Below are 72,089 nucleotides of genomic sequence, written 5' to 3'. Positions count from 1 at the left end.
TTACAAGTTATTTAGGAGGTGTAGCCAAAATAGAGAATATTAAGCCTGTGTTCAACCATGTTCATTCCTGTTACACTGTACTGTGAAATGACAGTGCTATCCATTCTGTTCTGAGTGAATAGTGTAATCTAAAGTGGTAAGATCTCCAGTCTATTACTGCATCACCTGTAGTTTGTTAAAGAGTGATGATGATAGAGGCGGTTGTACTGTAGGCACTTTCTTTTTTACTATAGAATGTGACCAGCACTTTGGTTAATGCTCAGACTTTATTTTTATCTTTCCTTGTAGAATTTCTCAAATCTCTTTGGCCAACCGCTGGTGTGCCTTCTGTCTCCTTCAGTGTATCCTAAGAGCATACCAGGTTATTATGTCTTCTACTTACTGCTTTTAATGTAATATTTATTTGATTACCAGAGTAGTTTATTTATAGTCTCAATTATATGGTCACTATTTATGTCTGTAGGTACTTTGTGAAATATCTACTACTGTATGTTCTTAGGCTGTACTTGTAGTCTTCTGTAGGCTCTGAACTTGTGCAATGTGTCTTCTAGTGTCTTTGTGTATTGATGCTCATTTACTGACATAGCAGACTTCTTATTTCCATTGAATCCAGTAATGAATACTTTTTTAGAATTTTAGGGCCGACAAGAGACTTTGATTTGATAGTGTTCAAAGAAAGAAAGCTATGTTGCGTTGTCCTGCTATTCAGTATAGTATCTGTACGGAGTATGTCTCCATGAAGAGACGCCGTATGAGCTTAGTACTGCTGTCTTGCCTTCTCATATATATATATAAGGTTGTTTTACTTCCTTGTTTGTAAAGCATGTCATGTGCTTTTCTTGAGAACGGTCACATTTTCACAGCCCCCACAGCTGGATACCAACACAAGTGGTGGGGCCAGCCGTTTGGTTGAAACATGAATCAATGATTTGCACCTCTCATTTTCTTCAGATCAATCACAGCATGGTAGTCTCTTCACACTCTTCCTCTACTGCCCCCTGCTGGCCTTCCTGTCAGTGTGTGGTTTGAGCAGCGTGAGGGAAGGATTGTGGGAGAAGGCCCAAGAGTTTCTACATAAGGTGTACCGGGATATCGGTCAGATGATCACACGCTCCAGAGCCATAGGTATCACACAGCTTTGTTGGGCATTATTAACCTTTCCATCTGATCAGTACCGTGTAGAAACAGTAGACAGTGATGCTCGTTGTGTTACATGGACTGTCTTGAGTTATTTAATTTTTATTAGACTTATAGATGGAAGTAGAGAAAAGGTCTAAGTACTATTGGAAATGTCTTCCCAGACCAAGCCTTTCTCCAGTTCTACGGCGATGAGTTCCTTCGATTGCTGCTGATCCGCTTTGTGTTCTGCTCAGCTGTACTGAGACTGCACAAGCTCTTCCGGGTAAACCACTGTCCTTTTATGCATTCTTGGTTCTTAGTTGCTGAACACCTGCTAATAGTCTGAGCGCCCTCTTGCCTTTGTTCCATGTCTTCATTTTGAGATCTGCTAATACACTCATCATCATTACAGTGGGGGAAATAAGTATTGAACACTCAATATTTTGTCCAGTAAATGTATTTCCAATGACCCTATTCAAATTAAATTTGCACTAGACTTTGGCATTAACTCAAACAATCCAGACATATATTTAACAATCCAGACTATATGTAACTAAAGTTATGTGTAAAAAAGTGGAATGAAACAGGAAAAAAGTATTGAACACACTAAGAAAAAGCAGTACACCACCAGAGCAAGGAAAGGCAAGGAACCAGCTGAAAACCATAACTAATTAGGAGGCAACTCTACTGACAATCTGTGCTAATTAATGTCAGCTGGGTTAGAATATATTGATGGGCTATAAACGTTTTTTTTGTTACCAAGGTGCCACAAAACAAACATCTAATGATGGGTAAAAGCAAAGAGCTGTCTCTCGACCTTCGCAACCAGATTGTTGCAAAACATGAACATGGAATTGGCTACAGACTTCTGAATCTTCCAGCATTATCTGTAAGTGGAAGCAACTTCACTCCATCAACCGGCCACGCACAGGAGCTCCTCGCAAGATTTCTGATCAGGGAGTCAGAAGGATACTTAGGAGAGTAGCCAAAGAGCCACGGACCACTAGGAAAGAGCTCCAGAAAGACTTGGTACAACTGTGACAGAAAGGACAGTAGGCAATGCACTCCACCGCCATGGCCTCTGTGCACGCTCAGCCCGCAAGACTCCACTACTGAAAAAAAGACATGTTGAAGTTTGTTTAAGGTTTGCCAAACAACATTTGGGCAAGCCAGTGAACTACTGGGAGCATGTACTCTGGTCAGATGAGACCAAAATTGAACTTTTTGGCTGTCACACAACACACCATGTTTGGAGGAGAAATGGCACTGCACATCACCTGAATAACACTATGCCAACAGTGAAGTTTGGAGGTGGATGTATCATGGTGTGGGGCTGTTTCTCCTCTTGTGGTACTGGCAGACTTCATATCATTGAAGGAACAATGAATGGAGCCATGTACAGAGAGATTCTTGAGATGAATCTGCTGCCATCCACCAGGATGCTGAGGATGAGATGTGGGTGGACCTTCCCGCAGGACAACGATCCAAAGCATACAGCAAAGGAAACTCGCAATTGGTTTCAGAGAAAATCTACTTGTTGAAATGGTCCAGTCAATCACCTGACTTAAACCCAATTTAACATTTGTGGAAACATCTGAACATCCAGATTCACAAGAGGGCCGCCCACAGTCTTCAAGATTTAAAGACAATCTGTGTAGAGGAATAGCCCAAAATCACACCTGAGTACTGCGGCCGATTAGTTACTTCATACAGAAAGCGCATTGAAGCTGTCATTACAAACAAAGGCTTCTCCACTAAGTATTGAATTAATTTCAGTTAGTGTGTTCAATACTTTTTTTCCTGTTTCATTCCACTTTATTACACAACTTTATTTACATATGGACAGTCTTGTGCAAATTTCACTTGAATAGGCTCACAAAATGTTGATGCGTTCAATACTTATTTCCCCCACTGTACATTAAAGCTGTGTAAATAAAGCAGCACTAGAAATTCCTCCTTTCTGCAGTAATAGTTTAAAGACAACACTAGGATGAATTGTTTTAAGTCAAACCAAATGCTACAAAATCATGAATGGCTAAAGTAGAACTAAGCAAGCCCACAACTGTTAAGGAATTGCTGACAAAATTCCCTACGGAATGTGTCTCGCCAGTGGATAATGTACCGGTACTCCTTTTATTATGGTAATTAGGCGGCAACATGTAATAGTCTGCTCTCTGTCTGTCCTGCCAGGAGTCCAGGAGCTTCCCGGAGTCATACCCTCAGCTACCCAAACAGGAGATTTTGGAGAGCAGCCTTCTACAGAAGCACGTTCTGGAGCTGGCAGGCATGTTGGATGTGCAGAGCCTTTTCTGGGACGGCACACTGGACACCTACTGACCGTTTACAAACACAGACACATACACATACACACTTGCACACGGGAGAGCCGTAAACCATCTTTCAGAGGTAATATAATTACCTCTTATACACACCCTCAGTTTCAGTTTCTTTTTACATTTGTATCTTGAATAACATTCATACTGCCACATGTAGAGGCAAACCGTGCCACATGCAAAATATACACAGATAGACGAAGTCACCAACTTCTACCCATGCGCTCACAGAGAGTGAGATGAGCATGTCATTGCGTGTTGTTTCTCATAAAAACGGTACTCGAAACTAACACATGGGTATCATGGTTGGTTAAAGGGTACAGGACACAATCTAGGGCTTAATAAATTAACATAGTATTTTATGACAACACTGCCTGCAATGACTCCAGATGGATGCTTGTTAAAATGCATGTAGCTGATCTGTACAAAAAAAAAGAGAGCCGGGTGTACGATTTGTATCTTTAAAAACCTCTAACCGCTAAAACAGACCGCAAGCGTCAACCTCAGCAGCGCGTGTGCGTGGCGGAACTGCTGCGGCTCTCACTGTTGCGGCTTCCACTGCAACTGCCAGTCCTATCTTTGTACATTGAGTTTTGCCTGCAACACGCATGGCACACAGAAAAAATAGGCGAGGGTCCTAATCTCTAGATGGCGTGCCACGGCACGCTATTTGGCTGCTCTAACCCATTAACACGGGCGCCGAAATGGGGCGGCGAAATAAAACGCACGCGCGCTGCTGAGGTTGACTGTTGCGGTGTGTGTTAAGGGTAAATGCCTACGAAAATTGCTCGTAAAAAGATAAGGAGATTCAATTGGAGAAATGGGACACAAACAATGTAGGTATTGTATCAAATTGTCGAGGTTGAGCACTGGCCATTACATTTTTACGTTTTGGTTGGATATGTACATATTTGCTGCTATTAAAAAAAACGTTCCATATTCACGCTTTTAATTTTCAGTGTCGCCACAGAGGGCAGAGAAACACAAGACTGACATTCTATTCCTTTTTAGGGATTTCTTTCCATTGTCAGTGTCAGCGTTTTGGTTTTTCGCTAAGGTAGAAATCTCAAGTCTCCAAGTTAACGCTAAATTACAATGCCAGCACCCAAACAATAGTTTCTCAAAAGAGAACTAAGCCTATTATCTTCACAACTCTTGTATTCGCTATTCCACGTTAAAACGTCCAAATCAAACATTACAAATTCCACATATTGTGCCGTGGCATTTACAGTACATGTTAAACGGATGGTTCAGCTTAATTTTAATTGGATTAAATATCTTACAGTGAGTTGTCCTCATAGGACAGTACCGAAGATTCTCAGGTTCTCTGTTATCTACTGTGCGACTGCAGCACGGGCTAACAGTTAACAGCCCTGTCCCCAATATTCAGAAATTACACAAGTTTCTCTGAAATGTTGACATGTAATTTAAACGTTACTAATCTATTGGAGACGGGGCTGCTAATTGTTAGCCTGTGCTGCGGTGGCAATGTAGATAACGAGAGAGAAGTAGAGAATCTTTCACTACTGGCCTATGAGGACAGATCAGGGCAAGATGACATTTCACCTAAACATGAAAGGCTGCTGAAACATACCTTTTAAAGTCATTGGATTTGCAACAATTCATTAGCTTACTGCATGTTCTCTTTTAACCAATGCTGCTATGCTTGAATTTAGGTTGAAGCTTTAACCTCTTATTGACCTTGCTGAAATTATTAATGTCATTACATCAACCTACTTTCAACATAGCTATGTAATGTGTTGTAATCTTTTCTTCTTTTTTTTAAGGTTAGGGTTAATTGCATTATTGAGTGGCAATCAATGTCAGGTTTTAAATGTGTCTATCCATTATTCCCCCCCAAAAAATTGCATCTCCTATTGTTCAGAAATCTACCTACAGTTTTGTCACCTCAGGTCTCCCATCCAGGAACTGGCCATGAAGGGCTCTGCTTAGCATTCAAATTACTATTGAGCTATCTACTGATTTGTACCCTGTGGGGTACCGGTTGAAAGTACTATTTAGTATGAGAAGAGTTTGTTGCAAAGTTATATCCACCATTTCCAAAAATGTAGCCTACTTTCTCTTCTATGAAATGTATGCCGTCATGAAACAAATCCCCTTTATGATGGATTTAAAAACACAGTAGCGATGTTAAGTTATTTACTAAAGTAATAATTATATTCTTGAGGTTGTAGCCTAATTAATATTTAATGATAAATGTAATATGTCCCAAAATGTTGCAAATGGACATAGCATTTTGTAATTAAACTCTTCATTTGCAGGATCAGTCTTTCTAGGAGAGCTATGTATAACAAGGGAACGGAGGTCATGGTTGACCTTGGGGCTTAAACTCAATATGTAACATAGTTGAATTCAGTTAGTCTTTTTATGATTAAGCATTATACAATATGGCATGGCTTTATTCAAACTAAGTTCATGTCTGATTCACATTGATCTCCAACTCAGAGATCAACTCATTATAATAATAATATTAATAATAATAATCTAGTCATCAGGTTAGATGAAAGATCTTTTAGAACCTTTTTTTTTTTTTTTTTTTTAACGTCACACTAAAAGATAATCTAAATTGGTTGTTCCTGTCAACTTGGGAATTTTGTTAAGAAATTAGGTTAAATACTGTATATTTAACAAACCAAACATTAAACCTCAACAACATATACAGTACATGTTCTTCAAATGAAACCTGACACTTCTGATAACCATTTATACAATAGTGGAAACTAAAGTTCAGTGGGTTGAAGCTGAGCTGGATTCACTTGACATAACTTCAAGTCAGTCCATACAAAAACATGAGCTTTAGGCAATGGGGTCAACCCTAATGTATAGGGTCAGGGGTCAACAGAGCTGTTTTGTGGAGGTTGTTCTGGCTGTCATTGGATGACTGTCTTATTCTCTCATACAAACTAAGAGAGCTAATCAATGCTGTTATTGCTATTTTAATCCGTTGTGTTGACTATTGACATTGTTGACTGTTAACAGCTTGAAATCAGGAGATTTGAATTCAACTAGTTTTAGATGGCACTGTTAAATCGTCCTCAAATTTAACCGTGGTATACGGTATTACTGTGGGATTTAAAAATCACATTGTAGGGCTTTGAGCGAGCCGGCAATTTCAAATGATGAATTTGGGACAGTGGCTGGTGAAAGGTGGACCAAAGTACTAGCTCCGGCCTTTCCGTGAACCTGCCCGAACACTTTCCGCGAGCAGCTCTGAAAAATGCACTTAAATAAGAAAATACTTGCTAAAACTGTTAAGTTCGTAATGAGACTATGGTGGGACAAATTAGACTATGTATGGGAAACACTGCCAACACTCACCCCAGTACAAAGTGCAGAGCGTGTTACGGCAGACAAGTGCTGTGAATCGCATATCCTTCCTGAGGAGAAGCAGTCACAGGACGCGATTATGACTGCTTCTAAATTGTTTTTTTGTTTTTTTACAAAAAGTTCTGTCATCACTTTCATAGCATCTTCAACCACACAGACAGTGGTGCTGGGCAAACACTCTTAAGGCGTTTATTATATATATATATATATATGTGTATATTGCGCATTTTTTATGACGTTATTGAAATGGACACAGTTGCTATTTTCAAATACCGTGTTATACGGTATCACCGCCCAACCCTAATGGCATACAGTGTTCATCCATTCACAGGCGTGAAGCACAAAACTTTCAAAGTACTAGCGTTGACAGCAAGGAATATTCATGTGGCATTTTATGTTTGAAGTGGATATATATCATAGCAGATATTTAGAGATCTAGCCAAAACCATAAGCAATTCATCAAATTGGCGCTTTACTGTACCTACGCTGATTTCACAAGGAAACTATTTCTGCTGTTGCCTGTGAAATGCATGTGCCCCATCTACATTAGGGCTAGCTAGCAACATTACTACATTTTGTTGTTGATTTATAGTAACTGTAAAAAAAAGATTTACTATTTGATGGGTGCCATTACATTGACCAGAGAACAAATGCGTCAAAAGGCTACTAACGACAGCAGTCATATATTTATCTGCAGAGGACTGTGTAGTATGCGAAGACCAGTTAAAAAGCAACTTGGTAGAGGAAATGAGCTGATGAGATGCTCAGCTTTTTCCAATAACTAGTGGGAGAACGTTGACCACTTTCTTATGAATTGTAAATAAAACGTTCAAAAGAAGGAGCATGTTTTTTCTATTCATGCCTTATGTAGCAGATGTCTAAAGATGGCATCATGCACTAACGTTGACTTCCTGAGACTTGAACTATTGATGCCCTGGAGCCAGCAAATGCCTACGCTTTGCTAGCTTAATAGTGATGTCCGTTCTTCGTGGAGTATGTCACGTCAGGGGACTTTGAAACCTCAACCCGCTGTGATAGGGACAAATTCTTTCACTTAAAAATGTGTTGATAAGTACATAGCTAGATGTGGATACACAGACAGTTACGGACTAGCTAAGTTAATTAGTGAGCTAGCTAGGAATTTACAGCCCGCAACAGTATTAGCAGTTAGCTAGCTCGGGAAGATAATTTGTTTTTTTGATAATCTGTTTTTTGTTGTTTTGTTTTTTTTACAAATTTGGAGGTGGTGGTTGCACGGTTATGTGTTGATAAGGGTATGCCAATGTGATAATTGAGGTCAAGTTAGTGGTGGTAATTAGTATGCTTCTGTTCTCCACACAGAATTGTGGTTTTACTAGTTGGATATGATCCTATGCTAGCCCTAATCTAAGCATACACACCATTGCATTTTAATGTGTTGTCTTTCTGTCTGTTTCTGGTTGTCGTCGTATCATTTGTTATGAATGATGACACGGATCTTGATCAAATGCAAATGTCAATACATACATTGTCATGCAGTGTAAGGTGCGTCTTAGTGAGTGCACCAACAAGATGCACATTGTTAGAGGCAGTGTTCATTTTCGCAGGCTATTTTACATTTAGTCTTTAGACAAAGATTTACATTAGTTTTAGTCACATTTAGTGTAGTTTTAGTGTACAAAAACTAGTCGATAACTCAACTAAAATGGTTTGGAGTTTTAATCAACTAAAACTAAAAAGGATCAAAATGACTAAATGCGACTAAAACTATGTGCATCTTCGTCTAAAGACAAGACTAAATCTAAAATAGCCTGCCAAAATGAACACTAGATTTTGCAAATATGACACAATTTTGGAAGTTGTGTAGTGTACGCCAGGCATTAGTCTAATTAGTCCATCTATTGTAGCTATGGAACTGACTTGTGTTGAAATTGACCTGAAACCCATATTTAAGGAGTAGTCCCTTAAAAGTACAATATGATGTGATTTTCTGCTCACTGTCTCAATAGGTATTTAAAGTAATGTCTGTAAATTGATTTAGACATATGTTCAGACTGAATTGGGCAATACTCTTTAAACAAAATATGGCTGCTAAATATTTTAGGGTACCCTAAGATTGTCTTGGTGCCCTAAGATTGTCTGGATGAATCAATTACAGCCCAAGGCAAATGGAAAATCACATCAAAAGTTATTTTGAAGGGAATTAATACCCCTTTATGTTGTGTGGTAAAAAAAGAGAAAAAAAATAGACAAACCAATTTTTGTATCAATGACTAATTTAAAGACAAGTTGAAGAAAATAGTTACGATTTTAAATGTGTGTATATTTATATATAATTGCTAGTATTTATATTGTTGTATGTACGTACACAGACAGTGTAAAAATAACTGTATGACACAATGATTTTGTCTTTAGTACTGTATGTGTGTCAGATAGTTAATTGTCGAACATATGTGAAACAATATAGTTGGCATAGCAACTGAATGATTGAACTAACGAACTGTGCATCCTCTTAACCTCCCCCCATCTTCCCAAGTTATTTTAACCAGATCACCCAATGTACATTCCAAGGACATGCAGAGTAGGGGGGAAACTGCCACTGTTCTCCCCATTGTAACACTAACAGCATGGGCTGTTTCAACATGGGAAAATGTTGCTTCCAAGTCAATTGCAGTAATATTTTTTATTATGTTTATTGGTTGATGATGATAATTATTATAATAATGATGATAACAACTAATAGTAGCCTTGCACTTACATTACTGTATTGAGTAATGACCGTAGTTAATTATTTATTGTGCTGTTGGTGAAAGGCATGTTGTTAAAAACGATCCATTCCAATGTCCCTCATGCCACTTCCTGTCCTGATCACGATTTTTCACAAGAGACTTGCGTGGGTAATTTTTCATTAACCATACCTGCCCACAATAATATCCACAACTCAAACAGCAACCCGCTTTCAGGACGGAATGCTACTGTCCTTAAACCTATGTGGAATTTTAACCAAGTGACACGTAAACGAACAAACAAACACATTTTAGACTTATCCTTTTTCTGTGGACATTAGTTGTTGTGACATTTCTGCTGCTATGTTCTTGGGTTAGAGCATGCATGTGTCCATGTTTAAGAGGGCAGCACGGGGCACGCACGCATGGCGACCAGACCACATGGGACAAGCAGCCTCGCTTACCGGGAAGCACAAACGGGTACCTTGGCTTGTCTCAGCTACATGGACCCACCTTCACAGAACTCTATACTGTTTCTGCAAAGCCTCTTAGAACTGTCTTTCATTCAAACTGCTTGTGCTTTTATCCAGTCAATGTTTGGACTGGACTGCTGTATCACTGCGAATTCTCTACACACAAAATGCTCATTTCTACCATTTTTATGAACTAAGCTCCAATAGGAGTCATCACTGCCAAACAAAGTTAACTGAACAAGCTCAATGCGAAACCATGCAGGAATGTTCCAGTGTCCAGATCACATCTTCTGTCTCACTGGACTATCTGTGAATCACTCATTTACCTACAATCACAAAATAAATGGTCTTCATTGGAAGAGTTGAACAAACCTCTACATATGGTACTTGACTGAACCTGATGTTGAAGGGTGAGAGTTAAAACATTGTGACTTTGCGCTTATTTATACCTGGTGTTGACATGTGACTCATTGTGGGATCAAGATGGTAAGATATGACTACTTGATGAAGGTATGGCGCATCTACACATGGCAATAAAATGTGTCTATCAAGCGTCCACTGTGTCCTTATTATGACATGTTATTTCCTAATTCCATTCATTCTCTGTGGATTATTTGAGTTCTCAACTTCCTCCCCCCTGTCATAACAAATGCACAAGTCGACATAAGACCAACAGTGTTATTTCACCATGATTGACATGAATTAGAAGCTAAAATCCCCCCCCCTAAAAAAAATATATATTTTGAAAGTTATCTCTTGCAAACACTTAACTCAATAACTGTGCTTTCAAATAGTTCCATCGATTGCAAGAGCTGATTACAAAATAACTGACTGTATAGATGTATTACATTACATTTAAATGTTTGGGCATTTAGCGGACGCCTTTATCCAAAGCGACTTACAAATACATTTGACTGAGTAAATGAACCATCTATCCACCAGTCATAGCAGGAAAAATTAATCTGTGCTCAGGCCAGGGACCTGTGGCAGTCATAGTGCTAGAAGATGTTTTTATGTATCTATTAGTCAGACCGATGAATCAACTAATGCTGTTATTAATGATAATGGGGGGACACAACGTGCTGCATGTAGATAATGTGGATGGCAGAATGTAAACTTTCATTATGTTTGCGATGCTCATGCAGCTATGCAGGGTGGTGTTGGGCTGCTGTTAGCCTACACAGTGTGTTTGTTGAATGTATGTGTACAGAGGGTCTCCTTACGCTTCGTGCACACCAGGGACCGTGACCCACCGTTCTGGCGCAACCTGGTGGGATGGGCTTGACGTACGTCAACGTGCGATGCAGATGCAACAACACAGCGGTAATATATATGTCCGGAGGAGATAGCAAAGATGGTGCCGTTAGCATCACAAACACTATGCCATACAAGTTAGCATCAGAGGTAGACTAATATCCTCAACTTATGTGCTAATCACACTACTGTCATACAAGTCGTACCTTCTCCTTGACATGGACATAAACACCTGCTACCTTCTTTGAAAGAAATCGCGATTTATTCAGTGAAAACTAGTACACCATTCAGATAGCATAACAATAGCATAGCATTCGCGGACACAGTCAGTATGTTAACATCAGATATATAAACGGGTTATTTTGATAAACTGGACACATTTTGTGAATATATATGGTTACTTTCTCGCCTGAAAACATATAAAAACTTCATAAAATGACATATTAACACTTGTGGAGCCAAATTAAAGATGTTCGCCAATGGCGGATTTTACATCTGAGGCGAAAGCTCTGGTCAAGAAACTACTTCCGGTTGTTTTGACGGATCCAACGCGACGCAAAAGCTGAAATATTTTGACTGATTGCCGCACCCTGACGGACAAGAAACGCAATGCAGAGCAACGCAACGGATCAACGCAACTGCCCCATTGAGATGAATGACTTCCGTGCAACGCAATGACCTGGTGTGCATGCAGCTTGAGAGCTACACTCCACAATTGACTGGCCCACCACTTTGTTTACAATGGGAGTTGCGGCTTGTGAAAGTAACCTCGATAGTTTTGCCCAGAGACTACCCTTATAGAGGTAGCATGTAGTTTTGCATTTTGCTGCCTTTCTTTGGCAACACAGAAAATATACTATACGCTACATTTTCTAATAGTGGCAGACAATGCATTCTTTGGTCGCTACAGATTTTCATCGGTACAGTCTGCATTACTAACATGCATGTTGGCCAATCACTTCATTCATGTCTCAAAAGAAGCTCGTTCAACCATACACTGGCAACAATGTTCACTCAGAAAGCACAGTCATTCATAACACTGAAAAAAATTGTAAAAAATTCTCATAGAAGTGTGTGCTGCTTAGCAACCGACTGTTTTCAATTCATTGCGACAGAGCTCGTGCGATTGTCGTGACAGTGACGAAGCCGCACGAGCGCCAGTTTGAATTGTTTCCCAACATTCCATGACGGTTTGTTTTGGTTAGGCTAGTGTTATTGTAGCTAGTGTTATTGTATGTTTTATTAAGATCACAAAGCTGTTTTAACAAGGCAGATACTGTGGCAGATGTTCTAGTAGAGGGCATGTTTGCCAGGTTTGGAGCAGCAGAGACCATCCACAGCGATCAAGGGAGGAACTTCGAGGCGCGGGTGTTCGCTGCTATGTGTGAGCGTCTGGGCATGCACAAGACCCGGACCACACCCTTACATCCCCAGAGCGATGGACTCGTGGAAAGGTTCAATAGGACCTTAGCACAGCAGCTCGCCATCCTCACCGCAGAACACCAGCGTGACTGGGACATGCATATTCCCCTCGTCCTCATGGCCTACAGATCTGCTTTGCAGGACTCCACCTCCTGCACACCTGCCCTGCTCATGTTGGGGAGAGAACTACGGACGCCGGCAGAGATGGCTTTTGGCAAATCCCCGGACACTCCGACTGTTCCCCCGGGGCGGGAGTACGCCAGAAGACTCCAAGACAGGATGGAGTCAGCTCACAGCTTTGCTCGCAATCAGCTGGAAAAAGCGGGTATGAGACAGAGGAGGAATTATGACGTGAGGGCCAAAGGAAAGCACTTCCAGGCTGGGGACCTGGTGTGGGTGTATAGTCCACGGAGAAAGAGGGGCCGATGCCCTAAGTTGGACTGTCACTGGGTGGGGCCCTGTAAGGTACTGGAGAGTGAGAATCTAGATGACATTGATAAAGAACCAGGAGTAGCATGGTCTCTGCGGTTCAGACCAGAGAAAGCAGAAGAAAAAAACAGATCAGAAGTTGAGGTAGAAACCAAATCAGAACAAGTTGAGGTAGAAACAGAACTTCAGAGGGAGACAGTAACACCTGTTCTTTCAGGATCACCTGTAGAAACAGAAACACCTGTTCTAGAAGAGAAAGACTTCCCAACTGACCCCCTGACCTCCATTAAGATGACTGTCCTTTCATCTGAGGAAGCCATGAAGCTGTTTGACCTGCTCCAAACTCACTCTGACCTCCAACCTCACTCTGACCTCCAACCATGCTCTGAAAACAAAGATGAAATGGCATCTGTACAGTCCCTTAGTTGCATGGTAGTGTACAGGGTCCAGCTACCACCCAGGGGAAGACGGGTGGTACTTCACAGAGACAGGTTAGCCCCATACAGAGGGGACTCTCTTCCCACTCAGCATCCTGAGCCACCGACACCCTCCCGGAGAGACAGGGACACTAATGACATGCACAGGCCAAGGAGAACGGGCCTTAGAACAGCAGTGGGCAGGAGCCCCAGTACCCCTGAACCCAATTCCCCAGATTCACTGCCTATGTCCCCCATTGATACCCCCCCCATTGATACCCCACATTTCCCCTATTCACCACCCCAAGTCCCTGCCATGCAGCACTCCCACTCAAAGGGCGGAGCCGCCTGTGTCACTACCAGGACAACGACCTCCGAGACTGAGACGGGCCCCGGGTCACCTCAGAGACTTTGTTTGGCCCTCGGGGCGAGGGCCTTTGTAAGCAGTGTAGCAATCCTGTTCGTTGGTGTTCATTGGTGCTTGGGTTCATGTTCATGTTCGCACTGTTGCTGTGTTGTGTGCCAATGCGCCCCTGTGATTGGTGGAGGTCACAGTATGCTTTTGTTCCTTTTGCAAATGCTTTCTCTGTTAATCTTATTTTTATATTGAAAATTGCATCATAAATAAATTGTTGCACAACTAAAAAATAAATAAATAAAAATTAATAAATAAATAAATAAAAGAGGTGCACCTTGTTCGTGAGGTTCAGTGGATCAAAAGATTCAAAGTTCACGCTTTGAAGCATGAGTGTTCACTGTCCAGTGTTCAGCCCTAACACTACCCGGGTAGATTCAAGTGTTAAGCTTATCTGGGTTCCTGAGATGGGCAGAATGGGTCAATGGTCCGGATGTTCTCTGTAGACAAATCGCACAGCTGGCCACACTGTGTTTCCGTTCCGTCCACAGTCAGTCTTCGTCTCGTGGGTAGGCTCGCCACTGAACCCGCAGGGGTTCAGATACTTTTCTAATCCTGGTCAAAAACCAATCTGTGCATACAGTACAGAGTGCACAGTTAATATCTTCTCTAGACCTCATTAACTCACTTCCATCATCAAAACATCTTCTCATGTATAACCAAATGCTATACTGTACTTCAATCATTGTGAAATGACTAAATATACACCACAAGGTACTTTAGTGCAGATAAAATAATAATAATATATCATGAACTCTCATATCACAATATCAATTTTAAAGTAAACAGATGAAATTCTCTCTTTAGCAATATGTATATATTTAAACACTGTATTTAAATGTAACATGTTTTTAACTTATCTCTTAATTTATTCCTTTTAAACAAAATTTTTTTTTTCAACAATATATTTATTGAGTTTTTGAAAAAGATAAAACAAATCTTGAAAATAAATAATTAGTAATAATGATATATGTATATACTGTACATACAAGCAGATAACTCACCAGAATTGCCATACACATGTAGGCCTATATATAGTACGTACATTGATGGAGAGGCAATCATATAACTGAGCTCATATATACACATACAAAATAAAAGAGAGAGAAAAAATAAAATAAAGGTAATAATAAAAACATGAAACTGTAAAAAAAATAAAAATAAAAATATAATTATATATATATTAAAGAAAAGGGTACATTGCAACAGATACATTAATTATATCCAACTCCTACTCTACTCCTGGTCAATTCACACACCTGTTCAAATGGTTTATTGCAGAGTTTACATTTGTTCACGCCCAGGTTCGTCCATCCAGTGTGATAAGTCCTTGTCCTCCAGATATTTTATGAATGGGCCCCAAATACTTTGGAATCTTTCCTGCCTGTCTTTGAGTGTGTATGAAATTTTCTCTAATGGTAGACACCGAGACATCTCCCTAAACCATTGCACAATACTTGGTTTACCTGTGCTTTTCCACGTTAGTGCTATTGATCTTTTGGCCTGTAAAATACACATATCCATAAAGATCTGTTCACTGCATTTCATCCTGTGTCCCTCTGGATAAATGCCAAGAATAAACAGCTTAGGCTCAACAGTAATTTTAATTGACAGAATGTCCTGTATTATTATTCCAAGTTCTTCCCAGAATTCTTGAATTCTTGGACATTCCCATATACAATGAAAGAATGTACCCTTGTCCTCTCTACACCTGTTACATAAGTCTGGAATGTTGGGGTTAAATTTATTGAGTTTTTCTGGTGTTATATATACTCTCATTATCCAATTGTACTGTAGAAGCTTTAAACGAGTGTTAGCGGTCTGGGTTTGAGCTCTTTTGCATGCCTTGTTCCATTTTTCCACTGATATATCCTCTTGAAGGTCACTCCTCCATGCTTTCAATTTGGGTTCTGAAGATTCTAGTGATCTAGCAATCAACAAATCATATACATCCGAAATAATTCCCTTTCCGAAAGGATTTTTAATTAAAACTTTCTCCAATGAGGATAGAGCGGGTATGGCCAGGGAGTGATTTTGATTAGAATAAATAAAGTTCCTGAGCTGTAAGTACTTAAAGAAATGCTTGCGAGGGATAGAATGTTTGTTTACTAGAATTTCAAATGATTCCATATGCTCATCCTTTGAGTCGAATATGTCATTAATTTGTGTTATTCCTTTGTCAGCCCATAATTTAAAGCCCCCGTCTGCCCTACCTGGCACAAAGTAATTATTGCCCCAAATGGGACTATAGCGAGAGAGAACAGGTGTTTCCGACAAGTATTTTTGTACCTCATACCATACAGAAATCATGTTTCTCAATATAGGGTTCGATGTTTTCCTTTTAAGGTTTTTCGGATTATCAGAGTATATATATGTCGGCAGTTGGAGCCCTATAGAGTTACACTCAATGTCTTTCCATGCTGGTGAAAGTAGTCCTTCTGTCGAGTAGTAAAACCTCATAGTTCTGATTTGAGTTGCCCAGTAATACCACAACATGTTTGGGCATTGTAGGCCACCTCTGTCATAAGGTAAATACAGAAGAGACAGGCGAAGTCTGGGGCGTCTATTTTTCCATATAAAGTTCGTGAATAATGTCCTTAGTCTAGGAAATAAGTTTGGGGGAGGCGGCAAGGGGATGTTTTGAAAGAGATATAATAGCTTTGGGAGAGTGTTCATTTTCAATATATTAATTCTGCCTATCTGGGAAATAGGAAGAGATGACCATCTATCAATTGATTCGCAAATAGAATTTACAACAGGGCTATAATTAGTCTGTACCACTTCTTCTAACCTGTGAGTAATTTGTATTCCTAAATATGTAAAGCTGTCAACTGACTTAAAGTGACCAATATAATTGGGTGGGTTCTCTCTCTCATTCGAATTAAGCAGTAATATGGCAGATTTATGGCTATTAACTTTGTACCCAGAAATATTGCCGAATCTTTTAATGAGGTCCATAAGAGCCGGGATCGATTCTCCCAGATTTTTAAGGAACAGGATTACGTCATCCGCATAGAGAGCTATGCGATGTTCAAGTTGACCTATAGGTATGCCTGATATTGATGTGTGATTTCGTATTGCAATTGCTAAGGGCTCAATTGCCATCGTAAATATGAGAGGGCTCAATGGACACCCCTGTCTGCATCCCCTGTTGATTTTAATTGGCATAGATATATTGTTGTTAGTAATTATTTCTGCATATGGTTCTTTATATAATAATTTCACCCATTTACAAAAGTTTTCTCCCAGCCCAAATCGTTCGAGAAGCTCAAACAGGTATGCCCATTCCACCCTGTCAAATGCTTTCTCAGCATCCAATGACAGGAAAGCTGTATCTGGTAACTCTCTTTGGGAATGTAAGATATTTAAAACCCTTCTTACGTTATGAAATCCCTGACGACCCACAATGAACCCATTTTGGTCTCCCTTTATGATATCTGGTAGAATAATCTCTAATCTTTTTGCTAGAATTTTGCAGAGTACTTTTAAATCTGAGTTGAGGAGGCTGATTGGCCTCATGTTTTCGCATTTATCATTTGATTTTCCAGGTTTAGGAAGGAGAGTAATCAAAGCCCCTCTCAAGGAGGGAGGGAGGATCCCTTCCCGAAATGATTCATTAAACATCTCAAGAAGAGGTTTCCTTAATTTAGATTCAAATTTCTTATACAAATCGATGGGTAGGCCGTCTGGTCCTGCCACCTTCCCAGATTTCATGCTCTTTATTGCCATAGTGATGTCTTCTAAGGATAAGTCGTCACCCAGTTCCATCCTTTCTTCCTCTGATATACTAGGGATATCAATATTATTTAGGAATAGCTTTTGGTCTGGTAATTCTGGAGCTCTTTCGGAGCTATATAGTTTTCCATAATATTCTCTAAATGCCTCATTAATTTTAATAGGATCTATAATAGAGTCATCATTATGAGTCTTGAGGTTGGTAATAGCTCTTTCGGTTTGAAGTTGTTTTAAGCGCCATGCCAAGATTTTTCCTGATTTTTCCCCTTGGTCAAATATAGTTTGTTTAAGTTTTAAGAGATTATCTGTAGCTTTTGCAGTTGACATTTCATTATACTGTGTTCTCAACAATAACAATTCCTGGTGAGTTTTTGGATCGGGATTTTGATAATAATTTCTCTCCAAAACTTTGATTTTTGACTCTAACAATGTAAATTTTTGTTTAGCTCTTTTAGATTTAGAACTTGTAAAACTAATAATCTGGCCCCTAATGTAAGCTTTAAAAGCTTCCCATCTGGTGCTTGCAGAAGTCTCATCTGTGTTGATTATGAAAAATACATCAATTTGTACCTCAAGGAAAGAGATTAGATCTGGGTCCCGTAGCCAACTTTGCTGCAATCTCCATTTTGGTGGATCCTTTTTCAAGCCTGGGTCTACATAACACAAATTATTTGGGGCATGATCTGATATCAGAATACTGTCATAATTACATTCCTTGATTCTAGACACCAGGCCTGCAGAAATTAAGAAATAATCAATTCGGGAGTATGTTTTATGTGTACTGGAAAAACACGAATAGAATAATACCTCAGGGTTTCTGTCTCTCCATATATCTCTAAGATTTAATGTCTTGATAAACTGATGTATAATTCCTCTGCTTTTATTATGGGACTTATCAATATGTGTTAACCTATCTTTAGAGGGATCTAGTGTACAGTTGAAATCTCCTGCTATTATATATTGACCTTTGAGGGTTGATAGAGTGAAAAACAAATTACTGAAAAATTCAGGGTCATCATTATTTGGCGCATAAATGTTGACCAGGTTGAGAAGTTCTGTCAGAAGCATGCCTTGAATTATTAGGTATCTACCTGCCGTATCAGCAATTATCTTTGTGACATTAAGAGGAATAGATTTATGTACAAGAGTCATGACCCCTCTTGCTTGAGTGTTAAAGGGCGCTGAGAATACCTTACCCTGCCACCTCCTCCTAATCCCAATGTCTTTGTCTTTTGAAAGATGTGTTTCTTGAAGAAAAATTATTTGGGAATTAATACTTTTTAATCTCCCCATCACCTGCTTTACCTTTTTTATTTTTTGTAGCCCTCTGCAGTTCCAGGATGTGAACTTGATGTCTAATTTACCAGTCATAGATAGCAATACATTTGTAAATTCCTTGTATCATTGTGCAATAATGTAAAGAAGAAAAAAAAAGAGGTCAAAAGAGAAAAACGAAGAAAAACAAACAAACAAACTGGGTCTCTCAACAAACTAACCGAGACCCCCCCAATGCTCCAGAACTGAGCATTCCCCCCACCCACCTGTTCACTCCCATAACGCTGAAAACTACTCCACACCGAGTGAGGAGTAGTGAGGCTGAACTGATTAATCTCCTTATAAAGAGTAACCTTCTCCCTCCACTAAATGTGAAATAAAAACCTAATTAACAAAGTTGGTATATTGGTCAACCACCACTAAATGTTAAGTATAGAAGCCCATTGTGAATTGTATATTATAATAACTAAAGAATGTGGATCAGCAGTTGACACCCTGAAAATAACTGAGCCCAAACTGAGTTTGAGCGGCATGTTATGGGGTGTTGCTGTTATAGTACACACACACACACACACACACACACACACACACACACACACACACACACACACACACACACACACACACACACACACACACACACACCCACACCCACACCCACATACACAGTGCTTAACATGCCCTATTATGAAAATTTCCTGGCCCCCTGGTTGAATTTAGTAACCAAAATGATATGTTGCCAATCTGATCTGAGGTTCGTTCGGGGCTGTTTTCTCTCCATTCTATCTCCGTTGTTCAGGAAACAGTGCTGCTCGAATAGTGCATTGTGGGATTATGAGTTTTAGTGTACTTTTTTTGTTACTTTCTGACCTATCGATCTACTCTAATATCCTCAAGGGAAACACATTGGCATATTAATCGCTTAAATAGACACAATTCAACTTGTTTCATGTAACTTGAAAAAACGAATAACTGTGAAATAACATTGTAAACCCGTATCATGGGTCTAGCGTAGCATTGAATCATTGTTGACGGTGAACTGTGTTCGAGTAGTGCATTTTGGGACATTGAGTCTTAACGTGCTAATTTCTGAGCTACTCTCAACTGAATGACCCCAATATTTTCTCCGAAAACATAATAGTATGTTAAATCACCTAGACACACACAGTTTAACTGGTTTGCAAATAAACATATAAGAAAAAAGAACAATATAAACCAGTGTTAGAGGTCTAACATGACGTTGCTCGTTATCAAAGCCAGCAGTAGTGTCTCATATACTCATCCACTACCGTTCTCTTCTTGGATTCGTTTGATGAAACTTTCCACTTCTGTCGGTGTGCCAAAAGTTTGTGTTTTGTCCTTGTGTGTCACCAGCAATCTAGCCGGGATCAACATGCCATGTTTTATCCCCATGCTACGTAATTTCTGTCTGGCCGAGTCGAATTCCTTCTGCTTCTTGTGTTCTCCTGTCGCTAGGTCGGGGTAGAAACGTACTGGTTTGTCCTTGTGTAGGATTTGTTTTCGGGCTCTGGCTGCTCTTAATACAGTCACCTTATCTCTGTCGTTCAGGAATTTCATGATCATCGTTCTCGGAGGCGCGTTGGGTTCCCGTCTCTGACCAATGCGATGAGCTCTCTCCAGTGTGAGTTTGGATCTTAGTGCTGTGAGCCCCAGTGTCTCCGGTATCCAACTCTCGAGAAAGGTGCAGGCGTCGTCTCCCTCCTCTCCCTCCCGCAGGCCAACGAGTCTCAGATTAGACCGCCTGGCTCTTGATTCTAGGTCTGTCACCTTGTCTTCCAGTTCTTGTTTCTTTCCCTCCAGAGAGTGGACCTTAGCCTGGAGGACATTCACCTCATCCTCCATGTTGGAAATACGGACCTCTGCATGTGTAATTCGTTCCGTACATTCTCCCATATCTTTCCTCAGTCCATCAATTGCGACCAACATTTCTTCATGTCGGTTTGCAGACTCGGACCCCAATTCTCTGATAGCTTCCAGAATCCTGTCATATTTTCCCCCTTCTTCCTCGGCAGTTTCTGTGATCCCCGCGCTGCTCGAGTTAGCTTTAGCATCGTCCTTGTTTTTAGGAGAGCTGAAGTCCATAATTTTAGATTGTACTTGTGGGTTCTTTCGGGTACTCGGTTTCCCTTGTGTAGACGACATCTTTTACGAGTGGTATGGCTGATTTTCGTTGACTTTAGCTAGGTTTGTAACAGAATTTGTTTGACGATTTTAGTGGAGGTGAGAAAACCAGTCTTCTCAGCACGCCGCCATTACCGGAAGTCCCTTTTAAACAATTTAAATGAACTCATCACTTATATCTTATTTAACTAAAATAACATCATAAAATGACTTAAATAAGTCAACCAAAATGAGTGCATTGCACCTTTAATAGTGCACCACGTTATCACTTGCTACATTTCAGCACGAAGGTGCTAGCTAGCCTGAGAGTTAGCTGCAGTGCTAATAGCATTCATAGCAAATTACAATGATACTATCTGTACCAAAGTAGTGTCAAACATTAGGCATAAATGCAATAACTCCGATTGGTTTTTGTAGAAAGAATATCTCAACAAGGCATCGTGTAGCCAGCTACACGTTAACGTTAGCTAAAATGGTGGCTATGCATTTTCATTGCTTACCGGAGCTCTCAATGAGCGACCGCAAAACAGACAGGAATCTTCACGTTCACTCTCACACAGGATTCAGCTCCTGACAAACCAAACGACTTATTAATAGTTGATATGAGTGGATTAATCATGAATTTGTGTCCTTTGTGTCGTCTTTTCATACCGGGATCAGTTCAGTTCTCATCTCGAATGTTCTTCTTTACGTCTGAGCGAAATTGGACGGAAAGCGGAAAGGGCACGTTGCGATTAATCAACACTGCAGTATAATGCGCATGTGCCATCTAGTGGTGGGGCGCCGCTAGGGGGGGGGGGGTAAGTTAGGACGATTCTAAGGGCCCAGCACTGACAGGGGCCCAAGAGAATCTTTTTAAAAATATATTATATTTATAATATTATTATTATTATTATTATCATAAGGAAGTTAATGTAGCCGACTTCAAATTATAATTCTATGTATTAAAAAAAGTTACAAAAGAAACAAACTGGAGTTTTGTTTCTCTATGTTTGACTAAATTAAGCCTTATTATTTACCCCTCTATTTATTCATTGCATGGTTCAGTCCATCGCGCGCGAGCTGCTAGACTAGAGGAACATTACCGCAAATATTCTGACAAGGAGAGAGACGATGTCTGAAAGGCGAAGCCAAAGTCAGGGTCTCAAAAGAGAAAAGTACAAGTAAAGAATGAGGAGAGTGACAAAGAAAAGAAGAAAGGTATTCATTCACAGACCTTCTTTTGGGGTCCATAACATGTAGGCTACCTAGACAACATTGTGTGGTTTAGCTCTAGCTAATCACTGTGTGGATGATCTAGTTAGCTCGCTATAGCTAATTAACATTAACTTCAAGTAAAGCTAACTTACAGTGCACTGTCAGTATCATTTCAGTTAAATGTATGAGATGAGGGCAATTTTGGTCCAAATATAGGTTATTAGAGCTCAGTGAATTCAGCAGCTATGCACTCTTGCTATAGCTAGCTAACTAGTATAATGTTACATGCTAATCACGTCATGCACAGATGCAGCTTCAGGATCAGGACTCCTTCCCTCAACCCACCTCCCAGTTGAAGGAGAAGGAGGTGAGCAGTAGGAGTTTGGGGTTAACAAACAGATTTTGAATATTTTTATGTATGCTGCATTACCATGCAAGCATTGAATACAACTTTAGCTAATATTCATATTTAGTTAATAGTTCTTCCAGTAATTGCAATAACATTGACCACTGGCATCTTAGTAATATTGTTAGCTAGCTAGATAACATTTAAGTTAGCTAATCTGGTGTAATGTATGTATTACTATGTTAATACTATTATAGGACATATTATGAATTATGTACCTATGGATACTCCATGCCAGGGCCCACTTCAAGCCAGGCAGCCAGAGAGGAGAGCAGAGGCCAAGAGGCAGAAGAAGAACAAGAAGTAACAAAGGACAATGACAGCAGCACAGCAAGTTGGCTTCATCACTAGATTTCAAGGATCTTATTAAAGATTTTGCTACTAAGAAGGCCCAGTGTTTAGCTTTGATTTAGTCTCTTTACCCCTATCTTGAATCGTTGTGCATTAGGCTAGATATAGTTTTTAGCTCTCCAGGTATACTATTCCACAGTACTGCCGCAGTGTGTAAAAATGACCTCTTTCCCATTTCACTATTCAATTTCGCTGGCACCATGTCTGTGTTGCTCCCTCTTGTATAATACACTTTTGTCTTTGTGTGTCAGTAAATATCTCTGCTGTAATTCTTCATTGATCTAATCCTGACAGTATTATGGCCAACTGATCTTTAAAAGATCTATATGTTTAGACACAATACCACCCCATTAAAATTATATTTGGACTTTTTGTGTGATTTATACTTTTATAATTGGGTTCAAATCTTCATTTAATTATACTTTTGTCCTTCTGTTGTTCAAGTCTTAATTTAATAAGTTAAAGAATGTTGAGATTTCTTTGCTGAATTGTTGATTCCTGTATTAACTAATTTTAAATTACATTTACAAAAGATGTCCATCATTGGATTTCGTTCATCAACTTCAACTGGGTTGTCTAGGTTGATGGGTGGTTTAGGTGGGGGGGGGCCCAAAATGATATTCTGTCATGGGGCCCAGAATCTCTAGCGGCGCCCCTGAGTGGTGGGACACGAAATTGCAATTCCAGACAGATTCAGGTTTATTGTAGTAGCCATATGTTTCATGTGGGCTACATTCTCCCCTCCTGAATTCATGCACGTCTCTGTGCATGTTCAAATGGCTATTACTCTAGGGGACAGGTCAGGGGGATGTGCACGCCTCTCACTCTCGTCTATCACTTCATCCCAAGCTGTGGTCAGCCCTTGAAAGAGTGATTTCAGTGCTGCGACGAAAGGATATCCAAGTTCAGCATATCCAAGCCGTGTTGGTGGCTGACGGTTCCTCTCGGATCTCCTAAATTTCGTTGTTTGGTACCTGTACTGTAGCAATGACAATAAAGTCCATTCATTCATTCATTCATCCTGACCTGGTCATCAGTATCCGCTTGTACCTCAATTCCAGAGCTACTCATTTCCGAGTCTTCGTCATTGGGTAACTCCCCCTTTTCTGCAGGATTTTCAGCATCTGGACATGTTGTCTCTTCTGTAGGTTCATCTGATACATGTTCAGGTACGTTTACACCAGCAGGTGGGTGATCTTCATATGCTGTTTCCCCATCAACTGCTGTGTGGTCGTCATCATGTTGGTTCAGTGTCACTTGGCTGGCTGGGGTAACATCAGGTAGGCTATTTGGTTCTGCACTAACTGGAACATCATCAGCCAACTCATTGAGGTTTGTAGGCAGATTCTCTTCAGAATGGTTTGGACTAGAGTTCATTGGAACATCTTGCTTGACAGTGCACCTGGTTACTTCAGATACTGTCTCTCGCAACCAGATGACAGGGAGGATGTCGTCTTCATCTGAGGATTGATCAACTTCTTCAGTGGCTTTGCGAGTGTTTTGTCGTGTCTTCCGCCTTGTGGCTGACTTCGGCTGTGCAAGCTCTTCCGCTGCTACAGAGAGAAACCCACACGGGAGCAGGAGGTCTCGATGTAAGGTGCGACAGGGGCCCTCTCCGTTCTCTGGTCTAACTGTATAGACGGGGAGGTCTCCAGCCTTTTTCACAACCACATGGACCGTGGAATCCCATTTATCCGCGAGTTTGTGTTTTCCACGAATGCGTACATTTCTCACAAGCACTCGGTCTCCGATGTCCAGAGCGGAAGGGGTCACACGCTTGTCAAACCGTGTTTTGTTCTTTTCAGCTACCTTGGCAGCACTCCGTGTCGCTATTTTATAGCTCTCCTCAAGGTGGGATTTGAGGTTCTGTACATATTGGGAGTGTGATCTGCGTTGTTCTTCTTTCACTGGTAAGCCGAATGCGATGTCCACTGGCAACCGTGGCTGACGTCCGAACATCAGCTCGTACGGTGTGAACCCAGTCACTTCATTTTTGGTACAGTTGTACGCGTGGACCAAAGGCTTCACAAAGTCCTTCCAGTGTGACTTGTCTTGGTTTTCCAGAGTGCCAAGCATGCCTAAGAGGGTCCGGTTAAAACGTTCCACAGGGTTACCCCTGGGGTGGTACGGTGTGGTTCGAATTTTCCGGATGCCCACAACTTCACAGAGCTCTTTGATTAGACGTGACTCTAAATCAGGACCTTGGTCACTGTGCAGTTTCTCTGGTATACCGTAATGGACGATGAAATTGTCCCACAAGCACTTTGCGACAGTTCGAGCCTTTTGGTTTGATGTTGGGATAGCCACTGCGTATTTCGTGAAGTGATCTGTGATCACTAGGACGTCACTTGTGTTGCTCCTATCCGGCTCGATGGACAGGAAGTCCATACAGACTAGTTCGAGCGGACGGGTCGTCATTATATTCACTAAAGGTGCAGCTCTCTCAGGTGCTGTCTTCCTGAGCACACACCTGTTACATCTCTTGATTTTCTTCTCAATGTCTGAGGCCCTCAACCCACTGGAGGAAGAGCTGCAGGAGATCATTGTGAAGATCTCTGTGTCGAGTGCTGAGAAGGATGCCGCTTGCGTCCAGATGGCCCAGCTGAAGGCCTCCAGCGAGGAGGCGGAGCAGAGGTACAGACAGCACAAAGACACCATCACCGCTGTGACCGAGGAGGCCGAACCCCTCACGACCGCCGTAGAAAGAGCTTCTGAGATCTGCCCTGAGCGGTTGGAGGTGCGACGCTCGGCCAGGAATCTGGACAGCGAGATCAGCCGCCTGAAGGTGAAGATCAGCACCCAGCAGGACCAGCAGGGAGACCGCGAGACGGTCATCAGGCAATTCCATGAGGCCCAGCTGAGCTACAAGACCTTGGCCCTGGAGGTAAAGAGCCTCAACCGCTTCACCCAGATGCTGGGCACTATCATAAACGAGAGGCTAACCAACTACACCACACTGAGGAGGTACCTGTCATGTCGCTCTAAGTACTACTTTGACAACATGCTATCACAGAGAGGCTACACAGGAAGCATGGTGTTCGACCACAAGAATGAAACCATGATCATCTCGGTCCAGCCAGGTCAAGGTGACAAGGCGGCCTTGAGTGACATGCGGTCCCTGTGCGGAGGAGAACGCTCCTTCTCCACTGTCTGTTTCGTCCTCTCCCTTTGGGCCATCGCCGAAGCCCCCTTCCGCTGCCTTGATGAATTTGACGTCTACATGGTGATGTTGGCTCCCCACTGGCCTGGGACGTCCATGGTTGCCCACTGTCCAATCACATTCCTCCCTCTGCGACGTGTTTTTGCTAGGTTGAAGCCAGCTTCGTCCACATAGATGAATGCATGCGCTGTTGGCCTGGCTTCCATCTCCATTATACTCTGAAATACAGAAGATTTTACATTACATTATGCATAGCTAGCGGTGTATGTATACCTTGTTTGGTTATTGAACAGCCATCTTACTGTACCTGAATATATCGACACCACACACTGTTTCACACTTACACTGTTCCTCTCAAAGGGTACAGTGTACACTGCTTCATTCTTATATTGTGTTTGTCCAACACCCTGGCAATCATTGTTGTGCTGATTGTATGCACGTTGGGAAAGGTGTTGTTGTCTGCCAGCACTCTGTCTCGAATGTCCCTCAGTTTTATGGCATTATTTTCAATTACCATGTCAACAACAGCAATTTCCTGGGCATCAGACAATATTCTGCCTCTTCCTCCTGAGCGAGGCAACCTTTGGATCCTAGTGTAAAACACAAAACAATCAATATATTTCAAAATGTCATGTAACATGACGATATATTGTATAGCCCTAGTACTGTAACATGTCATTCAATTAGCATTGAAGGATGCACATCTCACCTGTTGCTTTGCCGAAAGATCCGTACTATTGATGCAACTGTTGAACGCTGCAGATTTGGTTGCACCCTTAAACCTGCCTCTCTCAAAGAGAGACCATGGTTGATGACATGGTCAATGATTGTGGCCCTAATCTCATCAGAGACCTGTGCTCTTGGTCTTCCTCTCCCTGGTTGTCCTCCATCCTCTCTCCGTGGTTGTCCTCCACCCATTCTCACTCTCCCTGCCATTCTTCCTCCTCCACGACCACGTCTTCCTTGATCCATTTCTCCAAACTACTCATCCTGCAGCCGTTCCCTTTAGTATGTTTGGTAGCCTAACAAGACACCACAATAGTTGAACTGATATTGCAATCAGCTGTGTTTGAACTAATTAGTCTATTTAATTTCATTGTATAAATTCTGCTAATATTTTCTAGACATTTCAATATGATTACTGCATTGAATGTGTTCTTCACAGTTTTGAACACAGTGTGTTAACATTGGAAAAATGTGTTGCAAATACAGTGTTTTGCAGGTGGGGGAGTTTGAATGAGAAGTGTTCATGTATTTTGGAGAACGTGGACATTGAATGCATTTCGTGTGAAAGCAATGTAAAAATGTGTCAGTTTGGTCCACATGGACTTCTGCTTCGCTGACTGTATGAGGAGTTGTGACTCTGTGACAGTTTTGAACACTGCGACCGTAAAAAAACTGTAAACAATGAGTTCAGAGGTCAAATGTAGTACTGTAGTATATGATGCTGCTTCTGTATCAGCCTGTCTTTTCAGGTTTGTCATCGTGATAAACTGCTTGTGTCATTATGTACAATCACGGAAGCAAAAGTTGCTGCCTAAAGTGTCATGGGTTCATTTAATGATCACCTTACACCTAAAATCTTTGGAAGTTACAGGACAGTCAATAATTCATTCATATTCTGTATAGCAGAGAGAGCTAGGTAGGCGCCTCCTAAATCTAGGTCAGAGCAGCTTAAAGTCAGACACATTCAGCACCACATCTCACCAATATCTGAGGTTTTAATCTTTTAATCTTCAATAATGTGGTTTTATGTACCCCTCCCCCCTTAATACACATAAATTAAATACAAGCATACATTTATACAAGGGCAAACAACAAGGACACTTCTTCCCCTTAAAGATGATCTTTGAGCTTTATTGCAGCAGGCACTTTACAATGAGACCCCCATGGTTCAGAACCCCTCCCATCATGAAAATGCAGTTAAATTCTATTAATCTCTCTTTTTATGAGGCTTTGTTGTAGGATTCATAATACACTATCAATATTTTTTTTGCTAAACTGAGTTTCTGATTACAATTACAGCTTCAGGTCTACCACAAATGTTACATTATTAGTGTTCAATATAATATGCATGAAGTAAGCGCTATTCTTGGCATTTTGGTTTCATTTGAATGCACATTTGCAAAACAAGGCCAAAATCTAATGTTCAATTTAATTTTCACAAACCAAGACTCTCTCTTTAACAGCAGTAGTATCCAAGTTCTAAAATGTTTTATACCTTTTCCCTTTTCCATTTTAAAGTCCCCCAATTAAAAGTGTGTGTTCTGAGTCTGGCCCAGTCAGCAGACTCGGGAAGCACATCCCACCCCTGGAGACCAGGGTTCTGTCATCCTTAGAGACCCACACTAATGTTTGAAAACATGTTTATGTCTACACTTACTCAACTATCGGTCGTAAAATCATAACTGAAAACCAACAATGGTTGCAGTGTAAAAAGCCTCTATATTACAGTAAATGTACTTATCTGTACAAAAACCATAAGAAAAAACAATCAAATCTAAATATAACATATTTTATCAGTTTTTCTGAAATGATTTGGCAAATTGTTGGAAACAAAACAGACCTCCACTTTGCAAAATGCATTATTGCTTTCATTCATAACCATTTTCAAAATCAACGTACACCATCAAAACGACACACACACATTGCTTAGCTCATCTTTAGTTTTAGCAAAGTTGGAGCAAAGTAATATCAGTAACAGAATCTAATGTGAGGGTACCCAGTAAACAAAGAGTCCAAAAGACGTCCTCAGGGAAGCAGGAATGTGGGTTCAGATGACGTCTTATGGACTACAGAAGACGGTTCGTCCTAAAGACGTCATCTGGACGTCCTAGAAAGACGTCATCTGAACCCACATTCCTGCTTCCCTGAGGACGTCTTTTGGACTCTTTGTTTACTGGGTATAGTCTCAGTCTGTATGTTGTGTGTTCCCCTCGTAGTGACAGGTAGACTGCGGACACTGCTGCCCACTCCCAATCCAAGAGGCGGTTTTCTATGAAGGAGATATGTGGTCCACATGCTCAGAGCATGTAGAACCCTCTCCCATGGTGGAACATAGAAAGGTAGTCATGCTCAGAGCATGTAGAACCCCCTCTCCCATGTTGGAACATAGAAAGGTAGTCATGCTCAGAGCATGTAGAACCCTCTCCCATGTTGGAACATAGAAAGTTAGTCATGCTCAGAGCATGTAGAACCCCCTCTCCCATGTTGGAACATAGAAAGGTTAAGGTAGTCAACTTAGCTAACCGTAATTGTATTTTGTAAACCATGTGAAAGGGATATTTATAATATGTTTTAATATGACTGCAGATTTGTAAGTTCGAATAACTGTTTTTGAGAGCACGGAACTGAGAGCAAAAAAGTGCCAAATCTATTGAAAACTCGATTACCAATAGATATGGCACTAAATGAATGAATGAATGAATGGACTTTATTGTCATTGCTACAGTACAGGTACCAAACAACGAAATTTATTTGGTTGTATTTGGTTTGCCTCAAAAGAATAAATGCCAAACAAATATTTAATTTCCACTGATGTTATTTGTTGGCAATATTTTTATTTCTACCAGACCAATGGATTTGATCTCCATCACACAATTGTAATCTCAAGCTATTTCTCTCAGAAATTGAGAATGCAATCTGTGTCAGAGGCAATATCTTACTGAAAGCAATGCTACAGGATTTCTGCCACTAATTCTTCATATTTAATATTGTGAGTGTTGACTGTATGGTTCATGATTCTAATCAATGTTTTATCTGATTACACCACATAGTCCTCAGTTTAATGCCAACAAACTTTTGCTAAATCAGCTTTTGCTCATCTGTCGAATCAGGTAAAACTACCCGTTTTTGACTGGTGATTGTAATATTAGTAACTAGTGGCTGAAAATATAGAAAATGTCCTGTAGTATCCCTTTAAAGGTTGAGCTGAGTTGTGTATGAAGTGTTGAAAAACACTTTATACAAAAGGTTTCACAGTTTGTGTGAAATGAGATCTTTGAGAATTTGCCTATGAATGAGAACATACAAATTGTTTTTGCAAGAATATGTGTGTGTGTTTTGACAGTTATCCAACTCCATTTTCACTATGTGGAAAACGTCTCAGTTTAGCAGGAGGTGGATGATTCTGTGTCCGTGTTCCAGGGTCAGTCTTAAAGTAGAGCTTGGCACAACTCTCTCTATATATGGGCCTCTGCCAGTGCTGACCTTGACACAGAAATCCTATTGCAAGATAAAGAACCCAAAACCACATCTCTCATTTCCTCCTCAAACAATTTCTTATGGGCATTTAGAGGTATTTTAGTCCTAAAATAAATGTGCCAAATCAATTGAGAAAAACTGTAAACATTGACATGCGCAAGGCAAGCACTCATTCTTGTGACACGCAAACACATCTAGTAACACTTGACGCACACGCTCCCTGCAGGGTTGGGTGGTAACTAACTTTCCTTCCTTTCCATCATCCCCCAAGAAACACTAATGTGGATGTATTAGAACAGTCATGTTTGAGGAAACTGAAGATGAAACTAATCAGGCGAAAATGACTACCATCTTCTCCTATATACATTGACAGTCATGTCCTGTTTGGTACTATGTGCTTTAGATCCCACCTTAAATAAACCAAAACTTTATAAAGCATTCTTAAACCCTTTATAAGACTGACATAGATGAACACATCAATGTAATCTATAATCCAAATCAACAATCTCATATGGTACCTTGGCTGTGGTCAATTCATAAAAAATAGTTTAGGGATATTTAGTTCCCTTACTGCGATATTTGAGTCAATACGGCCCCTTTCATTATGAAAATCTAAAACACCTTACAAACACTCCAAATCTAAGTCCTATCACACTTCTATGCCTCTCTGAATCATGTTCAGTAATTGTATTGTGCTATAATCCACTTTTGAATATGCATGTTTTGATGACATCACATCATCAAATTCACCAGTGGATTTTGACACAACAAAGTGACTTAAGATACTGGTTGTTCAGGTGTTCCTACTTCCTATATAATATGAATTTGTCTATGAATGATTTATGAGGCATCCATGTAAGTTTTATGAAGGATTTTAAGGAGGCTTATAGCCTTAAAAGGCACAATCTGGGATCTGCATTGATTGATGGTCATTTTATTCCAGGGGAGAAACATATTTCTTGCCGTCTGCAGTACTGTCCTATTTGTGTGCGACACAAGGGCAAATAATTAACGTAAGTTCTAAAACATAAACTTTTAATGCAACACAATCACGACCAGTTAGCCAAGAATAGCCTATTCTTATGATTATTAAAGGATGGATAGAGTACCAAGGCTCACCAAAGTTCTTGCAATGCGCGCTTCCACATTCCTACAGTTCAACAACACTCAATAATCTTGCGTTTCCCCCCGGCTATCTACCCTGTCATAACCCAAAACAGAAGGTTTTTCTTATTAATCTAAATGTTTGGGCCAATTTCTGCCAACTTTGACAGGGTATGGCGAGATAATCACTAGTTCAACCAGGGCTGTGTTCCGATTCTCTACCCTTGTCCTGAAGGAATATGGTGGAGACTCTCCATGCTTGCACGAATCCAATGCGTTTAAAGGCCTGGGGGAGAAGTGCTACCCTGTGGGTGAAGGGTTGAGAACTGGAACATCCTCCTGTCAGAGTTGGCAGCAGTTAGCCCATCTATGTGGATATCATGGACCATCAGTGCTTTTTACAGCGCTGTCTAGGGATTTGGGAAGGGTTCCATTTCCCCCGCCCCCCCCTCAGCTGTATACTAAAACAAGGGGGCAAGGCAGCCGTTTGCGACTTTAAAATAGGTCATTTGTTTAAAGAGAGAATGTGTCATTTTTTTTGTCTGTTGTCTATTTATGTAGTTGATGGGTTTCATCTTCCAGAAGAAATGTATCACGGTAACCTTGAGCTCCTCTCCCTCCCACACAGGCCGTTCTCCTCTGGCCTGCTGGAGGGCTGCTCCACAATAACAACACTAGTTCTCTCAAACCAACTTCCTGGCTGTCAGAACCCGGAGGATAGACCCTAAGCCTCCAATGGCAAAAGCCTAAGTAAAGAAAAAGAGAAGAGAAAATAATTACAATTCATATTATAAACAAATAGTACATTATCAATATGAATGGTTAAAAGGAGGGATGTGAGTGTACTGGACAGATGGTCACAACATACAACATTCCATCTGGAACTTGGGAGGCAATATTTATTGGTTGTCATTTCTTATAGACCCATTCCATGTGAGCAAACAATCCTGATCTGCTGGCAGACTCAGTACAAATAAGCAACGTGAATGAAATGCAAGGTGCTGTATAATGAAAATATTAGTTAAAGACAAATTAAATACATTTCTGAATACCAGAATTCTTCTACGGCGGGTGTTACTCGGTGCTATATGGAAAATGAAGGCACACAACTGCACACTTTTGCCCATGTATCCTCTTTGGAGGGCAATGATATGTTCATACTTAGAACACTATGACCATACTTTGTTGAATAATGATTTTACCACCTTTTAAAGGGTCAGTCCAGACAACTCTGACTGCTCTGATTTCAGTTACAACCTCTATCCCTACGTAACACACTGCTGTGTGATTTCAGTTACAACCTCTATCCCTAGTAACACACTGCTGTGTGATTTCAGTTACAACCTCTATCCCTAGTAACACACTGCTGTGTGATTTCAGTGACGCATCAAGGAACCTATCCCTACGTAACAATACAAAAACAAACAACTGTGACATTTTGTCTTGTGAGAAATCTTCACAATGCATCCAAAAACCAGCTTTATCTTACGCCTACATTTACCTGGAAAAACAGAGCATAACGTAGCCAGTTATGATGCAGTAAATCTTATAAATTGCACCTTTAAGATAGGGCTTTCACACCTTTTCATGCCACTGCAGGAGAACAGCACTACTGTTTTCAGACGGCTTCTCGAACCCTCTGTAGATATACTTCATGAGCAGGTCCACCCCGTTCCTGTCGAGAGACTGGACAGCTGCCTCGATGTCGCTGTTCTTGAATGACATCAACACCCTCAGAACGATCGCCTGAGCTCTTTCCTGAAAGACAGAGCAAGTGTGAGAAACTATGACACCCTCTCCACAGTGGACATTCCCACGAGGCACCAAGATGTAATGAAAGGAATATGAGAGGGTAACATGATCATTGAGCAGCTGACGTGCCTTGTATGCCTTTTGGTTAGAAATGATGGTAACCCTTTATATCACAGCAGCCTTCATCTGGTATTTACAACCGCAAAAAAACCATGGTAACTGTGTGGTGATAATAAGGGGTACTTTTCTGTCACATACCTCAAGAGATTTAGCCACTTGATAACTACATGGTACTAAATACCACATATGCTTGTGCCAGTGAATGTAAAAGAAATATCAAGGGAATTATTACGCAATCATCAAAAAATAACAATTTCACCCAGTACTTTTAAAGTAAATACCTGCTTAATACCAGACTGTAAAACACATGTGATCAGTGGCCTACAGACACGCATATATAAAACGTTCCTGGATGTTAAAATCAACTGGCTAGTTAAAGTAACCAAAGGTTGACCAATTGTGTGCCATGCATCGTCCTTGCCATTTCTCCCGGGAATCCATTTACTTACGTAGGTTATTTTATCTTTTAAATATTAGGCTAGGTGCCAGTGTCATAAACTTGTTCTTCAAAATCTAAAGCTACCCATTACTACTTCAAACATCCTGGATGATTTGTTTTCAAATAATCTCTAAACTCATCATGAATGTCATCTCCCAATTAAGATTCTGGGAGCACAGGCGTCCCAAACAGAAATAAGGTGTTTAATTCATAGCTTTCAGTCACGTGGTTTCTTCCCTAGCAACCACCAACCTGACGGGCAAAAAGTATCATAGCAACATGGCGAGTGGACGCAAACGGTTAATAAAATACAAAGGTTCCATCTCACAAAACATAATGGAATGTCAAAACTTTGACGCTCAATATCTCTGAACTACCCTAAACGGAGATAGAACCTTATCATTCTAAACGGAGATAGAACCTTATCATTCTAAACGGAGATAGAACCTTCTCATTCTAAACGGAGATAGAACCTTATAATTCTAAACAGAGATAGAACCTTATCATTCTAAACGGAGATAGAACCTTATCATTGTAAACGGAGATAGAACCTTCTCATTCTAAACTCACGAGTTATCTTCAGTTGATGGATTTGACTTAGGGGGCATTCATTTGAAGTAACGTAATGAACATACAAGTAACAACAACAGGTTAATGCAGCCAACCAGCCAGCCAAGCAAAGACCATGACTATGCCCAGTTTATGCATTATACACTCTAATATAATTGTTAGATTGCCAGGGTATTCGCTACAGGTTGTTGTATACATATACGTTTAATACGAAACTCGATCAACCGGGCGTTCGGGAGTTCTACCGCTGCTGGACGGAACTCCCGCTGACAGCGGGTCGAGGGGATATTTCTACCCGGGAATTCGCTCATTGCTGTGTCCACGGTGATAGGAGTGGAGGATCGACTCCATTCAAACACTTTTCGATTCCCTGGTTTCTCCTCTTTCCGAACACGTTGGAATTTTTACCGTAACCCCCGGAGAATCAAAGTTATTAAGCCGCAAAGGGTGCCTCCTTGACCGGCTTTGACCGTGAATAACACCGGCTATGGAGGTGCTACAAACACAGTTTTAATTTCTCTAAATTCACCATCAGTATACGGTCATTTTGAGCCCTTACACACCGCGCTGACACCCCGAGAACATATACTTTTAATACGAAACTCGATCAACCGGGCGTTCGGGAGTTCTACCGCTAATTCGCTCCTTGCTGTGTCCACTGTGATAGGAGTGGAGGATCGACTCCATTCAAAAACTTTTGGATTCCCTGGCTCCTCCTCTTTCCGGACACGTTGGAATTATTTTCCTAACCCACGGGAAATCAAAGTTATTAACCCGCAAAAAGTGGGTTTTGCCCGTGGGTTTTGCCCGCAAAAAGTGCCTTTTGCCCGTCAGGTGGGCGTTTCCACTATGCTGTGACGTCACATGAAAGCTATGAATTGCGGTTTCAAGAGCCAGCGATCACAATCTAGGTGTTAGCCAATTCAGCAGCTATATAGCATGACATTTTCTCTCTTGATTGAATGGTACATCGAAGAAGTCACCACAAAACAAAACCAAATAGTTTTACGTGTAAAATAGAGCCGGTTCCTATTCTGGTCACCTCGCCCCAACTGTCAAATCACTCATGTCTCCGACATGTAATGACAGGACAGACTTCCTGCTGAAATCATTGCTAGTAGGGACTGCTTCTGGTCTGAACACATCAAAGCCTTACTTTTATTGCTGGGTTCTTGCTGTTGATTGGAGGGTTCCTCAGAGCAATGTGAAAAGCTGTCATCATGTCTCCTGTGCATTATAATTGGTTAAGGAACACAAGACCTCTTATTATCTACATTCTGACTAGATTGTAATCCCTCTCTCTTTAATGTCTATTTTTTTTAGCACAATCTGGGATTCAGGAATCTGTTTAATAGTCATTTCAATTCATACCCATTGATTCCTGAAGAATAGAACATAGAAATACATCACGATCTTAGCACAACTGTCTTACCCTGTCATAAGGCAATTCGGTGTTATTATTCCATAGTTCCAAACATGTTTAAACCCATCATGCGTCCTTGCACCTAGTGCCCTGTGTCTATGCATTTGAGAGGGGTTCCATTTTCTCAGTCTCATCCAACCCCTCAGCTGTACCATAGAACTATACTAGTGATAATAATAAAGATTGTACATGTAGCCTAATCAAGTTACATTTCAGAAGTGTAGTGGGATCTACTTTTGCTTCATCGCATTCGAATTCGTTAGAGGTTTGCTTGCATTACCCCTAGTATCGGGCTCCATTCCATGTTTGGCAATGCTAGGGCTTTGGAAGGGAGGGTTGGAAAGGAAAAGCAGCATCCACTTCATAGCTTTGGAACTGCGTCAACATCTGACTGCATGCACACCTGTGTTTCATCTCCTGTCTATGTCCAGACAACTTAATACGGCCACTTCTAATTGAGCTAACTGGCCCATGTCAGTCGTCTGTACAGGATTCACAGTATCCTGAACATCCTTCCCTTCGAGCTAGCCAGCCGGCATGTTTGTTAACGTTAGGTCCATGTAGTCCCAAGCACAGTGCCTCAGGTGATTTGGGTCCCAGTGGAAACCTAAAAGGTGCTAGTACGTTCATGTCCTTGCATATAGCCAGCTAGCTAACAGCAGCATCGAATGAGTCGTGTCCAGGACAGGACCTGATCGCAACGTCGGCGGTTCGAACCCCGGCTGGCCACATGTCGATGTGTCCTTGGGCAAGACACTGAACCCCAAATTGCTCCCAATGAGCGGGCCGTCACTTTGCATGGTAGCTTGCCGTGTGTTTGAATTGGTGAATAAGAGGCCGTAATACTGAATGTTTAGGTCACATAACTACACTGCCGTTGCGCTGCGCAGGTTCATATATCAGTAAAGTGTTCAACCAAAAGAACTACGGTATAATAATGTAACCGTAGCGAACGATCTCATCTGCTGATCTGTGCGACCTGGAACGCCACCGCTGACATGCGAGCTGTGTTGCCGTAACTAACGAAGGGCCGGGGTATCATAATAATATAATAATAATAATAATAATAAGTGTAAAAAGGATATTGCCTGATGAGGTTGTCCACCTCCCCCGCGTCCGGTCCCTGGTTATCGGCGGCTTCGTCGTGATCGTCAACGAATTTGTTCTCGTCAAATTCGTCTATGTCCACCTTCCTGAAGCGCGACGACAGAGTGTTTTTCGCCATCGGTGGCACAGATGTGGGGGGTGTAACACCAGCGATCTAACGTTAAGTCCTCCACAACGTTCCACCGTGTCACACAGATCCAAGTTGAGATCAGAGGGTTTCGGTTGGGGTCTCTAATTATAGCGAACGCAGCAGATACGTGTTTGTGTTAGTCTCTGGTCTGCCTGTCCCTTGTACGTTTTTTCCCCCAACCGTATATACGCCAAAATGTCAAGTACTCTCTGTGGTTCAACACACGGTAGTGTTGCTGTCAGTGGTGTCGATGTTGACGTCCGTCCATCCTGGAGAGTTTCTCTGACATCGGGGACCTGCTGTCTGTGTTGTTGTTGACCCGTGAACAGTAGAAATTCACGCGAATCTGTGCGAAGCGTTAATGTATCATTTCCAGATCGTCGTCATCCGTCTTCTTCAGTGCGATCGGCAACCGATCACGTCCGGGTCACGATTATAGGGCCTGGCGTTCGTACATTCGCTTTGGGAATCTGATCAGCACTCATGGAATGCCTCTTATCCAATCAAATGGGTCCCTTTTATGACGTTGAACCAAGTGTGCGCTCCGGCGCTCTCAAAGCACATTTACGAACGCAGAGAGTCCTTTATAATAAGATGAATTAAATACCGTACTGTACTCTCTATGATAGTAGACTCGCGTATACCAAGAATGATATGTTTTATAATACGGACAAAAACATATTGATCATAAAACATTGTTTTATTTATTTTTATTTGACATAGGCCTATCAATTGCTGATTCATTGAATACAATATGTTTTGTTGCCAGGTTCATTTGTCATATTCCTATGACATGAAATTGTGTGTTTTAATAACACATTTCTACCAGTTTGTTAGATATTTGTGTAATTTCTCCGGCAGCAACACAATCGTATTCAGGTTTGCAATGAGATAAGTAATGGTATTATTAAGAAGCTCAACAAATTGCCAGTGCGGCTACTAACAACTAGAACAGATGACAATGAGAAACACTAGTTACAACCACTCAAACTTTATTGGTTATCCGTCTGAGATCTTAACCAGAGAGTATAAAGGAATTGAATCTACAACAATAGTGCTACTGAAAGGAATTCAAACTGTGATAGTGGGCCATGCTTTAACCTCTGCCATAGGTAAATGTACAGAGAACACTTCATTTGACACTTCTGTCATGAGGCCTATGCTGTTATTTCAGTTTGTGTTAGTGGATCAAACCTGGGTCTGTCATGACTGGTTATGACATGCAGTAGATTGTGAACATGTCAAGTCAAGTGCTACTCACATTTGTTTAGAAAGTGTGCTCCACACACACCTGAATTGTTTCATGTTTTCCAAATGTGATCTGACCATGTAGTGCTAAACATCTGAAAGCCCACAGCCTAAATTACCTACACAGGACAAACCAACCAAGATCCATCCTTTCATTGGTGCAATGTAACTCTCCCTACTGAATATTTGCGATTACAATGTCTGCAAAATCGAGAGTCAGAGAACAAAACTTGTGGCTCTAACAATAATACAATATATGTTTATGTTTCTATAAGCCTGGCCTATTTGGCTTCCCATTTAAGAATAAACTCTCCATAAGTGTGAAAGAACAATATAAATATAGTTGAACCAGGCATACAAAATCACATGGAAAAAGGCTTTTAAGACAATGTACATGAGAACATAATTAATTATATTCTAATGGATCAGATTAAACCGATTTTTGAAGAAGTTAAGGGAAATTCGAAGTCTGACTGTTTTAGGACTCAGGAAATGAACAACATACAGCTCAGTGTTGGACAAACAAACTGTCAGCCTTGTGTGTGTTGTGTCAAAGGACCTCAGGATGGATGTCAGCTGACTGAGGATGGGAGAGCAGCTGTTAGGTCATGTGGTGAGATGTATTCCTAGGGAGTGTCAGCTAGATGGTGTAAAGGTAATACTTTACATTAAAGGTACACAAATGAACATTAACTGATGTAATAGTTAATGATGAACAGATACAGTGGAGTTAAAGGTCCAGGTATGTCGTTTTGAGTGTTTCTGCCCCCGCTGGCCACACTAACATTTAAAAAACGTGCATACTCAACTACATTTTCAAATAGCACCAAACATGTGTGCATGTCCTTGTAAACAAACCAAACGTGAAAGAGGCACGTAAAGGCCAGTGTCCTACCCGACACCATAAAATGCTTTGGCTAGTGAATTATCATGGCCTATTTTAAAGCTAAAATCTACATACTGGACCTTTTAATAGTTAACATATATATTAAAAATGCACTCGCTTATGCATGTAATATGCAAATGAGCTGCAGTCAAGCGTAGAGCAACTTCACTTCCTATTTTACTCTCATGAACCAACAATGTTATAAACATTATTGATAAAGTATTTGCTAATTGTGAACATACATGTATGTTTGTTCATCTGTTCATCATAACTATCATACAATTAAACACATTGTTAACCACTACACTAATTAATGTTAAATCATGTACCTTTATTGTAAACCTTTCATCAATGCTAACAAGATCTAAACAACTTTTTTTTTGTCTGCAAATGTAAGCAAATGTCTTTAGTTTGGCAAATGATTGAATCAATATTTCAAATGTAAAAAATGTAAATGTAAAAGCGTTATTTTTCATTATTTGGTGATTTGGGCAGAGAGCTATCGATCTACTACTACTCAGAGGTTGTGAATCTCACTGAAAATTATGTAATGCAATGTATAAGGGTATTTTGAGTGACATAATGTGGCAGAATGTAGCGAAATAATTTAGGCTTTATGGTAGAGCTTACATTTGGCCTACATCAAGAAGTACAGTAAATTTTTATGGGGATACGTGTGGCTGTGGGTCTGTTGTTCTCCTCAGAGGCGTGGTTACAACACATGGCCCGGATGTACCCACTGTATGCATGCCACGGGACTGCTGTAGTCAGGGATACTGATGCCCGGCCACAACATGCTTACATGGCCACAGGCCTAAATGGTTAAGAAATGTAAAAAGAAACTGTTTCATAAATGTGTTGAACATAAATCACTTTCAGACCTTATATACCCATACTATAAGCAAATTAAAATCCAAACAATCCAAAATGAGAGCAATTAATATGAATTACAATTTAGAACAAATAAATTCAGCATCACAGCGGAGGCCATGAATTCAGGTTTACATATTTACAAATCCAGCATCCATAATTCTCAAGCAGCCATGTCTGTGAGATTACAATAACGTGTTCCAGGTGTTAGTTGTACGGTCCTTACTGCCTTACATTTCTCACCGTTCAGCTTTTATGTCAGTGAACGGTGGATTATTTAAGTGAAAAACGGGCAACCGAGTCTAGATATAAAGAGAAATCATAGGAGTGTTTATAATTATATCATAAAAACATCCATACAGAACATGAGACAACAACTTCATATATGTACAAAGAGAACAAGGAGGTCCTTCCCACTGCCATTGGATCAGGGAAGACTTCCTCCGGGCCACCGTAGTAGTGACACCCCCTCCAGTGTGGGATTGCGAGGCCTCACAGAATGGCAACTTCACTGCGCAATAACGACTGTCCACAGATCAGTGCTCAAGATAAAACTGTTCCCCACCAGCTCACGGAGTTGTCCTAAAATGTCCTCACCAAGAGGGCCAAGGACTCAGAGAAGGAGCAGGGTGGAGTGATGGGAGCTCTTTGCTGGAAATGAAGCTTATACAATTTAGGGCCCCAAGTTTAGACCCAGTATTATACAATTATGGGGAGAAAAGATGACAAATACACATACATTTTTGTTTCCTTTTAAAGAGGCAAACACCTCAGTATTTTGTTCCTTACCATAACACACACACACACACACACACACACACACACACACACACCCACACACCCACTATGTCCTTGCACACACATTCATGTACAACTCGCACACTCTCTGGCACACTGACACACTGACACCCACCCACACAAGGACCGACACCGACCCATAAAGCCAAACAAACCAATAAAAGAACACAAATCCATTATACAAATAATGCTCATCATGTGCAACACAAAAAGAAACACGCACACACACACACACACACACACACACACACACACCAACCCAGTGCACCACATTTCAACTTCCTATAGTGTCGTTGTAACAAGGTTCTGTCCAGAAAAGCCTGGTCAAGAGGCAAAAAAACACAGTTGCTCTGCTCTACAGTAAAATCGATGCACACCATTGACCCTTGTGGTGAGAAGAAAGTGAAATGGGTCCTGTGAGGGTTTGCCTTTTGTTCGTTTATTGCTGCTCCCCTGACTCCCGTCGTTTACCTTGTGGTCTCCATAGGGTCTTCTTTGAAGTTCTCACATTGCTCCATCACTTTCCTGAAAAGAGAGAGAGGTAAGAAGCATGGTTCTGGTCAGAACATGATTTTTTCTCTCCAGATTATGAAAGTGCAGATTGTAAGCTTTCAAATGATGTGTCATACAGCAGCTGCTAATAGCTAGTGCTAAAAAGGAACATCTAACTGCATGTTAAGCACATCACAACATGCTGATATGTTCATCAATGCTAAAAACACATAACTTCACATAATTAGATGATCATACAATCCTTGCTTTTGAACACGTCCTAAAATGTTAAAATTTACGTTTATTTATAAGGCATGTATCACTTACCAGGAGCCTACGGCAGACAAGACAGTAAATGCAATTCACTAATTCTAAAAGTTTCTGAATAAAGTCCTTAAAAAAAAGTTTCTGAATAAAAGTCCTAAAAAAAGTTCCAAAATAAAAGTCCTAAAAAAAAAGTTTAAAAGTAAAGGTCCTAAAAAAAGGTTTCTAAAGTATTTAGTGATCCTAAAACTGTTGTTTGTTATATCGAGTGGGCTCTTTAACACTTCAACTTTCGTAATATGGCCCAAAAAACTGAAAACAATGTTTTTGGGGGAAAAATAAGCTTTTTGCTACTTGAGAATGGCCGCCATGCAGCCCTTTTCACCAGACCGGGTCACATATGGAGCCGACCTGATCCACACCAGACAGACAGCTAGAGGCAGCTGGCAGTTTGGGCTAGCAGTGTTTTAGGTTCTACATCAGCTTTCCTGACCATCGTCAAATAAACGACATCACACAAAAACCAAAAAGCAGGTCCTGAAACAACGGAGAGGTCAGGTTCAGTCATACCGTGCCATGTCCTTCGTCTCTCCTTTTGAAGTGTCCAGTTCCAGAACCTTCTCTAGGAGTGCAATCCCTCCTTCTTTTATCAGCAAGGGGCAGTACTTACTCGCTGAGGCAGGAGAAGAACAGAGGAAGAAAATATGGTTCAATATGGTTCATTCATTTCCCACTTAAATGGTAAATGGACACTTATTCTAAAGCGCTTTACAGCAGCCTCTCATTCACCCATTTACACACACACATTCACACACCAATGGCGCCACCTACCAGGCAAGGCACCGGCCTGCTCATTGGGAGCAATTTGGGGTTCAGTGTCTTGCCCAAGGACACCTTGACACGTGGCTGGCTTGGGATCGAACCGCCGACCTTGCGATCATTAGACGCCGGCTCTACCTCCTGAGCCACAGCCGACCACTTACCTTATGTTATGTAACATCTTTGGTGTTTATTAATAAATCCAGATGTTTTGTAATGGGATACTTTACCCAAAATACTAATTAACGGTGGAAGAATAAAATGGACATGTGCAGTTGAGGTAGGATCTGAGGTAGGAGCCCTGAGCTAAAAGTTGTAGCCAAGTTTGGAGCTGCCAAGAGAGTATAATGGGGGGATGTACTCACAATAAACTAGACATGTTCACAATAAACTAGACATGTTCACAATAAACTAAATATACTCACAATTAACTACACTGCACAAAAATATAAATGCAACACTTTTGGTTTTGCTCAAATTTTTCACTAGTTGAAATCAAAGACATAAGACTTTTTCTATGTACACAAAAGGCCTATTTCTCTCAAATTGTGTTCACAATTTAATATAATATATCCAACCACCTGACAGGTGTGGCATATCCAGATGGTGATTAGACAGCATGATTATTGCATAGTGAATTGAATGTTAATTTCTCTACCATAAGCCGTCTCCAAAATCGTTTCCAATTCCAATTCTCTGAAACGCATTTGGAGACGGCTTATGGTAGAGAAATGAACATTCAATTCACGGGCAACAGCTCTGGTGGACATTCCTGCCAATTGCACACTCCCTCAAAATCATCTGTGGCATTGTGCTGTGTGATAAAACTGCACCAAGAGGTAGTAGTGGGGGATGTACTCATGTTAAACTGACACCAAGAGGGAGTAGTGGGGGATGTACTCATGGTAAACTGACACCAAGAGGGAGTAGTGGGGGATGTACTCACGGTAGACTGAAACCAGGTTGAAGAGGGCCCAGGTGGCCCAGTGCTGGCTGACCGGGGCGATTCCTTGGGGCAGAAGGCGAAGGATCGGCTCAAAGGATCTGAGGAGAGATGATGTTGACATGTCATTCAGGCGATGCTATCATGGCGTGTATTGAAACCTACTCTCCTGGGCCCAGTTGTTCAAAACTTTTCATCTGCATCAGAATGATCCCAATTCTTTTCTTTGATCCAGGATCAGATTGATCCGAGGCTCAAAATCAGCCAGGTAGATCTGATCCTGGGGAGGGTGACGCTAACTGTTAGCCTGCAGTGCCTGAAGCAATGTATAGAACGGATGAGCACGAATGCCGACACTGCTGGCATGTAAAGACAATTGAAGGTAAGAGGAATTTCACCCAAAAATGGAGCCTGACATTCAGGCTGAAAAACATTTAAGCGCCTTTAGGGACTGATAACTGGGGCGCCGTGTGGTCACCTGTAGTTGATGTTCCGACGAGAGGTGACGTCCCAGCTCTGGATGGCGTCCCACATTTTGTCCATGACCGTGTCCCTTTTCGGGTCGTCCATGGCCCAGGCGTCAGGCCCGTCAAAGATGATGTGGGACAGAACCCCACATGCATTATAGGACACCTCGATCCCGTCCGCCTTACTGTCCAACAAGTTACTAATCACAAGAGAATGATCGTGGTCAGCTTGGCGTAGTATAAGGCATAGAAGACCATTCAACTAGGACTTCAATACGTATTGGAATGTATAAATATGTATCTTTTCTATTTCTGGGGATTAATGAAACACATTAACCGTTTTGAGCTGACTGCTATGTGCAACCTGGTTTGGTCAATTTGATGAATTATTGTACAAAAAACTAAAAACAACCTACATTTGGTATATAGCTTTGTGAAAAGTTACTAGCAAAACAACTAAACCAATGGAGAAAGCAGAAAAGGGCCTGGAGTATGGCACAGCAGTAGTTTCACCAACTCTGGAACCGTATACAGCGCCTTGCAAAATGTTTACATTTCGTTGCTTCAAAGCCTGAAATTTAACGGGATTCAGCTTCTCTTACCTGAAGACGTCGATGAACTGTGCAGTGAGCAGCTGTGGCCTCAGGGCCCTGACCTCAGCCACATTACCCAGCAACCCCAGCATGTTACGATGGAGTTCCTGTTTGTCTGGAAACTCCTGGTGGGGGGTAGGGAGGGGTTACAAAAAGGCTTTAAAACTAACCCTTAGAGAGAGTGTCAAAGGTAGTTTGAGAAGGTGGATAATTCAAAGATGAAACATAATCTGTAAGGATGACAGCTTGACAGTAGGGACGCACCAAAATGAAAATTGTTGGCCGAAGCCGAAACCGAAATGAAGGAAACTTGGCCGAATACCGAGTGCATACCGGCATTTTTTGCCAATTTTTGTACGAGAAGGATGGGACAGGGATGAGAGAGAAGGATGAGACAGGGATGAGAGAGAGAAGGATGAGACAGGGATGAGAGAGAAGGATGAGACAGGGATGAGAGAGAAGGATGAGACAGGGATGAGAGAGAAGGATGAGACAGAGATGAGAGAGAAGGATGAGACAGGGATGAGAGAGAAGGATGGGACAGGGATGAGAGAGAAGGATGAGACAGGGATGAGAGAGAAGGATGAGACAGGGATGAGAGAGAAGGATGAGACAGGGATGAGAGAGAAGGATGAGACAGGGATGAGAGAGAAGGATGGGACAGGGATGAGAGAGAAGGATGAGACAGGGATGAGAGAGAAGGATGGGACAGGGATGAGAGAGAAGGATGGGACAGGGATGAGAGAGAAGGATGAGACAGGGATGAGAGAGAGAAGGATGAGACAGGGATGAGAGAGAGAAGGATGAGACAGGGATGAGAGAGGAGGATGAGACAGGGATGAGAGAGAGAAGGATGAGACAGGGATGAGAGAGAGAAGGATGAGACAGGGATGAGACAGGGATGAGAGAGAAGGATGAGAGAGGAGGATGAGACAGGGATGAGAGAGAGAAGGATGAGACAGGGATGAGAGAGAGAAGGATGAGACAGGGATGAGAGAGGAGGATGAGACAGGCACCTGCAGGCACTCCAGGAACAGGCTCATGCCCCGACAGTTGAGGAACATCTGACAGTTGTCCGGCGTCTCGTCTGTGATGTTCCACAGGGCGCTCCAGGAGAACTCCATCACCTGGTCACACTGGGAACACAGCACCGCCATTCTGTCACTTAGCAGTTCCTTTTACATTGACATTTTTGGGCATTTAGCAGTCGGAGGACCTGTCGGAGGAGCTGGTCAACACGGTGGTGGAGCTCGGTCACCTCAGGTGAGCCGGGGGTTCTTAACATGACTTGGACCTGGGTCAGTGCTCTCGAGTCAAACTCACATTTACATTTTACATTTTTGGCATTTAGCAGACGCCTTTATCCAAAGCGACTTACAACAAATACATTTGACTAAAGTAAGTGATTAATCTATCCACCAGTCATAGGAGAAAAAAGTAATCCATGCTCAGGCCAGGGGCCATTGGCATTCGACATGCTTTTTTTGGACACTGGGGAAACAGTACAGGGGGGAGTTTCTCACACACACCGTCACATGGACTGTGCTGCCTCCCACCTTAGACTTAGCTATCAGAACCACTGTGTGTTGGTGTGCATGTGTCAGTCCTGGGTGGGCACTACCGGTACATTTCTGCCCTGGTGTGCACGTATTTTTAAGTGTGTGGGTGTGTGAAGGGGGGACCTTAGACACTTAGGTACAAAGATCACACACCACACATTTGAATGAACTTGACTTGCAATGGTTTCTATTGAAGGGGGATGGATGCACATAAAAATATATATATAATATAATAATAAAATATTTGCAAGTGGAATGAGCTTTGGCCTTATGGCCTGACTCCAAGATGGTGGCTGAGGTACTATTAAAATGAGCTGTGGCTCAACAGAGACAGGTTTTACTGGTCCCTCAATGCCATTTCAAGCACATGTCGTACCGCTGAGTGATATGAACAAAACGTTGCACAGCCATTTAAAGAAGACATTGGGATACTCATGATTGGCCAATGGCCTGATCTAAACAACCTCATAGATAGAAACAACGGGCTTTCACACCGAACATCGAATGAAGAACCATCAACATCATCAACGTTGGGTGACGAATGGGTGGGATGAACAATAATGTCACAACAAGATGGCTTCACTGGAAATGAGGATAATATCTTCCACTACAGTATCTGAAAAACACAATGTTGTATGAAAAAAAACCCGCTGTGGCGGTGTGAAAGCCCTATAAGAGAGAGAATAAGACGGAGACTCACCATCCTGTCCTGTAGCTTCTTCTGAATCAGATTCAGCATCGTCTGACAAACAAACAGTCAGTAAGACGCAACATCATAAGACTCAATGTCACAAGACGCTACATCACACGTATCAATATTGAACGAAGTAGCTAATATAGGTATTCATGTTCTGAAGCTTCCCATGATTATACCACTAGGCATCCACATCTCTGAAATATCGTTGCACTTTGCAGTCATGATTTTCTGTGGATCCAAAATGAAGCATACAAAAATGAACAGCTGTGTGTGTGCACATGTATGTATGTTATGTGCACTGTTTGGTCTGTGTGTGTGTGTGTGTGTGTGTGTCCATGTATGTTTGCATGTTATGTGTACTGTTTGGTCTGTGTGTGTGTGTGTGTGTGTGTACATGTGTCTTTGCATGTTATGTGTACTGTTTGGACTGTGTGTGTGTGTGTGTGTGTGTGTGTGTGTGTGTGTGTGTGTGTGTGTGTGTGTGCGCGTGTGTGTGTGTGTGTGTGTGTGTATGTGTGTGTGTATGTGTGTGTGTGTACATGTATCTTTGCATGTTATGTGTACTGTTTGGTCTGTGTGTGTGTGTGTGTGTGTGTGTGTGTGTGTGTGTGTGTGTACATGTATCTTTGCATGTTATGTGTACTGTTTGGTCTGTGTGTGTGTGTGCGTGCGTGTGATGTACCTTGACAAAGCCCATCTTGCCGACGGCCTCTTTGTGGTGGTTGTCCACCTGGCAGACCAGGGCGTTACAGAGGTGCACGGCGATGCGCTGGATGGACTCGTCCTGCCGGGCCGGCTCCAGGATCTTCAGCAGCAGCAGGTTGACCCTCCCGTACTGGAACTCCAACTCCTCTGGGATGCTGAAGTTACACAGAGTCAGGCAGCAGTTCCTCTGGACCTGGGGGGGTTAGGGTTATGGGGGGGAGAGTGAGAGAAAGTGCGTAAGGGACGGAGGGAGGGAAGGTTTTGATGGAGGATTTGATGCATCTACTGAATGTGTGTCTCTGTATTCAGGAGAGGTTTTCCACTCATCTGAAGGAGTTGCACATTTTTGTAACAGTCCCTCGAATAAAATTAGAAATGAGAAAACGTTGATCGATACCGGACTGTCCTTGAAGTTAAGTCTTATGAAGGATATCATGATCAAATTTGTGCGCACACCAATATGTCATTAAGTGCTGTTTTTTCAAGAAGCTAATGTTGATATGCAGGTGCACAGAATTAATAACTTGATCAAGACCCAAGCTCGGGTCCAAACTGCGTCCGTTGCAATACAACAGTCCACCTTTTGGAAACAGAAACAGAAAGTGTGCTGATTTTTCTCGTGCTGTTCATCTCTAGGACTCTATTTGACATGACCGCTGACCCTTGACCTTACCGTGACCTCCTGGTACTGCTCCATGCCGTTGAGCACCACCTGGATGACCTGCTTGCGCAGCCGCACGCTCTGGTCGCTGCGGTACTCTGTGTTGGTCAGGTAGAACAGGGCCGCACTGCCCGTCACCTGGATGCTCTTGTCGTACTTGTGGCACTTCAGAGCGGCGATCACCAGCTGAGGGGACGACAGCCAGGTCACAATCACAATCACAATCGCTTTTAATACTGTACTAAAACAAGTAATAAAACACAATAGTAAAATGATTTGGCTTTGGTTCCTCAACATTGACAATTGCAGCATTCAGATACAAAACACAATGATAACACAATAATAAGTAACGTGAGTAAGTAAAAAAAAGTAACCCTACATTGATAAAGTAATAAAGTCATGGATTTTACAGTGGTCTCAATAGTGCAAAAATGCTGTGCAGAGTACGATGATGTGAAATGCAATACAAATGCAATACATAATACAATACAGTACGTAGTAAATACGTCCTATGATATACAGTTTTGCATGAAATGGAAATGGGGAAAGAATGGGTACAACATTGAGTTTTTAACAAAGAGGGTCTCTGACCTGCAATGCCCTCAGAAGCTGGCTGCAGTGCTGTATCCTGGCGATGTCAAACAGCTGGTTGATGGCTCGATGGGCCAGCTCCGGGCGGAACTCTGTGTAGGCCTCGATGGCATTTAGCACCTGTTCTTCATTCTTAGAGCCTGTCACCTGAAGGGAGACGATGTAACCATGACAACGGCGGGAAGTTAAGCCCCCCCACATAACACAACGATTAGACACACAGGCGCACACACACACACACCCCACCATATCCATTTATGAATGAAGACACCATCCATCGACATCAGAAGTATTTGAATTAGTCCCTCTAAGTGTTTATATGGCACACAACATAAAAGTTTGACGTTAGTAAACAGACTGAAGAAAGAGCTTTTTTCCCTCAGGACATAGGACTGCTAAATAAATAACACACACACAGAAACACTGTCACAACCCCCCCCCCCCCCCCCAATGTTCTTCTAAATGTATATCTTGAGTGTATAATTCATTTTAATCAATTTTTTCTTACCTTAAATTCATTATATTCGATAGTTTAATACATTTTAAAAATATATTTTCCTATGCCTATTATACTATTATGTTATTATATTCTATATTTCGAGGTTATTTATTCATGTTTATATGCATCATAGATGGAGCACCCCCCCAGCGAAGGTATCTGACATGATTGTACTTATATAACCGTAGTGACAAATTAACATCTTGAGTCTTGAATCTAGTCTGAGCTCTTTGGGAGAGTCCACATGAATAATGCAGGCCTGTAAGGGCTGGTTCACAATGTGTACACTTACTTTTAGATATCTCACATGTTTATCTTCCATGTTGTTATTATAACACGCATATAAACCCGCCTCGAGAACTTGAGAGATACTAGCCTATATATCTGGAAACAAAGTGTCAAAATAGCGACGCGTTCTTTCCAGCTCAAGCAACGCAATGAATAATGAATCTAGTCATGGAGAAAACTTTACCTTGTATGCAGGGATGTGTGTCACGTTACACAGGGTGGAATCGTACAGCCCTAGAAACTGCAGAGGCCTCTTCAGCTCCTGGAAAGGGTAAATGCTGCTCTTGCAAGGCTCGATGCTGAAACAAAGAAACATGGAATATGGACCATGTAGGAGGTGAGGGACGTCCAGGGTTCCCATACCTTCTGAAACATCAAATTCAAGCACCTTTCAAGGACTTTCAAGACTCAATTCCCTCAAATTCAAGGACCCAACCATCATAGTTTGAGACAGATCTAGATGAGAATTTATATAATAGGAACTATCCGCTCACAGACAACAATTAAAGAGAGAGAGAGAGAGAGGGGAATTCAAGCACTTTCAATGACCCATGTCAATTTTCGATCTTTATTTTATTTTTTCTAAAAAACTTTTAAGACCTTGACTTCTTTTTCAACAACAACACAGCTCCTACCTCTCCAGGGGGGTATTCCACATACGTTGGATTAGTATATTCGCGATTAAAAGAAAAGCCTCGTTCAGGCAACTCGTGATTGGCATTCAAGCCTCAAGTGATTCCTTGAATGAGAATCAGCCTTGTGTCATCAGTGTTCACACAAGACCGGTTTGCAAATTCACGAGTTGGGCGTGCGCTCGTAAGCAGGAGCCCAGAAGAGACGATTGTGGAAAAGAAGATACTAGACTGGAACGTGACAGCGCAGCGCTACTACTTATTGATCTTTATGAAGACGAAAAATAAGATGAAATACTGGCGCAATTAAAAAAAGTGAAATACTGCCGCAATTAACAAGGCGGGGGAAATGGTTTCGCAAGAAATTGCTGACCGATTAAATGCATAGGTTATACTAGCCCCTACTTATTGTTTTATGTTCATATTTTATTAAATGAATATTCACTACTGTGGTGATATCAGCAGCAGGCTAGATGTGGTCAGATTGTCACGATGGCCTAGTGGCATTAACCGCTGCCATGGTATCAAATCGTTGTTTTAAGACAGTGGTTCAAATCCCTCTTCTGACACACTTTTTACTGCATTTCGTTGTCTGGTGCTTGTACTCTAACAATAAGGTTGAATCTAATCAAAAAATGTATGTAGGCTATAAAATGATGGTGTAGGCTACTTTACGAGAACTGACACGATTACAATGGTAATGAACCCTTTCTATCTAGTAAATGATGTTCTTCTAACTGGACACTGGATTTGGCATAGATTATTTTTTTTATGATTACTGATGGATAGATGATTCACTTACTTACACTGATATATATATATTGTAAATCGAGTTGCATGAAGGCTTCGGTTATTTTGTTTTTGTTTTTTTTGTTTTGTTTTGATGAAATCAAGTATCAAACCGGCAACCTTCAAACTTCTAGCTGGCTGCCTTAACCCCTGCGCCAAACACACCATTATGACATTGTTGATGCAAGTTAATAGATATACCGGTACCTATTTTTTGACACCTTTTTATTTATGTATCTATCAAACTATCTATCTCGTAAAAGGTGGGAACTAATATTTCCAAAAAGACACTTGACGGAACTGTCGTTCGGGATTTAGTTTCCGCCTGTGAGACATTTTTGACGCACGTATTACTTAAACCAGCCTGTAAACCTGGTCACTACCAGGTTTGTTCTGAAGGATTGGTTGCATAGCAACCAAGCAGCGAATTATTTGAGCCACATTCATGGAATGGAACTCGAGCTGAAATTATTGCGAATTTGAAAAACTAGCCCGGATTTGATTTAATCTGCCTTCTAGGAATACCCCCCAGGACATCCAGTCCAGGTGGTGTCAAAGCAAAGCACTTAACACTATCATCAATGAGCCAGTTGAATTCATTAGGCCCTGAACATCATTTTATGAATTAAGCCCATAACATTATCAATGACCCCGTTGAATGGATGAAGCCCTTAAAATCAGGAGGGCTCACCTTGGACGTCCCATGGCCTCCTCAAAGTGTGGGACTGTGCAGTTGTCCAACATGATGTGGCCCGAGATGTCCAGCGACACCAGGTGGACCAGGCCTTGCACGATGGCGGTCAAGATCTTACGGGTCATCTTGAACTTGGCGGTGCGGCGGCTCTCTCTGGAGATGTCCAGATGCCTGAGGAACGCCAGGTGTATCGGTTTCAGGCTACACCTTAACAGTCCCTCCTGAGACATCTATTACCCCCTGTACTGTTTCCCCAGTGTCATAATATATATATATTTTTTATTTTTTTTTATTTTTTAATTATCAAACAAATCGTCCTTCTTCTAGCATGACGACTGCCAATGGCCCCAGGCCCTAAGCATAGATTACTTTTTCCTGCTATGACTGGTGGATAGATGATTCACTTACTTAGTCAAATGTATTTGTTGTAAGTCGCTTTGGATAAAGGTGTCTGCTAAATGCCCCAAAATGTCAAACATAAATGTGAGTTTCTAAGTATGACTCGAGAGCACTGACCCAGGTCCAAGTCATGTTAAGAACCCCCGGCTCACCTGAGGTGACCAAGCTCCACCACCGTGTTGACCAGCTCCTCCGACAGGTCCACGTTGTAGAGCACCAGCGAGGCCAGCCTCTCCTTCCACTGGGCCAGGAAGGCCGCCCGGGGCAGCTGCACCGCCGACAGGTCCAGGGAGGTGAGAGCCGGCAGGGGCTTGAGGAGGGCCTCTACGTCCACCTCTTCAGGGAGACCCCCCAGGTTGAGGAGCCTCAGCCGGTTGAAGCCCTGGAAGTTGAAGGATGCTGGGCTCCTCTCCTCCTCTTCCTCCTCCTCGTCTTCATCACAGGCCAGTGGAGCGCCGCCCTTCCGGTAGAAGATGCGGCCGCAGCCGAACAGGCTGAGAGACACCAGGGTTTGTCGGAAGCAGGCCAGCGTCTTCAGGCTGCGTGCTGATAGGCTGTTGCAGTAGGTGAGGTGGAGCTCAATCAGGTCCTGGAAGGTTGGAAAGTAGCTGTGTTAGTCAAAGACTAACTAAGAAGTGTGATGCGTAGGCAAAGCAAGTGTCTTTGAAACAGATTCATAGCGCAAAACAAGGATTTAGCTGACAAACTATTGACCTTCCAGTTAAAAGCAATTCAAACCAAAGACAAAGTCTAAGGGGTGAACCTGTTAACCAATGAAAGGGAAAGCTTAGCTTTGGGGTAGACATTTTTTAAAATAAAGTTTTATTTTATTTTATTATTATTATAATACTTAGTCATCTCAGGCAATGCAAAAACAACTAAATGACGTGGTGCAGGGGTTCACTTCACATTAAAAAAAACATTTTAAACAGAAAACTCACCTGTTTCCCAATGGCTTCCAGGTCCCTGTCCCGCACAAAGTCTTCCCTCAGCTGCACCCTAGTGAGCCTGGTGCTGCGGGGGTCTGAGAACAGCTGGAAGAAACCGTCCTGCGGTTCAAAGTTACTGTCTGTGTGGACCAGCTCCATGTATCTGTGAAGACACAGAGGACAAAGTGTGCTGCAGCAGTCAGCCATTGTGCAGAGACTTAGATCTTACTGACCTAACCTGACATACGACGCTCTGTCAGCATAACACAACCAGCCAGTTCTAACAAATGGAGGTGATATGATCATTTGTGAAAAGGCTCCTGAATGGCTACTTATGAAATAATTGTTTCAGCATCAAAATAGTCTACTTTTGAGATGTGTGTCAAGCAATAAATACTGTATAATGTGAATTATGAAATATGAGACATGACAAACCAACACGAAAACAATATGACTAGAAAAAAGGTTTTGAACAACTTTGCCTGCAATATTTTCAAAGTGTAGGCTATAGACTACTAGTAATACAACATGTAACAACTCCATCCATTGGCGTCTCCTTCATGGTATACGTACGTGTTAACCAGCTTGTCACAGATCTCACTGGGCAAGAACACATCGGAGCGCAGACAGAGCTTGTTCCTGTCCCCCAGGTAGCACATGGTTCTCCTCAGGTTCCTCAGGCAGAAGGCTGTGGACAGAGCCATCAGGCTGTAGGGGTTGTCCCCCGCTTTAGCCGCCATGCTGGGATGCTCTCCGTGACCCTCTCCAGTTGACTACAGGGCAGAGCAAGTGGCCTCCTCCGGGGCAGGTGATCACCTGGGAGAACGATCAAAGGGGAGCCATCGGGACAGGCGAGATGATGCTTACAAGAAGCTGAGCGCTCGACACCCTCCCCCAAGCTGCCCTGTAGTGGAGACAAAATAAAGACAACTCGTTACTTGACATATTTGGAAGTGTCTAGTGTCTGTAATCTAGTGAAATGGTCATCACAAGCATATAAGTTGCTATTATTAAAACGAATCTAGCTACATTGTGTCATGAAACTTTCGTGTTCATTACATTAGGCCTGCGTCTTCTTCATTTGGATATAGCTAGCTAAGCTCTTGCGCTTATTTGTTAATTTTAGGCTAGACTCTTCAAAAAGTAAAATTAACCATTATAGCTTGCAGCTACAAAACGCCTATATGCTGTTGCTTAACAATGTTGCTTAACAATGTTACAATGTTACAATGTTGCTTAACGATGGCTACAATTGGTTGTCGGTGCAAGCTTACTGTACCTAGCGACCCACCGCTGAATGTCGCTTAGCCGACTAGCCACTTACCTAGCAACCTAACTCCATTATTCCGATGAATAATGTCAAAAGTTTACAAGCGAAATGCCTTGAGAATGACAGTGGGTTTACTACAGTAAAAATGTATATGTCAACAAGCTGATAATTAGCCACGTCACTTGAGTGCCACTGAAACTGTAACGATAATGACGCTAGCTAAGTATGGATGGAATGATGGGCGTACTACTACTAGTACTGCTACTAGGTTACAAGTCGCTGAATAGATCAACTGTCAGTTAGTAAAGTCTATCATGACGAACCTAAAACATAACACCGTAAGGTAGACGAGTAGTATTTTGTCGTTTGTAAGTATCGCTTTCTGTAGCTAGCTAACAACTGCTATTATTGCAAACAGCTAGCTAAGATGAAGCCCGTCCAAAGCCTAGAGAGCGCCAGCGGGTTAGCTAGCAGGTTTAGCTAGCAGGTTGAGCTACCACTGTTGGCGATTTAAATGATACGAGATGCAATGTACACGATTTGTCAACACTACTCGCGTGCACAGTTGATCAGACACTCGTGTACCTTAGCCTTGGCCACCGGTCGATGTTTCGGTAGATTCAATTAATTTCAATTATTTGCTCATTTTAGCTTGATGTGAACTTTCGTGTTTTTCGTGTTCCCCCGATGTCAACAAAACAACCTCAACTTCCGGTTCACGTGTGTACCACAGAATGGCTTCCTGCCTGTTCTGAGCTGCTCTGAAATTGGGCAACTATAGAGATAGACTTTATTTGTCATTGTTACAGTACAGGTACCAAACAACGAAATTTAGGAGGGGAGGCTCCCCTGGTGTTTAAGAAAGGAAAAAGAAACACATTTTGGAAAAAGCATAGATGCATAAAATCACAAGAAGATAAGGAGCTGGTTTACATCAATAGAGGCTATGTACACAATCCACTGTACTATACTGCACAGATAGTCAACTAGGGTTGTCATATTGCACAAGAAGGTATTTTTTCACATTTTTTTAAAGTGTCACAGTTTGCAGGCTTGAAAATGTACATGTTTGTGCCTCAGCACTAGCTGCCATTTACAATCCGTCCGGACTTGTCCTGGGCCCAGAACTTAGGCCTTTTCTGTGTTCAGGGCCTTGACGGCCCTGTGGTAGAAGCTGTCCTTCAGTCTGTTTGTCCTAGCGGCCGGGGTCCTGTACCTCCTGTTCGAGGGCAGCTTGACAAAGTGTTCGTGCCCAGGGTGGGTCGGGTCCTTGGAGATCTTGGAGGCCCTCCTGAGACAGCGTGTTTCGTACAGCTCCTTCAGAGAGGGGAGGGTGGCGCCGGTGATCCCCTGTGCTGTTCTCACGACTCTCTGTAGATCGTTTCTCTCCGCTGCCGTGCAGCTGTGGTACCAGTTGGAGATGCCGAAGGTGAGGATGCTCTCCACTGCGCCGTGGTAGAAGGCCACCAGCATCTCCTGCTTGCTGTGTTGTTTCTTGAGGCATCTCAGGGTGTATAGCCGCTGTTGTGCCCTCTTGATGGTGCCTTTAGTGTTGTCCTTCCAGGCCAGGTCATCCCGTATGATGTGTCCCAGGAAACGATACGTTGTTTTAGGTTTTCAAAGTTCACCTCACCTCAATGGATCGATAACGTAGAGTCGATGCGGTGACGTGGCTTTTGTGTTGAGACAGAGAGTATCTCATTATAGGAAATCAAAGTGTACCTATCCAAATATCGATCTAAAACATACGGTTTAATTCAGTAATTCATTCAATCAATTTCATTTCACACCTGGACCTCCATCAGAACCGGTCCTCACAAAGACCACATCCCACATGAGTTATCCTCGCCATCTCTAAAATAATACATGGATCAGTAGTTGAGCAAAAACTGAAGTGAAGTGAACTTAGATGTATAAGATCCATAGGCATTGGTAGCTAGCTAGTTATTCATCGGTCCTAGAGCAATGAGATAAGACAAACAGGTCTCCAATACAGTACTTAGGTTAAAAAAAAATCAGTGTGGAAAAGATGTCTTGCCTATTTTTCCAACCTGAGGTCTGTTATGCTGTTATACCACAGTTTTTATTTCTCGCTAACAAGCACTAGTTCTTGTTCTTCTCGGACATTAGAGTATCCAACCCCTTGTTCTTGTTTCCTCTGTATCGCAAACACACATAACTTCCCTCATAAACACCCAATGTTAACCAGCTACAGCACAAAACACACAAAAAACTAGCAATTCGATGGCACAGGTGGGGATATATTTGAGTTTACCACTTCAACTTTGTTAAACCTTTTACAAAGTCCAGGAGGACCCAGAGGCAGCTGGAAGGAATAGGGAATGTAACTATGCTTGAGTGGACCAGTTGTATCTCAGAGTAGCGATACATGTTTTTATGTGTAATAATAATAATTGATATATTATATGTGTCTTTAAATTTGACGAGATTATTGTTCTACACGGGCCTTTGCACAATCGTACATGTTTCCTCATCGGACTATTTTTCTTGTAGCACACGGGTCTTACTTTGAGAGTTCCAACCAACATGACGAGCTCGTACCGAAGCAGGTAGGCTCGGCTTCGGGTTATAGTTTTGAATGGACAGCCCGGGTTATGATAACAATATCTTTCGTATATGTCATTTAAGTCGATTAAATAAAACATATTGTGGTTTTGTGCGCCGTGCGTTCCCGTGTAGTCAGCTTGGGGTTGTACGGCTAACAGCTAGACTGGCTAGTGCTGTCCGGTGTCTCGACGGTGGTCGTTGTGGCCGGGGGACAGTGAGTCAGGGCTGCCCAACCACACAGGAGCGAATAGGACATTTGTTAGTATTAGTATTAGTTTGTCACCGTACTTAGCTCCTCAATTCAGCTTGTATTGATCGAAGCGGGTTTTGTTTGCTAGCGCGTTGTCAGACTGCACAGCCTCGTCGACACATGATGTGTCATGAGTTCCCCTCAGCTAGCTCGTTAGCTAACCTCAGTGCTCAATTGAATTTGTCTACAGTCAGTGAGACAGTGCGGCTGGGGTCACACGGCTATCCAGTAAAGCTATCGAACTAGCTATGATTGTTCGCAGATGCAATGCCTATTAGATCTGAATAGAGCCTATTACGGTGATCTAATTCAAGTATGGCTGTACTGATGGGTCCAAATGCTTACTTTAACATGGAACATGTATGAAGAGGGACATTGTCAGGATCAGGAAGTACACGAGTAAAATTGCAGAACTTGTGCCACATAATGACTCAAATTCAATTATGTGACTGGCACTGCTAACACTCAAACTGTGCATTTCATTGAATCGAGAAGCCACAAGCAGGGACAGACATTTTTCAGTCGAGCCATTTGTCGTTTCCTGACCAGGGCAGCTCATGGCTAGCTATTCAACAGACCCGTGACACCGAGTTTTCATTTGACTGTAGTCGAGGGGTCTGCCTACAAGAGGTTTTCTCCTCCCAGGAAATCCCTTTTCCAACGGCAATATTCTTTTTCCAGACCCTACACCTTTATCCTACACCGTATAGGTCTAACTCATTCATGGGGGCATTCCATTTCCTACCACTGCAGCTTCACAAAGCTGCCAGACTTTGGGGAATGGCAGCAAAAAACAAGCTCAATTAAAAAAGAGGGTCACCCGATCTGTATAAATGAATGAATGAATGAATGGTCTTTATTGTCATTTATATAGTACAGGTACCATACAACGAAATTTGGGAGGGGGGGCTCCCCTGGTGCTAGGAAGAAAATACTAAAAACAAGAAGGGAAAAGAGCTGGTTTACATAAATAAAGGCTATGTACACTATCCACTATACTATACTATACAAATAAAACGCTGTGCTGTACTATATGCTATGCTATACATATCCTAACATTTCCTATCTCTCAACCTTATGTACCTTATGTACCCCATAATATAGGCCTAAATATGAGTATGCTGCAGTAAAGTCAACCCCCTATTACTAATTTGAAGTTCGGACAACTCCAAAGTATTGCACCCAAACTAGGCTGTGTGTTGCTGTTTTATCTTCATTTTAATAAGGCAGCAGTACAAAAGCCATAGCCTATGTAGTTGCATTTGGAATGCCCATGCCCCTGTTGTATGAAATGTGCTATACAAATAAACTTGCCTTGCCATGTTATATTTAGGCTACCTGGTTTTCCTGCTTTCAGTGCAGAATGGGTTATAAAGGGAAATCAAAGTTCGGGTTTAACTGTGACAGCAAAGCACTTTTCTCTCTATGTTGAAGTTAATGATCTAAGGCCATTGCTGGTCTTGTGAGTGCTCGTCCTCCTGATAAAGGACAGATCAATTGTTTCCGCCGCTGAGTGACTTTGTGGAGATTCTGCAGTTTTAGGGGGAAGCGATGACAAACAGGATGCAGTGTAGATGGCGAAGTCGTGGAAAAATATGTCCTTATATGTAATCTGCAGTCAAGTCATCCATTTACTAAAGGAAAATGGAAGTGCAAATGAATTAAAAACAAGTATGTGTTTTACTTCTGATTGTACTGAGAGCCACAGATTTTAAACAGGAGGGTATTCATTGTCACATGACATTCATTATTGCACTCCAATGGGCCCAGTTCCACCGTCAGAGCTGACATAACTTATACATATTAGCATTTGAGCTACTAATGTGTTCAATATTTCTTCTGAAAATGTATTTCAGATGTATTATTAGGCTATATAATTTAACTTGAAAAGTGGCAATAGGCTGTTTATATAATCCTAATTTGATGCATTTAAATCTCAGAACACTGTACCTACATGTCAGCGTGAGAGTATCCACTGACAACACCAAATACCCATCCCATAATATAGGCCTAAATATGAGTATGCTGCAGTGCATAACTGCATATCATCAGAATCAGGCTTATGGGAGTGTGTGGCCTTACATTCAGTGGAGCCCCTAGACTTTTGGGGGCCCTAAGCAAACAACATTATGGAGGCCCCTGGTAAGGGTCTTAGGCGGGTGACGATGTGGACATTTTAAAATGTATTTATTTCCCTGACACTAAAATATAATACGGTTTTACGAAGTTCGCGCATATGCGCTCGTGTGTGTAAGTAAAAATACAGTCTGAAACAAAGGAATTCATTATAAGTGTCATAATGTATTAATTAACAGTCACACACACGTCCGAGTATTTGATCAACAAACGAGCTATGTGTAGTAACATCAAATTGGAGCAATATAAATAATGAAATATCAACTCACAATGGTGCTTATTAGAACTCTTAACACACTTACATTCTGAAACTGCTGGTGTTTTCACATTCTGAAACAGCAACATTAATATGTAATATCAAACAGAGCAAGAACAACAAATAAATAAACAAATAAATCAAAAAATCAAGTATATTCTGAAACCGCTGGTGTTCTTATTTACATTTTACATGACTCCACTGGGTCTGTCTGTCTGTCTGCCTGCCTGCCTAAGACATCTTACTTATTTTGCACTCTGCATCTTATTTACATTTTTGCACTCTGCAGCTTCTATCCACTTACCACTATCCTGGTGTCGTTTTTAATTGTCTTCTCGTTTCTTTTTTCTTTTTTGGTGACCAGAAATGTGCGATCGCTTCATGATTGCTGCTGACAGTTGAGAGGCAGCTAGAAGTCAATTTCAAGCTAGAAGGGGGCGGGGCCCCACTAGGGGGGTTTTGGGGCAGCGGCGTGGATACTGCCTGTGGTTACGGATATGGATGTCCGTGGTGTTATAGATCATATCATAACGCCGTAATTGCAGGGAATACTTTACCAAACTAGCTATTTCACAATGAAAAGTAGTTAAACTCTTAACTACCCTCATATTGTTTAGCTTGTCAAACTAAAACTGTCCTTGGATGAAGCAGAGCGACTGAACGCTGAATGCCATGATTTCCATTGAAAATACATTCATCCAAGGACGGTTTTAGTTTGACAAAAAGGCCCTTTTTGTTTGGTGGCCCCAAGCAATTGCCTTGGTTGCCTCTATGGACGGGGCGCCTCTGCTTACATTGATGAGAGAGTTGGGACTAATTTAAACCTGAAATTAATGCGACAAACAATTAGTTGATCAACAGTTGTTTTTTTTCCATTTTGATGGCATTTCATGAATCTATTTTGCTGTTTTTTTTTCAGGATCGAGGAATTTAAGGTGGCCTTGAGGGAAGAGAAGATAGACTTGAAAGCACTCCAGGAACTCTGCTTCAGTGGTAAGTTGCACCACTAGAAAAGTAGTTTTATCCCAGACGGTACCAAACGCATCCAGTCCAGGACCAACAGGTTTGGGAATAGCTTCTACCCTCAGGCCATTAGACTGTAGACTTTGTTACGTTATATTGTTGCTGGTGATTGATGTTGTAGAGCTGCTCTGCCTCAGGCATTTGTTTGCTTGTATTCAATGTAACAACAAATAAACAAGACTTGCCTTATTGTGTCCCCCTTGCTACTTTTTTTTCCCTTTCTCCTTCGTATCATGGCAGGGATCCCGTTTGAAGGAGGCATCCGTGCAGTCTGCTGGAAAGTAAGTTGCTTCCTCCACCTATGTGGGACTAGCCAGATGAAAGGTCCAGTGTGTAAGATTTGAGTTTGAAATAGTGATATCATTAGCGATTAGGGAATGAGAATGCTGTTCTCATTATATATATATAATGAATATATATATATGAATTAATCGTTTAATGACCACACGACCAAGGTCGGTGGAATTTGTTGTCGGTACAGATGGAAAAACTCAATACAGCAGTGTCAAATACATCAAACATTACACATGACTATCACAATGGATTATTATAATTTTTTTGAAAAAAAATATGAAACGCGATGTTTATTGTTGTTAATGTTAATTAATTTAAAAGTCCAAAAATGGATACCAGTCCCAGATTGTGCCTTAAACTGGTGCTCTAACTTGACTCTGTGGGATAATAGAATTAGAAGGGCTAGCTAGGATACTCTCATTTTTGAGAAGGTGTTACATCTTCTGTTTTAGATCCTGCTGAACTACGTGCCTCTCGACCAAACGATATGGGACTCCTTTCTCAAAAAGCAGAGGTAAAAATTACTCAGAAACTCATGCATAAAGTGCTTTTATTTAAGATAGATATGTATGAAAATACTCTCAAATTAAAGAGTTGCCATTCTGTAACTGTATAGTCATCATGTGAGACTACAGCCCAATTTGTTGGAGTAAAAAAGCCAAAATTGTCCCCCCCCCCCCCTAATAACATAATCTCCCCCTTCCTCTTGTGTCTTTGTTATTCTGGGTGATAGGGCCTTTTCAGCCGCAGCCCCGTCCCTCTGGAACCCTCCCAACATTTAAACAGGCCCTCAAAACCCACCTCTCCAAGCTTGCCTTCACCAGTTAACCCTCTCCCCCTCCCCTTCCCATGTGTCCCCAGCACTACCTTAATTAGGCCCCTATACTTTCTCTTATTTATTTTTTGTTTCTTTTTATTATTACTACTCGATCTTTTCAGTTTGTAAAGCGTCTTTGAGTGTCTAGAAAAGCGCTATATATGTCTAATGTATTATTATTATTATTATTCCAAACCTCAGGGAGGGGTATACTCAGTTCCTGAGGGAGATGATCATCCAGCCAGGCATAGCCAAGGCCAACATGGGTCTCTCCAGAGAAGACGTGACCATGGAAGACCACGTGAGTTCTCCCTGCTGCTTATGGGACCTAAACTTTGAAGCCGATGTCCTTGTTCCTCATAGTTGTTCTTTTCTTGTTTGGGCAAGTGACATGTTATTTCTGTGTGTATTTCAATGTTGTCCTGTATGCAGCGTGCCTTGACATGGACCGGCAGGTTAGCTTTGCGGGCATTGCAGAACGTGATGTCTTATTATCTGTCTTATAGCTGCAACGTTTGCAGGAAAAGTGCTATACAAATAAAAAGTTATTAATATAGTTATTTATTTATTTATTATTATTGACTTACTCAGCTTTTTGTTTCTCTTTCCCCGGTGTCATAAAAAATAAAATAAAACGTTTAGCACGACGACTGCCAATGGCACCATGCCTGAGCATAGATTACTTGTTCCTGCTATGACTGGTGGATAGATGATTCACTTACTCCAGTCAAACGTATTTGTTGTAAGTGGCTTTGGATAAAGGTGTCGTCTGCTAAATGCCAAACATGTCATTGTAAATGTTTCTCTGGCGCTAGGACGCGACAACTAGGAGAGAGCACAGTACTGTAGTGTGTAAGCAGCTACTGATGCCATTTCAACAAGCACCACTAGTGGGCAGTATTTGTTCCCATCAGTTTGTCATCCCCAATTATGTTGACTTCTTACAAGTAACTGCCAGCATTACCCACATTCCCACCCTATTACCTAGCTGTACATACAGGTAAACATCACTGTTTATAACTTATAATGTAAGTGCTACAATGTGTTCTTCTCTTTCCAAAGCTCTTTCTTCTTGTATACTTTCTGTCTCCCATAGGTTCTTTTCATACGTACTCTTTCCCTTTTGTTGTGTAGCCTCTCAATCCAAACCCAGACAGCCGGTGGAACAACTACTTCAAAGACAACGAGGTGCTCTTGCAGATTGATAAAGATGTCAGGTAGGTTGGGGGGTAACAGATGTACATTTATTGTCTATGAAGTACACATTTCAAAGTTGAACTGTTTCAATACCCAGCCTTTAATAGTGGAAAATGGTGATAGCAAGACACCGGATGAAACAATAGCTGACCCACTTGAAATATGGAGATATCCAAAATAACAAATAACAAAAAAAAGAATTGTTTTATATTTTATATTTTTACTAAAGGATTCAGAATTTCAAAGGGGTTTGGAGTGGCTCAAAGGATCTGATCAATTGAAGTGTGTGTATCACCCCCTGTTCCTCAGACGTCTGTACCCAGACATGGCCTTCTTTCAGAGGCCAACCGAGTACCCCTGCCAGCTGATCCTGGACCCCCAGAACGACTACGAGACCCTCCGTCGCAGGGTAGAACAGACCACCCTCAAGGCCCAGACCGTGGACCGCAACCGCAGCGGAGTCACCAACGTGAGTGTGTGTTCGTGGGAGTCTGTGTGTGGCTGATGGGAGTGTGTGCATGCATATATATATGTAAGTGTGTATATGTTTGCGTATATATATATATCAGGGTTCCCATGGGTCCTTGAAATCCTTGAAAGTTTGTGAATTTGAGAAAAAGAAATCAAGGTCTTAAAAGGTTTTGAAAAAAGACATGGGTCATTGAAAGTGCTTGAATTCCCCTCTCTCTTTTTAATTGTTGTCTGTGAGTAGATAGTTCCTGTTATATCAATTCTCATCTAGATCTGTCTCAAACTATGCCGTGTTGGGTCCTTGAATTTGAGGGAATTGAGTCTTGAAAGTCCTTGAAAGCTACTTGAAAGGTGCTTGAAAGGTGCTTGAATTTGATGTTTCAGAAGGTGTGGGAACCCTGATATATACACTTACTGAGCACTTTATTAGGAACACCTGTGTCATTCTTGGAGGTGGTGTAATGGTGTGGTGAATGTTTTCTTGGCAGACTTTGGGCCTGTTAATACCAATCAATCATCGCTCGAATGCCACAGCCTATTTGCCTTTATTGTTGCTGATCATGTGCATCCCTTCATGACCACAATGTACGGCTACTTCCAGCATGGCTACTTCCAGCATGATAATGCACCATGTCACAAAGAAAAAGTCGTCTCAAACTGGTTTCATGAACATGACAATGAGTTCAGTGTTCATCAGTGGCTTTCCCAGAGTCACCGGATCTGAATCCAATAGGATACCTTTGGGATTTGATTATGAATTGTTTCGTATCTTCACCACCTTTCATATTCTGTTCATATTCATATTAAGTAGGTATTATGGTGCTTTGCAAAAGTATTCACCTCTTGCACAATTCCCAACACCCCCCCCCTTCTCTAGGTCAGCTCTCCTGGCAAGTCGTTCAACCTGTACCCTTCCAACGAGTATGAGGTGCTGCCCAACGGTTGTGAGGCTCACTGGGAGGTGGTGGAGCGCATCCTCTTTATCTACGCCAAGCTCAACCCAGGCATCGCCTACGTCCAGGGCATGAACGAGATCGTCGGCCCCATCTACTACACCTTCGCCACGGACCCCAACGACCTGTGGAAAGGTGGGTAATTGATTGGGTATCAATCTCCCGCCGTAGACTGGGGACCCATCTCTTCAGGCTACACCTGAACTTTCCCTCCTGAGACATCTACTGCCCCCCTGTACTGTTTCCCCAGTGTCATGATTAAAAAATATATATATTTAAACGACTGCTAATACTACCAGACCTGAGCATAGATTACCTTTTCCTGCTATGACTGGTGGATACTGTATGATTCACTTACTTAGTCAAAGTACTCAGTATTTGTTGTAAGTCACTTTGGATAAAGGTGTCTGCTAAATGCCACAAATCTAAACCCTAACCCTATGTGCTCTTACTGTCATCTAAACCCTAACCCTATGTACTCTTACTGTCATCTAAACCCTAACCCTATGTGCTCTTACTGTGATCTAAACATTTACAGCTGCCGTCCGTGGTTGGTGAAAAACTCATTGGCACAAATCCCACCACTCAGGATAAACAATGTAGAAAATGTATTTGTCTATGTTTCACTTGAGAGAAAAAAAAAGAACAGAAATAGTTACTTAGCTTACGTGACTGCACTCAGACGTACAAATCGTGTGAGTGAAATGATCGTCCGGTCGGTGGTTGCAGCAAAGCACCATGGGCCGGGTTTCACAGACAAGGCTTAAGGCGGCTAGTCCTGGATTAAATTAAAAATCTCCATTGAAGATGCTTTTTTAAAGTCTAGGATTAGGCTTAAGCCTTGGCTGTGAAACCGGCCCCATGTTTTCTGAGTGGTGGGCCAGTACTCTGATGAAGAGGAAGTCTATTTGACCACTGTCAGGTGCTGCCACCTGCAGGACAAATGAGGGATTACAAATATGACACCTCTTACCTTTTAAGTGTTCACCTTTTGCTATATATCTATTTTGTATAAATCCATTTATTAATTTATTTTGTGTTTGTTCTTACACATTTGAATGTTCTGATAGATGGATCGATACATATCTTGATTGATTGATTGACTGACTGATTGGTTTCTGTGTCGTCCCCCAGAGCATGCAGAGGCAGACACCTTTTTCTGCTTCACCAACCTGATGTCAGAGAACCGGGACAACTTCATCAAGAGTCTCGACGACTCCCAGCTGGGCATCACCTACAAGATGGAGAGTGTCTACTCCATGCTCAAAGGGAAAGACATGGAGCTCTATCTCAAACTGGTGAGCAGACCAAGTCTCCAGGCCCAGCGTCAAACCTGTCCCTCACCCTTTTCCCCCCTTGACCGCCTTGCATGGCCGCACTTCCAAGTCTCGGAACGGTTCGGACACACTGGACAACTTTACCTCAGCAGCCTGTGTGCATTTCATTCCGGCGCCCATGTTAATAGGCTAGTGCAGCCACACAGCCTGTCTGAGATGCATGTCTCACGCTGGCTGCAGCGGCACACTATCTAGAGAGTCGGGAGTCTCGCCTATTTTTTCCGTGTGACGCGTGAAAATGATCTGTTGATAGTCATATTGACCTCATACCAGCAACATACACTCGTTTCAATGTCTATATCTGTAAATATGTTCAACACTTCCGCTATCTGTTTCAAATGAAAAGCTGTATAGGTACTATTATACTATAGTAGGTATACAATGTATACGGTAGTCATAGCAGAAACCCCACGTAGGCTATAATTATATTATGTTAATAAGTTAAAAGAACATTAGGTGAAGGGCAGTATTTTTTCAGGTGATCTCTCTCTCTCCCTCACCCTCTCTCTCTTGCTCTGAAAATATATTATCTGGCAAACGACCTGTCGTCATGAAATAGTGGGTTTTGTATTGGGCCCTGGGGGTATTGGAGCATAGATTTACCCCATGGAGTTTCCCTCTGCAGTTCTGAACATGCTGGGTCCAGTGAGATCCATTCAGCTGAAGGCTTATCCAATCTCTACCCTATGTTACCCCCCCCCCCCCCCCCCCCCCCCATCATCTAAAATGTGTTCTTCAAATTCTTTCTTTAATTTGTTCTTGTTTCTCTCTCTCTCACTAACAGCAGGAGCAGAACATTAAGCCTCAGTACTTCACCTTCCGCTGGCTGACGCTCCTCCTCTCCCAGGAGTTTCTCCTGCCCGACGTCATCCGTATCTGGGACACGCTCTTCTCTGACCAGGACCGCTTCGACTTCCTCATCCTCGTCTGCTGCGCCATGCTCACGTGAGTTCCACCCTGCCAATTGCTGCGCCCCTCAGTCACTCACGGATCAAACGTCCTCATAACTAGAGTTAAATGACCACTTGTACTTCCCTCAACGAATTGAACACAACTCTGCCTCATAGGGTTCAAACGATCCCTTTCTAAACTGAACCCCAAAGAAACAAGAGGGCCGTTAAGCCATCTTTTATCTTTATTCTGGTTTGTCTGATCATTTGATTCTGTTTCCTCTGGTTGCAGACTGATCCGTGATCAGTTACTGGCAGGAGACTTCACGGTCAACATGAGGCTGCTGCAGGTGAGCACACGCTGTAAAACACAACGGCTCAGATGCTCTCAGCATCATGTTCTGTCTGGCAGGAGAAGGCAACCCTGGTCTTTGAAAGACACAGTGGGTGTTCGCTTTGTTTCCACAGGGTTCACATCTTATCATGGCCTGAATTAAAGATCATATACACAGGGTTCACATCTTATGGCCTGAATTAAAGATCATATACACAGAGTTCACATCTTATCATGGCCTGAATTAAAGATCATATACACAGGGTTCACATCTTATGGCCTGAATTAAAGATCATATACACAGGGTTCCTACACAGGTTTGGAAAGTCTGGTGAAGTAGTCAAATATCGACCATTTCCATAACTATTTTTTGTTTGTCAGAGGTCAGGATGCAGATATCGCTACACATTTTTGACAGATGTGCCTGAAATATGACCCAAATATGACCCAGTATAAAAACAAAGATATTACATCCAAAATGACATAAATGATGTACTATTATCCTTGCATTAAGATGGACTCAAATAAACTTGAGTGAGTGATTTGTTGATGAAATGTTTTGAATTTTAGCTACATGTAAATAAAAACTGCAAAACATTTGAGTGTTCTAAAACCTTTGACCGGTAGTATAGGTCTGAAAAAGTTTGACATGGAAAATGTGTGGGAACCCTTTATACCGTTAGATAGAGTGGCAACAAAGGTGTGCAAGTAATTAATGAAAAACTGAAGAGGGTATCCTTGCAAATAGATAAATGAAGTGGAAAACTTGTGTCACATGAACTGAGTTTTGCTAAATTGAAGATGATCATGTATTGATAATTTGAGTCTTGCGTGTTTGTGGTAGATTGGATCGAAATACTGCACCCCTAATCTTCTCTAGGGCCAGACTGTCCTGTCCCATGCTTTAGAAGGTGTCTGTCCCATGCTTTAGGAAGGGGCCTTGTGATAAAGTTGGAGTACAGCCAACGAGAGTTTAGGTGTTTTACTGTTTCCCTTGTTTTTCAGGATTATCCTATCTCAGATGTCCACACCATCCTGACCAAGGCCAAGGACCTACAGGATGGCTTATAGCACCCTCCCTCCACCCAACCCAACCCCCCCCCCCCCCGGCCCCTGTTCACTCTGAGTTGGGTGGGCAGGGAGGAGGCCATGGAAACTGGTAACGTGGCGACAGCAGGGCCTCATTGCACCCCTAAGATGGAGGGGGAGGTTTCCACTTGGGACCTGGTGGATGGTGGGAGAAAACCTGTTACACACTTATGGCCTCACTCTCACTACAGCCCAGTCTCCCAGGGAGATGGTATGTGGCCTCTCAAGCTATTTATTTTTGCACTGAACTTTAAACGATATTGTCACACATTAAGCCGTGCAACTACAGTAACCCATACTACAGTATGTCCATCAGAGCGATAACACTCCTATTCTTTCTTTTTAATCAAAGATTTCTTTTTGGTATTTGTTTGGTATGTCATTTTTAAGTGCGTCAGGAATTTAACACTTTTTACTTTCTGCATGTGCATTATTTATTTTTTTCAACGTGGTGATTAAACAAACAAAGAACTACGACACCACCGTGTTGAGATGAAGGTCAGTTAAGGAGGAAGTCCTGTCCACCCAGAGGCAACGGTGCGTCTGATCACTCGAGAGTGTGGCGCTTACACACTTATCATGGCAGGAGAGCTTCTGAGCATGGTTTCTAGATGTTCTTTTTCTCTCCAATCTGTTTGTTTGTAAACCTTACTGTCAGACCACTTGGACATCCTGTTAGCATTAAACTCACCAACTCATTGTGCATGATTTTGCGTTGCGTAAAATGCTAGTGAGACAAAAGGCAAGAACAAAGCAAATTGGACCTGAATGTCATAACGGAGCTCTTGTTATTAGAGGGCATGTCTGTGCAAACCAGATATACATGCTAAGTTTAAATAACACATTTCAAGCCATCGTTGCATTATGGCTTCTGGTTGAATGAACAACGTCACCTTGTAAAGTATGATTAATTGAACATGATAAAGCTTTTAAGTTTCTCGTCTTCAAAAAACATTCTGCACACGTAACACTTTAAGAGCAAGCAATTTGTTGGAGGGTGTATGTTGATGTATCTTTGCATTCAGATAACAGTTGACAACTTGAAATGACACAATGTTTTTTATGTTATTTTTTTTTAACAATCGAATCCGAATGATGATATGGAACATGAAGTATACAGCGAAGGGATTGCTTTGAAATTGTAATGGACACTAAGTCAATGTCAATGTGATATTGATTCATAAAACAGTAACCTTTTTGTGGTTTTGTTTGATCCTGCTTTCAGCATCTTGTTTCTCTTCCATTCGTAGCATGATTGTTTCTTTCAACTAGAAATTCCTTTTACGAAAAATCACAATGACCTTGGGAGTTGGTGAATACTTGTCATGCCAGAGCTACCTATGGCAACATTGTGAATTGCAACGCTTGGTGCAATCTTATTGGTCCTCCATTGTCTTAACTCCACAATGGCTCATGGCGACAGCGGTGATCATTATCTCATTGCTGATTTTTTTTAAATCTGTATTCAGATGGAATTAATGGAGAGATTTTTTGGGGGGGGAGGGGGCATATTCTTAATCATGGTGTTAGGATGTGAAGCTATTCAAACGGAGGCCAAGTACCCAGTGAGTGTAGTTTCTTCTTGTCCTCCACACTCATTTCTAAATGTTTCCAAATGTAGTGTTGGCATTGCCTTTCTCCTCTCCTCCTCCGTCTTCATTCACCTTCTGTCCTCTCAGACCTTCTCCCGTCTTCCCTTCCCCTCTCTGTCTTCCTTCTCACTCTCACTCACTTTATTGTCTCTCTGGACACTGCAGGTGTAATCTGTCCCCCCCCCCCCCCTCACTGCTGTTGTGTAGAACTGTAGATCAGTAACACATGGGGGGGGGTCATACACTGGTGGGGAGAATGGGGCACAGATTTTTCACTATCGATCGCGAAGTCTGTATATGCAAGGAAGAGAAGCAATGACTATTACCTGTACCTCACCCACGATAAAGATGTTTTTTCAATCACATAACCGGTTAGGTAAGACTGATAGTTGTTTCTCCACTTTTAAAGATTTTGGGTTATGGTTAGGGTGGGGGCAATTTGCTCAGCACGCAAAGGCATGTCAACTTGCATCTGGTTCTTCGAATGTGTCTTCATGGCCTTTAAATGTTCTTCTCCCAGAGTTGAGAGGTCAGAGGTCAACTGCTCTCTGGAACTCTGGAATAGTCATTACACAGCAAAAGCTCTTCCATTAGCTCCAAGCTGTTTTGCCATGTTTCTTAATGGTATGCCGACTAGAGTGAGGCTTCTATCACATATGACAAAAGCAAATGCCAAACACATGTTTTTTGGGGGGGTTTATTTCCTCTGCTGCGGCATGAATTAAACAGTTGAGACATATTTTCAGTGAGTGAGGGTTTTTTCTATCACACATCAAACCAGGTTAAACAGCATTCTGGGTAATGGTTGAGCATCGTGGGAAGCATGGAGGGTGCAGTATTGTTTTACCTCCCTGTTATTGGATGTGAACCTTGTCCTTCATAGGTCACATTGAGCCAAGGGAGATGTTGTCTCAGCAGCCGTCTCTTTGATCAACTGCAGGGATTGGTTGAGTCCCAGTCCCGTCACCTGCTTGTCCTGTCCTTTCTTTTGATGAACATTGATCGTAACATGGCTTTGATGTTTTTGTCAGTTAAGATGGTGGGCTTCAGTAGAAGTGTTGTTGTGAACGTGGTTGTTCAGGGGAGAGGGCTCCATTGCATGTGCATGAAGGAAAGGAAGCTGTTATTGACTATTGGGACGTCTGACTATTGGGAGTCACCAGTGACTGCTGTGGCGACAAAGCAGTCTACATTCCTTCAAGAGATTGTTCACTCACAAAAATAAAGTTTTACGATTTTCCACACTCCTCCTATATCGATCCACCAAGACATTTTAAGTCTATAATAGTCTATTCAGTTTATTTAGCAAATTGCAGTAGCTTTTGGCTCTAATTTGAAGCAGAAGCAGAAACAGAATAGCTTTTCTTACATCGATGTCCGAGTGAAATTCTTGGGTTCAGGTTTATTCGACATTGGCATTGTAGCAGAATACAACATCAATAATAAAATAAAGCAGGATAGGAAAAACAAAATTGACAGATGGGGGTCTAAAACGTTTGCCGATATATTTTAAGTACTGTATCTCTAAAACGTTGTGTAGAGGGATTACAGGTACTCAGATACATGTGCTCTATTGTAACATTGAAATGTAACCGTGTTTTCAACAGTGAAAGACTGGTGTAGCAGAGTGGAACTAAGGATTCAGTGGGGACCAGACATTTTAGTGCTTTTTAGAGCACTGGCAGTAAGACCACATCTGCTTCCATTAGCTGGCCAGTGGCTGCTGCAAGTTGCTGAATATGGACTTCCAAACAAAATATGTGGGAAACTCATAGTAAATGGTTTGAGAGCGACCTATTCCTCAGTTCAATTCACCCACTGCCTTGTCTTCAGTTAGGGGTCCAAGATGCAGGACTTGGTGGGGGGCTATGGATCTAAACAGACTATAATATTCCATTATGTTGAGAAGCTGAAAAATCATCAAGGGTTTTGTACATGTAGCATTTTGTGTTGCTTCATTGTTGTGGTTTCATCTCACATGTGCCTGTACGTATAATAAGTGTGGGAAAGAAGAATTGAGCGAAGGTCCCTGGTGATTTTTTGTTTTTGATTTGTTATTCTTATTTGTGAAGTGGGGTCTGGATGGTATTTTTTAGGTATATACCTTAGGTATAAATGGCTTCTTTCCTTGATTGTCTGATTTGTTAAACATTTTTGTGGTGAAAAAAAAACACCATTGTCACAACATCAGTCTTTTACTCTTTTCTTAAATGATTATCTTATTGCTACTATGTAACATTTTAATTGCTATGATGTTAAAGAAATATTAGCCAAGGGCCACAGTGGACGATGGGAAGTTGTAAACTGAACTAGGTTTTTCAAGCTGTTAAGAAGTGTCCACATGTTGTTCTTTTTATTGTGTTTTTGTCCAGAAACAGTTTAACTCTTTTTTTGACTGTGTGTGTGTGTGTGTGTGTGTGTGTGTGTGTGTGTGTGTGTGTGTGTGTGTGTGTGTGTGTGTGTGTGTGTGTGTATTGAAGACACTGTTCTTGTTTGTTTGTTTGTTTGTTTTGCATGACTATACATTTGTATGGGTATATATCTTGATATTGGAGTTCTATACATGTTTTTACAGTATTTGCAAATGCACAATAAATATTACAATGATGGTTTAAATCAAACGTTTGAGGGCTCCTGTCAACTGCATGTGGCATACACAAAAAATCAACAACAATAACTGAACTAGGTTTTTTATAAGACTTGAAAGTTGAAGCATTCATCATATATATATTTGTTATTAAGGAGATGGGGGAAGTAGAGG

General features: G+C 41.7%; 4 protein-coding genes across 4 annotated transcripts in view; 2 read left to right on the top strand and 2 right to left on the bottom strand.

The window, feature by feature from the left end:
• Positions 1–3,456, top strand: part of scai (suppressor of cancer cell invasion) — a gene marked incomplete at both ends in the record, with an annotated part of 21,559 nt that extends 18,103 nt beyond the window's left edge. The window contains 4 exons of the mRNA XM_080526840.1: positions 289–361; positions 952–1,125; positions 1,302–1,402; positions 3,310–3,456. Coding sequence (XP_080382966.1) covers positions 289–361; positions 952–1,125; positions 1,302–1,402; positions 3,310–3,456 — 495 coding nt within the window. The remainder of the gene's footprint in view (positions 1–288; positions 362–951; positions 1,126–1,301; positions 1,403–3,309) is intronic.
• A 28,655-nt stretch (positions 3,457–32,111) lies between these two features.
• Positions 32,112–37,394, bottom strand: LOC308153036 (actin-related protein 2/3 complex subunit 5-like protein). The gene is made up of 4 exons (XM_080526124.1): positions 36,877–37,394; positions 35,525–35,597; positions 33,069–33,245; positions 32,112–32,233 (listed from the first exon to the last, which is right to left on the bottom strand). The coding sequence occupies exons 1-4, from the start codon at positions 37,014–37,016 to the stop codon at positions 32,171–32,173; spliced, it is 453 nt and encodes a 150-aa protein (XP_080382250.1). The 5' UTR covers positions 37,017–37,394; the 3' UTR covers positions 32,112–32,170.
• A 3,110-nt stretch (positions 37,395–40,504) lies between these two features.
• On the bottom strand, positions 40,505–53,591 carry zer1 (zyg-11 related, cell cycle regulator; the record flags this gene model as incomplete). Its single annotated transcript, XM_080526541.1, has 15 exons — positions 40,505–41,355; positions 42,157–42,259; positions 43,352–43,449; positions 43,827–44,015; positions 44,418–44,533; positions 45,425–45,544; positions 46,668–46,709; positions 47,347–47,562; positions 48,043–48,216; positions 48,622–48,768; positions 49,593–49,707; positions 51,521–51,694; positions 52,075–52,511; positions 52,864–53,014; positions 53,425–53,591. 15 exons carry the CDS (start codon positions 53,589–53,591, stop codon positions 41,298–41,300), a joined length of 2,307 nt encoding a protein of 768 aa, XP_080382667.1. The 3' UTR covers positions 40,505–41,297.
• Positions 53,592–56,668: 3,077 nt separating this feature from the next.
• Positions 56,669–67,718, top strand: tbc1d13 (TBC1 domain family, member 13; the record flags this gene model as incomplete). The annotated part of the gene is made up of 12 exons (XM_080526992.1): positions 56,669–56,691; positions 60,251–60,324; positions 60,595–60,635; positions 61,101–61,162; positions 61,667–61,766; positions 62,600–62,682; positions 62,972–63,131; positions 64,011–64,221; positions 65,221–65,384; positions 66,208–66,368; positions 66,606–66,663; positions 67,653–67,718. The coding sequence occupies 12 exons, from the start codon at positions 56,669–56,671 to the stop codon at positions 67,716–67,718; spliced, it is 1,203 nt and encodes a 400-aa protein (XP_080383118.1).
• Positions 67,719–72,089: the final 4,371 nt, after the last annotated feature.

The sequence above is a fragment of the Nansenia antarctica genome (genome assembly GCF_963989245.1).
Source record: "Nansenia antarctica genome assembly, chromosome: 3".
Taxonomy (NCBI): domain Eukaryota; kingdom Metazoa; phylum Chordata; class Actinopteri; order Argentiniformes; family Microstomatidae; genus Nansenia; species Nansenia antarctica.
The sequence above is the reverse complement of the archived record's forward strand: the minus strand, read 5'-3'. Positions and strand labels throughout refer to the sequence as shown.

Excerpts from the sequence above, each read along its gene's own strand:
- LOC308153036 (XM_080526124.1), bottom strand. The coding sequence starts at position 37,016 with ATGGCGAAAAACACTCTGTCGTCGCGCTTCAGGAAGGTGGACATAGAC. Across the intron at positions 33,246-35,524 it reads GCAAGAACCCAGCAATAAAA|GAAAGAGCTCAGGCGATCGT; the intron begins GTAAGGCTTTGA and ends TCTGTCTTTCAG. Across the intron at positions 32,234-33,068 it reads TCCTGCAGTGGCATGAAAAG|GCTTTTGCCATTGGAGGCTT; the intron begins GTGTGAAAGCCC and ends TTCTTTACTTAG.